The sequence below is a fragment of the Trichosurus vulpecula genome, chromosome 4 (genome assembly GCF_011100635.1).
Source record: "Trichosurus vulpecula isolate mTriVul1 chromosome 4, mTriVul1.pri, whole genome shotgun sequence".
Lineage (NCBI taxonomy): Eukaryota > Metazoa > Chordata > Mammalia > Diprotodontia > Phalangeridae > Trichosurus > Trichosurus vulpecula.
In genome coordinates, this window is record NC_050576.1 from 396,503,027 (window position 1) to 396,575,115 (window position 72,089).

The window sequence follows — 72,089 nt, forward strand, 5'->3', positions numbered from 1 at the left end:
TCAAAATGAAGAAATTTCTTTGTCTAGTTTGAAATGATGTGCAAATCAGGTATAATGATTGGTTTGCATGTAAGGAAGGAAGCATAAAATATTTCTAATCCAGGAAACATATCCTGGAGTCAGAAGGCCAGAATGATGCTATCCCTGGCTCTGCTATTTACCTGACTTACTGTGTGACTGTGTAGAGTTTGCTTGGCCTTGCTGTGCCTGGAATGCAAAATGGTAAAGTTATTCCCCTCCACTTGGCTTCACAAGAGAAAGTTGCTCATAGGTTAATAGAATTCACATAAATCTATTTTCATTCCATGAAATAAATGAGCCATGGAAATCGACAGTGTGATTATAGAAAGAGATATAACAGTTCCATTGCAATGGCAACTAATATTTCTAAATTTTGTCACCAATTAATAGAGTCTGTTAGCTACTTGAAGTACTACATTGAAAGCAAGGGCCAAAGTTTTTCTTCAGTTAGTCGTTAATACATATTCTTATAATTAGCATCATTTGTCTGGAAAACAGCCATATTGCATATGAAAAATGGGACAGGAGTTTTGATTAAGGAGCAGGTTTTTAGCTTGGCAAGCATTGTGAATAAATTCTCCTATTTGTTTCCCATCCAAAAATGAAAATGGCAAATCTGTCATTTTGTCCAAATTGTTTTTTAAAAGTCTAAATGATAAAAATTTTCAAATCTCAGATAGTTATTGGTTCTATCTATCTATCTATCTGTCTGTCTGTCTATTTATCATCTATCTATTTGTCATCTAGCTATCTCTAGAGTTGGTCATTGGATGAATGTTTATTTTCTCCTAACATCTTTCACTTACCTATAGTAACTTAATAATTTTGAAATACTTCAGTATTACCTGTTTATGTATATGCCAACAGAGATAATTGTCTGGAAAACTTAGGCAGAATATTCACCTTTGTCATCTTATAATCCTTCTGGTTCTTTTCAGGAGGAGTAGATTAAGGACCTGCATAGCTCAAGTTATCCACAGCCTTAGAAAATGATTCCTTATTCATTGGAAACCAGCAGCAGCTGTTAAAAGCTTTTAATTTTTTGGAGAACAAAGATCAAACTTTTTTCTTTACCTCATAAGAGCCCTGTCTTATAGCTTCAAACCACCTAAAAGTCATTCCTCTTAAATATGAGACCATAGGTTTATAATTATAAGGGACCCATGGATCTAACGGCCTTATTTTAGAAATGAGGAACCTGAGTCCCAGAGACCTGAAGTTATCTGCCCAAGGTCACCCAGATAGAAAATAGAATAACTGGGATTTGAACCCAGTCCTCCAACTTCAGGTCTTCCTACTTTACTGCTTTCATTACCACCCAGGAATAATTTGGTTACATGTGGAAGATGAAGTTCTCATTGTCATTAAGCAGCATCTTTTAATTGGCTTCAATTATTTTTAAATTTTGCCTGGACCTAGGGAGAGTTGTTAATCTGGCTTGTTTGTAAACTGAGACTATGCCCACTTGCTATATCCAGAAGGTTTAGGAAATTGTTGTGCCATTCACACATATACAGGGAAATATTCAGAACCACCTGCTGGCTAAAATGCTAAGTACCTATGGTGATTTTGTTTATTTCACTCTCCCATAACCAATGACCAGATGATTGCTTTCAATCTTGGCAAACTGCTTCTCAGTACTATAATGGAATGCATTCTGGTATCTGAAAATAATTCATCTTGCACTGTGGACCTGGTTGATTTTTATTCCATAGTGAAGCCTCAATCTTTTTAAAACTCATGCCAAACCTCCCAAATCAGATCACTCCACAGACTTCTGCAGGTGTTCATGGGTTGGCATTTAACCTTGCCCCAACCTCCTACATTAATTGCGTAGGTAGAAAATGGAACTTACTATACATTCTTCTCAGATTTCCCACTAATCAACAAAGAGGGAATTAAAGTTGAATCATAAAATTCTAGAGCTTGAAGGGAGCTTAGAGATCATGCATTCCAACACTCCCATCTTATATGCTTCATGGCTTAATTGACCTTCCCCTTATCCCAGAAGCTCTCATAAAATTATAAACATTTTTTTCCTGGTAGAATATAAGCTTCTTGCAGAGAGGGGTTGTTCTTCCCCCTTCTATTCCCAGCTAATATAGTCCCTCGAACATGATAGGCAGCTCGGTGGCAAAGTGGTGAGTCAGAAAGACCTGAGTTCAAATGCAGCCATAGACACTTATTAGCTATATGATCCTGGGCAAATCATTTCACCTGGGTTTGCTTTCATTTCCTCAACTGTAAAATGATAACAGTGCCTACCTCATGGGGTGGTTGTGAGGTAAAGCACTTAGTTCAGTTCTTGACACAAAAGAGGTTCTATATAAGACTCATTTTCTCCTCCCCCATCATCTTGTAAATGCTTAGAGTTGTTATTGATAATGGCTATTGCCATTGTTGTAGGGAGTTTATACTTAAGGAACTGCTGAGAAATAGTACCACCTAACATGATTTGAATAATACTAGCAGTGAATGGAGTACCATTATTGAATAACTGGGGTCATATCATCACCCCTACTAAAGAATAGTACTTTGGTATAATTCCTTGGTCTAGAGCAAGGATAGGATGTTGCAACTTAGAATCTTAGGGAGTTGCCGAGGGCATAGAAAGGATAAATGTCTTTCCTAGAGCCACACAGCCAGTATATGCCAGAAGAAGAAGGGCTATTTAATACCTATAATTGGGGAAGAAATCATGGCTTGGTCAAGAATTCAATCAAGTGACATAATCATTCATTGTTGCGAATTCCCATTTATCTAGATAGAACAGAGCATATAGTATTAAAACAATTTTATTCATTGATGTGTCTCCAGGTCAGGGGTTCTTACCCTTTTTTTGTGGCATGGACCACTTTAGAAGCTTTGGAAATCCTACAAACCTTTTCTCAGAATGGTATTTTTAAATGTGTAAAATAAAATACATCATATTGCAAAGGAAACCAATTAATAGAAAAATACTTACCGAAATATTTTTAAAAACCTATTTCACAGACGCCAGGTTAAGAACTCCTGCTACAGGTCTAAGCCTCAACAAATGGACATTCTTAATGTGGCACTTCTTTTCTAAGGTTTGGGGCTTTGCAGAGGAATTGTAACACCTTAATGGTATCAAGAAAATCCTGTGAGAGCAAATGGATCTGCCTAACGGACAGCAAAAGATAGTGGAGGAGCCATGTGATCAGGGATATCAGCCAAGAACAAGGAACTGGGAACTGCCACATCATGTAGACCATGAAGTAGCCCCCACAGAAGAGCCTCCCAATATATCCCCTGTGGCAATTTGTGGGGGACCCCAGGATGAAATGATTCCTCCTTCTCAGAGTGTAAGAGACAATAAGAACTATTTTGTGTGGGACCTTGGAGACTCTGGATTGGGCTTGAAGAATATGCTTGCCAATTGCTTTCTTTGGTGTGTAGACAATCCTCTCTTTAGTAAATGGTCTTTGTGAGTTGGAACTGCAAACATAGCTAGGCTAATCATAGTTCTGAGACAAGATGGGCCCAACACTGGGTGATACTCAAAACCTTTCTAGATTAGTGGGACCTGTTTGTATTCTACTGTCATATCTTTTGAGAACCATGGTCACCCATATGGTATGATGAGGCACTTGGATAGGTCCATCCTTTCACTTGAATCTTCTGATGATCCTGTGTAACTCTAAGTGATGAGATGAAAGTTTCTGATAAATTAAAGTTTTAGAAGATTAAAAAATACAATGGAGAGACATATGGTGCATATGAGTAGTTGACAACATATAATTGACAAAGACTTAAGAAGAAAAAGTATCAAGAAGAAAAGGATACCATGAGAAAGAGTATGACTAGAAAAGAAGGTGAAAGGATTATATGGAGAAAGTGGGGGATAACTGATGCTCCACGGATATCTGGATATGGTCAAATGATTTAGAGAACAGTTCATAGCCAGTTGGGTGGACCCCTGTGGAGGATTTACTGAAGAACACTGACAAGAGTCCTACAGACTTCTAAGGCATGAATGGATTGCAACCTGGATCAAAGAAATCATTGACCTACCAACAAATATAAATTTAAGGTAGTTGTTAGGAATTACTGGGCAGCTTCACATTAAGATAAGCCCATAATTCCAAAGGACAAATGACAAAGGCTACTATTCACCTCCTGACAGAGAGGTGATAGACTCAAAAAGCGGAATGTGACATACATATTTTTTAAGACTAGAGCCCATACAAAGAAACAGATGGCTGCTACAGATGAGTTTTGATTTTCTGCTTTCCAAATCTGAATCATTTCTTTTTTCACCATTAGACAAGCGATAGGGTGGTCATAAGGAATGCTCAGCTAATTACGGTATGTTCACACATTGTTCCAGTGTATTGCTTTTTTTTAACATTCTGTTAGAGAGAAAGGGGCTCCTGCAAGTTTCTGTGATGCGCCAATATATTTTGTAAGATAACATAGAGAAAGCAATGCACTAAACAGGAAACAAGAAGTTCAAAGGAATTGTATTCATAAAGTCACTAAAGAGTACTAAAAACAAAGTAGATGGCATGAATGGTTATTTCTCTGAGATGATAGAATTCCACAAGAATGAAGCTCAGGTAAGGGGGTCATAGATAGGGAATTGTCTATTGCCTTAGGAGGCACATGTCCAATGAGTGGGAATAATGGGAGGTCAATAGAAGCAACAAAAAAGGAACTTAGAAATTGTCTATCCTATGCTCTTATTTCATAAATGATAACATTGAAGTCTGGAGACATTACATGATTTTAACTAGTTAACAGTAGAGCCAAGGCTAAAGCCAAGATGTTCGAAACAATGTTTTTTTTTTCCCTACTATATTGCGATGTTTTGTCTTTGATGGTATCTTTGTGAATGGACAGATGTGCACTAAATTAGGTTGATTTCTGTTTGATTGACCTACGGTGCTCAGAGTTTTGATCAATAAAATGAAATTCTATCAATCTGAAAGATAGTCTCTAGTAAAGCATCAGAGTGCTTTGTCCTAATTCCTTTCCTTTTTAGTATATTTGTCAATGACTCAAATGAAGGCATGTATTTTGAGCTCCTTAAATTTGAAGGTAACACACAATTGGAAAGAACAGTTGGGTAGCAGCACTCAGACCCAAAAGGCAATGTCACACTAGAATCAAGGACCAAATTGTTTTTTTAGTAGGATTGGAGTTTCATTGGTAGAGGGAACTACCATTGAGCTCTCTACCAATGCAAATAGACACCTCCTCTACACTTTTAAATTTTAGACAGATTCTCAGTGGGCATTGATAGGGTATGTGACTTGTACATGGTCACATAGCTACTAAATATCATAGATATAACTTGAACATAGTTCTCCTAATTCCAAAAGTGGTTCTTTCTGCACTCTACCATAGTCACCTGTTGCTGAATTATAACAGGATAGACTTTATAGAGATAAGTATAAGGTTCTATGCTTAGGGTGAAAAAGAACTTGCACAGGCATAGAATATGGGAGATTTGGCAAGCCAATAGGTTAGAGAAGAAGAAACATGGGGGTTTTCATTGACTTTAAGTTCAGTGTGTGAAGCAGACTGTCAAGTAAGGATGCAGGGCAGTCACAGCTGGCTCAGCCTAGGGGTAGCTTCTAGGTACAAGGAATTTGACAACCAGAGGATGCACCTGCAGGCAATTCTTGTGAGTGGTGGTTGCTTCAGGGTTTATAATAGGAGACGCAGCAGCAGGGAGCTGCTGGTGACTTTGGAAGCTAGCCCACTATCATTCTACAGTGACAGAGCCAAGTGTTTTGAGCATAGGAGTGACAAGGGAGCAGAGCACTTTTTGATGTGATCTATTGATGCTGTTAACAACAGGTGTAGGGCAAGAAGTTTCAAACCAAGACATACGAATAAGATTTGGTTGAAGGAACAGGTGATGCTGAGTCTGAAGAGAAAATACTTGGGTAGAATTGCAGAAGAGAAATGGAGAGATGGGCATAGAGGTGATGGTCCAAAAATTTGAATGGATATTGTGTTAAATGTTGTTCCAGAACACAGAGCTGGGAATGATGGGTGGGAGCAAGAGAAAAGTAGATGATAGCTGAATACATGATGTCCCAAGAGTCTTAGTGTAATTTTAAGCTATTAGAGCTATCTTAAACTATTAAAGGTTAAAAATGCACCAAGATTTTTGGAACACATTATAAAAGGAAGAAGTTTCTAAAAGTTAAAGCAATACGAAAATGTAATGGGCTACATTATGTGAGAGCGAGTTCCTCATGACTGAAAGTGTTCCAATTTAGGCTGTACTTGTCTAGGACACCATAGAGAAGACCTCCATATTTAAAGAGAGGTTAGACTAGATTAGCAGGATAAGGAAAGACTTCTTTGGGTATTTTATAATTGAGATAGGAGTTCTGACAAGCACAGAAATTTGGGGTGGGGTGAGGAGACAGTGAGTGGTTGGAGAGGGTTAGGGGAGGTTGATCGGATGTTAATTGTCTTTTCTCTGTCTTTACAGAGAAATTCAACATTAAAGATGATATACTATGGCAATTTAACTTTTAAAGGGGGTCTAGAGATGAAGGGAAAGTGGGAAGGGCAGAGGGAGTGTATGCTGGAGGTGCCATTCATTGTTATAGGGGGTTATGTAGCTCACTGCAAGGATGAAAAAAAAAATTAAATCTTAGAATTTCAGAAATGGAAAAAACCTCAGGGGCTCTCTACGCTAACTCAGAGTTACTAAAGAGTCCCTTTTCAACACTCTCAACAAGTGATCATCATAGCTTGACTTGAAGATATATGGAAGAGCCCCTAACCTTCTGAGGCAGCCAATTCTACTTCTGGAAAGCTCTAGTTTTTAAATTTATCTCTGCATATTTCACTCATTATTCCTAGATCTTTTTCTCCTAAAAACTTTTTTGGACACCTTGTAAAAGGAAGAAGTTTTTAAGACTTAAAGAAACATAAAAATGGAATGGCCTACCTTATAAGATAGTGAGTCCGTCACCACTGAAAGTATTCCAACTAAGGTTATATTTGGGCAAAAGAGAAAAAAAAGTCTCTTCCCTCTTCCATTTTTGTTGTTTAGTCATTTCAGTTATGTTTAACTCTTTGTGACCCTACTTGGAGTTTTCTTGGCAAAGATACTAGAATAGTTGGCCATTTCCTTTTCCAGATCATTTTACAGAAGAGGAAACTGAGGCAAACAGGGTTAAGTGACTTGTCCAGGGTCACACAGCTAGTATGTGTCTGAGTCTGGATTTGAACTCAGGAAGATGAGTCTCCCTGATTCCATGCCCAGTGCTCTATCCATTGAGCTTTCTAGCTGGCCCCCTCTTCTATATGATGGTCTTGTAAGTATTTAAAGAGAGCTGTCATGTCCTCTTTAACTATTACCCTCATATGACAATGGACTTGAAGCCTTTAACTATGCTATTTGCACTCCTTTGGAAGTGCTTTATGATTGGAACACACACTAACCCTTTCTTTCTTATCTTCAAGTGAGATATTTGTAAAGGGCTTAGCACAATGCCTAACACATTGTCCACATTTAATAAATGCTTGTCTACCATTCCTCTCCATCTTCCAAAGGCAGTTGTAGGGAACAGTGGATAAAGTACTGAATTTGGAGTCAGGAAAACCTGAGTTCGAATCCTGTTATTAATGAGGTAGAAATCAACAGAGAGTGGAGAGAAGTCTGTTAGTACTTGACTACTTGGATACATGGATACCTGGATTAACTGAATAATTGCGAAGCATTTTTCTCTTATGAAAGACAATGCTATAGCATATATATATATATGTATATATATATATATATGTAGATAGACAGATAGATAGATAGATGGATAGATTCACTTATATATTATATCATGCCTCTTCTAGAGTTTCTCTCCACTTAAAAAGATAATACTTACTATTCTGTATGACTATATTTTCCTTACTCCCCTGGAGGTTGGTTGTGATTGCGGCTTCTCTACGGCCATTAATTGCTGCTTAAGGGAGTTAGTACTTATACTTTTTCTATTTCTAACACCAAGAAGATACTTTTGCCATTTCTGTACTCCAAAGTGCCTCACTCAAGGCTCTGGCTATGCCGGAGGTATTTATTGCCAAGACCTTTCTTTTGGCTCATGAATATCTGCCATTATAAGAAGCAAAATCCACTCTACTAGCCAGTGACACATCTATTCCAGGAAGCTATTATAAAAAAAAATCCAACAAGCTCTCTTATGTGTTGAACTTTAAAAAAAATAGCCCATCTTCTTATCATAAATCCATTTTTGTGAAGTTGTAATCTTTCACTTGAACTCCAACAGATAAATAATGTCATGGAGATACACTGTCAAACTATTTAATCAACAAGTAAATCAGCCTATTGGAGTTTGTTTAGCACAGAGGAAAGATTCAGGATTTGAAATCAATGACAGGTAGCACTAATATAGCACCTACTATGTGCCTGACTCTCTGCTAAATATTTACAAACATTATTTCATTTGATCCTTACAACTCTGAGAGGTGCGTACTACTGTTATCTCCACTCTACAGTTGAGAAAGCTATGGCAAACACAGGTTAAGTGATTTGCCCAGAGTCCCACAGCTAGGAAGTATCTGAGGCTGAATTTGAACTCAGGTCTTTTTGACTTCAGGTCTCGTGCTCTATCCAGTTCTTCTATTTGCTATGTGAACTTGAATTACTCAGAGATTCTCTCTGCTTGAGTTTATTCATTTATAAAATGAGGAGCTTTGACTAGGAGATCTCTTAGATTCCTTCTAACTCTAAACATATCAGCCTAAGATCCTATGATGCATTTACTAAGCATCCAAGAAGCTAGCAATGCCCTAAACCAATGAGGGATGCAAGAGAAGTACAACAACAACAACTAATATTTATATAGCACCTGTTATGTGCCAGGCACTGCACAAAACACTGTACAAATAGAATCACAGAATCATAAATTGGATTGCGCAATGTCAGGACTAGAAAGACCCTTTGCAAAACATATAGTCCTCTATTATCCACTCATTTGCCAAGTTTTGTCAATCCTACCACTGCAATATCATCTGCATTCTTTCTTTTCTTTCTACTTTCATAGCCACCATTTTAGTTTATATTCCCGCTACCTTCCCCCTGGATTTGAAGTTTTCTTCTTGGTGCCCCTGCTTCCAGTCGCTTCCCTCTCCAATCCGTCTTCTACAGAGCTACCAAAGTGATATTCCTAATGAGAGAAATGACTATTTCTCTCCCATGTTAATAGCCAATTACTAAAACTGGGGAGACCCAAACATTTTTCCCTGTTCTATTTCCTCATCTCAAGGACAAGATGATGGAAGATAGGATTAATATTCTCCTCTTTCTGGGTATTGCTACTCCATCCAACTAGCTCACATTTGGGCAGGAGAATATAGATTCTTTGTCTAGATTGCCCATGGCTGGGAGTGGTCTGAGTATAAGGGTATAAGGGTAGTCTCTGTCCAAGAGTGACATGATGCCACTCTCAGTCCTTAATTGGATTGAGATCCCTTCTCTTTGTAAAGTCCACCTCTCATTAATTGTTAACCAAACAGAATTGATTGCCACCCTCAGGAACACTCGTGTCAACATGATTATCTTTGGTCTAAGAGAGAGATGGCTAAATGACCATTCTTTTATTAAAATGCTGGCATCATTAATAAAATGATAAATTACACAGAAATTATGTCTTTCAACCCTTTTTAAACACCACGTTAAAATATAGTCTAATCATATCATTTCCCTGCTTGAGAAACTTTCTTGGCCCCCCCGCTATACCTAGGATAAAATACATATTTCTCTGCCTTTAAATCACTATGCAATCTGACTCATCTTTCCAGGCTTATTTCACATTATTTACCTTTATCAGGAGTTTGCTGGAACCAGCTCAAAGCAGGAAACCAAGTGGTAAGTTTTCACTGTGAACATTAAATCTTAGAAACTGGCAAACACAACAAACCAGGGTTTGGTTTATTATTATTTTGTTCATTGTCTAGAATTAGGAAAGTGTTATTAACTCTTATTAAACTTAAAAATGTGTCATGCATATTTTTCCCCTGAGAACCAGTTGTTAAACACTTATTAGAATACACTTATTCTTGTTGATCTCTGTAGTGCAACCAAACATCTTGCTATTTCTCACACATACTATTCCATCTCACATATCTGTTCATTTCTATAGGCTACTGCCCATTTCTGGAACATATTTCCTCTTCAACATCAACTCTTAGAATCTCTAGTTTCATTCAAAGCCCAGCCCAGATAGCATCTCTTACAGGAGGTCTTTAGTGATGCCCTCAGGGTACTAGTGTCTCCTCCTTAAATTATTTTGAGCTATTAGAGCTCAAAACTATACTAATACTTTTGGGACACTCTGTATTTTGCATTTATGTGTCCATGTTGCTTCTCTTAATAGAATGTAAGTTTCTTGAGGGCATGAATTATTTCCTTTTTATTCTTATATTACCACTGCTTCATGCCCTACTGACCAAGGCAGCATAACATAGTGCTGTTCTGTCAAACTCAAATAGAAATGAGTCCCTGCAGACTGTATTTTCACTGAGAAAACCACAAATTAACATTTATGTATTTTATTGCATTTTAATTAATTTTGTTAAACATTTCCCAATTGTGTTTTAATTTGGTTTTGGCCACATGAGGGTTTTGTGGGCTGCATTAGACTCTGGCATGCTGGATAGAGAGCTGACCTTGGAGACAGGATGAACTGGACTCTGATACATACTAGCTTTGAAACTCTGGGCAAGAGCTCAATCTCTCAGTGCTTTATGCTCCTAAACATATAAATTGCAGAACTGATGTCAATTTGCATTGGTAGAGGGAGTTTCCTTATTGGGAGCAGTGAAATCAAAGGTCTAGTCTCTATCCCTATCCCCACTGCCAAGCACAGTGCCTGGCTCCTTGTAAGTAAACAAACAGGCATTTAAAAATATCTTGAAAAATAAATTATTATTGACTGATAGATTAAAAGAGTTTTTGATATAATTGGAAAATCAAGTCTAAAGCTCACACAATAACTACAGAACAGTATAAGTTCTAATCAGGTGTTCCAATGGAGACTCTAAGTGCAACCAAAGCAGATAAAAGAAGGATACCTTTCAATTCAGCTGTGCTACTTTAAGGAATCTGACATTCTGTAGAATACAAAGAGAGAAAATATAACTAAAAAGAGTCTCAAAAACCAATGCCTTCTCAAAAAAAAAAAAAATGCCTGTGTTTGCCTTGACCTTCATTTTGAAAAAGGAGACTGCTGTCCTGTGATGGTACCACCTTCTGTGGATAACTGTTAGTCCAGGTCAAAATCTTTTAGCATAATAGTATTTCTGGGCACATTCTCATTCTGAGTAGTCAATGTAAAAATGCTGCTGCATATAAACAAGACATTCCCTTCAAGGGCAGGGTTGATTTGTGTGTCTTTCATCCAGAGATGTCTAGTAGATTCCATAAGTGGTTACCAAAGGGTGGAAAAAATGGGCATTTTTCTTGAAGCTTTGAATACTGCACCTCAGCAATTATATATTAATAACCATCATGCTAATTTGCATGGGTCGTGACACTCAGTTGGATTTTAAGCTTCTTGAGGTAAAGAACCACACTTTCTTTTTCTTTTGTACCTAGAACTTAGAACACACTGAACATACTCATTTAATGAGGCTAACTGACTCATGGTTCATCCAGAAAGCTAGGTGGTATAATTTGGGAGCACTGGACTTGAAAGTAGATAGACCTGAGTTCAAATCCACCCTACAGGTAACTACTACCTGAACAAGTCACTTAATTTCTGTCTGAATCAGTTTTCTCTGCTGTAAAATGGGGATAATAATATACCTCTCTCCCAGGGTTGCTGTGAGACTGAAATAAAATAATATTTGTAGAATTTTGCAAATCTCAAGGTACTACTGAAATGTCAGCTATTAATATTAATTCTTATTATTCAACTGATATAGCTTAAATATCACAAAAGCGAGTCAAGAGCAATATTTGGCATGCATTCCTCTATGAATTTCTTTGCCAATCACCAATTAAACTTTAGTGCTTATATAAGATTCATGAGCTTTCTTCTTTTCCCTTCCCACTCTTTGTCCTCCCCCTCGCTTCTGGATCCTCCCAGTATTTGGACTTTTTTTTTGTTTTCACAACAGTTTGTTGAATGGCAAGATAAGTGTCATTTGCTTGAAATATTGAAAATGGTATATTTCTTGAGGTAGAATGTAGTATCCCTTCTAAAAATGTACCTGAAGAAGATGGCACAGTGAGAGATATGTGACTGACCTCTTCTGCCCCAATACCATCCCCATATCTCCCCTACTCCCACCACAAGATGGCATGCATTCTGATTACCCCTTTCCCCTTGCCCTCCCTTGTGTCACCACCCCCTTTCCCTTTACTTTCTTATAGGGCAAGATAGATTTCTATACACCATTGCCTGTATATCTTGTTTCCCAGTTGCATGAATACCAAATCAAACCCCACCTCAAGCAGAAAATATAACAATGATAAGGAAGTTGAAATACTACTTTGTGTGTGTGTGTGTGTGTGTGTGTGTGTGTGTGAGAGAGAGAGAGAGAGAGAGAGAGAGAGAGAGAGAGAGAGAGAGAGAGAGAATTTTTACAGAAAAAAGTGATCAGCTCACTAGTCTATTACTATTACTCTTGGAATTTTCAACCTCCCCCTTAACTCTTGCCCCCAATCCCTTTTTAGCCTATGGCCATCCTAGCCTGTGGCAGCCTCTTGCCCCTAATCTCAGCTGTAATTTTAGGCATCACCTTTTGGCAGTGTAGGTGAGAAAAGTGATTATTAATAACCAATGATTCAGGAAGATTCAGAATTCCCCTTTTTCCTCTTATCTTGATTTCAAGACCTCAGTCTGGGAAGATTGAGCTAAACTTCTTCTCTATCCAGACCCCACCCAGGTGGTGCAGCTTTTGTGTTCTACTCAGGTTTGTGTAGGGAGAAATTCTTTGATTAGATTGCCCAAGGCTGGGGCTAACTTAGGAGTAAATTATATAATCAAAGTTCAGGTCCAGCACCTCATTGTAATGTTAATTCTCTCACTAATTATTAGGCAATCAGAGTTGATTGCTATCCTCAGAACATTCCTCTTTCAAAAGACATAAGTCATGAGCCCATCACCATGATCATCTTTGGCCTAAGAGAGAGACAGCCAAATGACTATCCTTTTATTAAAATGCTGACATTACTAGTAAAATGATTAAATTACCCAGAAATTATGTCTCTCCTATTTTTTTTAAATATCACATGGGGACTCTTGTTGACAGAGTTCCTTGAGGCCTGGGAGTGAGGACTCCATAGAGGTATGAAGGGAAGGAAAGAGGGTGGTTATGGATATATATGAAGGAGGCAGGAAAAGATGATAGAGGAGGGAAGATTCTGCAGTATAGTGCTGATTTAAACCATTTAAAATTGTACATAATGAAACAAGTATAGGAAAGAGTAAAGAAAAAACATATAGAAGTGAACCAGTCACAAAGGCCACTCAAAATTGACCCTCAGCAAAGTCCCAGAATTCCCTCCACTAACTCTTTCTAACTAGATCCTAGTCAGTACCTTATAGTAAAGAAAATCACTGTCAGAGAGGAGGGTGGAGGATAACAGAGCAGGAGCTAGGAAAGGAGACCAGGGATAAATAGAGTTACTTCACTATGTCTCTTTGAAACAACATCACAAAACATTTCTTGAAGGTCACAGATCTAGTCCAACTCAATTAATCTGAGAGAACAAAGGACATCAACAGACACTGGGAGAAGAGGACAGTGTTAAGCTTATAGAAAGTAAAAGATTTGTGATAGGAAGCTGGATTACAGCAAGAGCAACATGGAAAAATCATGAATAACTGATAATGATACAGAAATTCTGACCAATGGGGAGAAACATGCAAAAATTAGTGAATACTGAAAAAACCAGGCATTTCAATGAACAATTACTACATAACAATGGAACCTATTTCAAAAATCTCCTGAGCAAAGTGAGAGTATTAAAGCAATTTCTAAAAGCCCCCTGAAACAATAATGAAACAACTCTAAGAGACTCCAAAATGATTCAGTGAAGCAGTAAAACAGTTAATGGAAAATATCAAAGAGAAAAGAACAGAAATTAGAGCTCTTAAGAAAGAGATCAACAAGTCGAACAAAAGAGTATAGAATTTAGGGGGAAGGTCAGAGACACTCCTCAAATAAAGTAAATTTGCTGAAAAAAAAAGAAAAAGACAGACATGGAACACAAAACTGTAGAGACAGAAGGAAAACCGATTCAACAAAATCAAAAAAGCAAATTAAAACAATGCCTATGAGCTCTACAAAATATGAAAACTTAAATTGAATATGGGGTATAAAGAGATAATATAAGGATTGTGTGTCTTTCATAAAAATCATTAAAAAATCTGAATATCTTACTTTATCAAACCATACAGGAAAATTGCGAATGAATTTTGGAAGCAGACAACAAAATATTTATGAAGATAATCTACAGAAAATCACTAGAAAGAAACCTCAAGTTTAACTCATCAAGAAACATAATGGTTAAAACACAGATTTGTAATATCAAAAAATTTTGTGGGTAGCAAGGAAAAACCCTTGACATTTTAGGGCAACTCAATTGGAATAACACAGTATTACAAGAGAGAGAGGGAGAGAGAGAGAGAGAGAGAGAGAGAGAGAGAGAGAATAGAATATAATGTTTAAAAAATCAGCTGGCACACCAAAATAACATATCCTGGTAAGTTAAAACTGAGCATCAGATAAAACAATTGAATATGGAACCCCCAAAAAGACATGTGAGACATTCTTTCTAAAGAATTCATAGTTGAGAAGGTGATCAACATGCAAAGAAATAAAAAAGTAGGAAATTAAACATTTTTAGCTAACAAAGTGAGACTTAAGAAATTACATGCTTATTTTCACATGAGTACAGAAGACCATGAATGGGGTCCATTTGTTTACTTTCTTTTACAATAAATTTACACATTGCCTTAAAGATATTGAGAAGACAAAAAGAGTCAGTGTTTAAGAGTCTAAGAAACAAATGATAAATGAAGAAAATCAAGAGAACAGTGGGAGGAAGAACTATATTAATATTTAAGTGACAGAAAGAAAAAACTCTTTTATGATGAGAAGAGAGGGTGGGACAAGGAAGCCTGAGAAAATAATGGTCAGGGCTCAAGAAAAGAGGTATTTTCTTTTATATTTAGGCTGGCAAGAGAGTAAGGAATGAATTTGAGGGGGGAGCAAAACAAAGAAGGATGACTAGGAGTTGAAACTCACCAGTAGAAAGAGAAATCTCTGGAACCATCACAAAGTAATCCTAGCTCCTTTGACCTCCAGAATATCATATTCAAAGCCCTTCTATCCCTTAAGGTAGAAGCTGCTAGATCTTGTATTATCCTGATTGTATTTCCATAATACTCGATTGTTTCTTTCTGGCTGCTTACAGTATTTTTCCCTTGACCTGGAAAGTCTGGAATTTGGCTACAATATTCCTAGGAGTTCTCCTTTTGGGATCTTTTTCAAGAGGCAATTGGAGGATTCTTTCATTTTTTAATTTTACTCTCTGGTTCTAGAATATCTTGGCAGTTTTCCATGATAATTTCTTGAAAGGTGATATCTAGGCTCTTCTTTTGATCCTGGTTTTCAGGCAATCCAATAATTTTAAAATTCTCTCTCTTGGATCTATTTTCCAGGTCAGTGGTTTTTCCAATGAGATATTTCACAGTCTTCTATTTTTTCATTCTTTTGGTTCTGTTTTATAATTTCTTGATTTCTCATAAAGTAATTAGTTTCTATTTGCTCTATTCTAATTTTTAAGGCATTATTTTCCATTTGGCCAATTCTGCTTTTTAAAGTTTTCTTCTCCTCATTGGCTTTTTGGACCTCTTTTGCCATTTGTGTTAGTGTACATTTTAATGCGTTATTTTCTTCAGTATCTTTTTGGGTCTTTTTTAGCAAGTTGCTGACTCGTTTTTCATGATTTTCTTGCATAACTCTCATTTCTCTTCCCAAATTTTTCTCTACTTCTCTTACTTCATTTTCAAACTCCTTTTTGAGCCCTTCCATGGCTTGAGATCAATTCGTATTTTTCTTGGGCGCTTTGTATGTAGGAGCTTTGACTTTGTTGTCTTTTTCTGACTGTATGTTTTGATCTTCTTTGTCACCAAAGTAAGATTCTATAGCCTGTTTTTTTCTGTGCTCTTTGCTCATTCCCAGCCAATTACTTGACTTTTGAGCCCTTTATCAAGGTAATATTTTTCTTCCAGAGTGGAAAGTGCTCTGTCATAAGTTTCAGGGGTTTTGCATGCTGTTGTTAGAGATACTTCTAGGCACCTGTAAATTTTCAGTACTTCTAAGGCGGTATGATCAAATGAGAGATGTTTACTCCTCTCTTGGCCTATGCTCTGATCTGTAAGTGACCACCAGCACTTTTTCTGCCTTGGAAATGTGAGGAAGATTCCTTCTCCACCACCTGCACAAGCTGTGCCACAACAACTCCTCCTCACCCCAGGATTGCCACCAAGGACTGTGATGCAGATCCAAGCAGAGCAAAGCCAGAGAATCCTGCCTCAGTGCCAGCAAAGAGATCCCTGCACTCCCCCTCTGATCAGTCACTTAATCCCCCTGCCATATTTGGGCCTGGAGCTCTGGAAACAGCCACTGCTGCTGCCACTGCTGCTGCCACCACCACCCCTCCTGCCCTGGGGCTGGGACTGGACCAAGCTCTTCTCTCACCCAGATCCAAGAGAGTTTCCCCACTCACCTACTTTGTCTTTGGCGTTTGTGGGTTGAAAAGTTTGGAAACCACCCTAGTTGCCAGTGATTCAATCCCCTAAGGCCTGCTCTTGCCCGGTCTGTGCCAGCATAGCCCATGCTGGATTCGACTCCACTCCCAGCCTGGTGCAATAGACCTCTCCTATCAGCCTTTCAAGTTGCCTTGGGCTGGAGATTTGTTTCACTCTGTCATTTTGTGGTTTCTGTAGCTCTAGAATTTGTTGAGTCACTTTTTACAGGTACTTGGAGGGGCTTGGGGGGAGAACTCAAGGAAGTCTCTGCTTTTACACCACCATTTTCCAAACTTCTTTTTCTTAGCAAAATGTGTAGAACATCAAGAATCAAAGATAAGGTTCCAGAAAATAGATTAACAATTTAGAAAGAGAAATGCTACACATTCAGTTAAAACCAGTGTCTTTCCCCATTATTTAGGGATCATTAGGGTAACTCTCACCTGAGAACAGTATCCTTCTGCAAAGGATTAGCATATGCATCTGAGATAGGATGTCCCTTTGACTATTTCAGGTCATTGGAATCACCTGGGGAGATACTTTGAAGGGAATGGTCAAGGAAGGTTTGAAAGGCTTTAAGAAACTCATTCCCCAGGGGTGATGCAAAAAAAGAGAGTTAATATTGTTCCATTAGAGAAAGGAGAATATTAACTCTGCACTATTACTTTACTTGTTCAGGATTTCTATAAAGAAAAGTTCAAAATGTCTTGTGTGAGAAAGATGTTTAAGGACATGGGGAGATTATATCAGTTTGCTTTCTCCAGCAAGTAAGTTCTTGGATTTAGAACAATGATAAATTAATATTTAAAAAATCTAGTAGGTGGATGCAGAGTCAAGATGGCAAAGTTAAGTCAGGGATTTGCTTGAGCTCTTCCCCAAACATCTCCATGGTGAGAGAGGTGCACAGTCCAGCTCAGGCCACATCAGCTCAGACCTGGCCCCAGCAAACCAGGAGCAGGCTTTGAGACATCTGAATCACTGGCAGCAGTGATGGTCTCCAGACCTCTCTCTCAGTCCATAGACATCAAAGACAACTTAGAAGGTCAGCAGGAAAGGTCTGTTGCACATGGGTGAGAGTGGAGCACAGTCCAGCATATGCCACAGTCCTACACAACCCTGGCAGAGAGAAAACAGGAACTTGTGTTAACTCTCCTGTTTCCCCAAGAAACAACATTAAATCAATTCTCTAAATGGATTATGGAGTGACAGAACCCACAAAAGATGGAATGAAACAGTTTTCTAGTTTAAGATAACTTAGAAGGACTTCAGGAAAGGCCTGTCTCACTTGGGTAAAAGAGGAGAACAGCCCAGTGCAGATAGCATCTGGGCAAGACAGTGGGAGGTTCTTGCCATAGCACAGATCATCAACAAAGGCTCCCTGGTCATGGCTCAACAGGCCAGCAGTGAGGCCTTCAGCACCATTGTAGAAGGCAAATTGCAAGCCCCAGAAACTTGGCACAACAGGTGTGACTAGACTGGGCCACCCCCAATGTAAAGAGAAATCTGCAAGCACCTGAGGCCTTGGCATGAAAGTCAGTGATCAGGCCCCTTGTTCCAGCATAAGAAGTTTTGGGTAGTTCCACCTGTGCCCTGAGAGCAGAGTTCAACTTTAAAAGTTAAGAAATTGACTGAAAAATGAGTAAGAAACAGAAAAAATCCCTGACCATAGAAAGCTAGTATGGTGACAGGTAAGATTGAAACACAAACTCAAAGGAGGACCATGTCAAAAATGCTTCCTTCTAAAGCCTCAAAGGGGAATATGAATTGGTCTCGAGCCCAAAAAGTCCTCTTGGAAGAACTCATAAAGGGTCTTAAGAATCAAGTAAGAAAGCTAAAAAAAACTGCGAAAAGAAACGAGAGTTATGAAGGAGAATTATGAAATAAAAGAGTAAACAGCTTGGGAAAGGAAGCACAAAAATTGACTGAAGAAAACAACTCTTTTAAAAGTAAAATTGTCCAAAAGGAAAATGAGGTACAGAAGCTCAGGGAAGAAAATAATGCCATAAAAATTAGAATTGGGCAAATGGAAGCTGATGACTCTATCAGACAACAAGAATCAGTCAAAGTCAAAAGAATTAAAAAAATAGAAGAAAGTGTAAAATACCTCATTGGAAAAACAAATGTCCTGGAAAATAAATCCAGGAGAGATAATTTAAGAATTATTGGACTACCTGTAGGCTATGATAAAAAAAAGAGTGTACAGCATGTCTCAAGAAATTATTAAGGAAAACTACCCTGATCTCCTAGAACCAAAGGGTAAAATAGTCATTGAAAGAATCCACCAACCACCTCCTCACATTGCAAAATGAAAACTCCAAGAAATATTGTAGCCAAATTTCAGAATTATCAGGTCAAGAAGAAAATACTGCAAGCAGGCAGAGAGAAACAGTTTAAATATCAAGGATCCACAGTCAGGATTACACAGGACTTAGCTTGGAATATGATATTCTGAAGGCAAAGGAGCTTGAATTATAACCAAGAATCAACTACCCAGAAAAGCTGGGCATAATTCTTCAGGGGAAAAGATGGATATACAAAGAAATAGAGGTCTTTAAAACTTTCCTGATGAAAAGACCAGGGATGAACAGAAAATTAGATCTTTAACTACAAGACTCAAGAGAAGCCTAAAAAGTTAAATAGGAAAGAAAAGTCTGGAATTTGGAACTATGCCCAAAGGCCTATAAAACTACATATACCCTTTGATCCAGTAAAACCACTACTGGGTCTGTATCCCAAGCAATCATACAAAAGGAAAAGGACCCGCATGTCCAAAAATATTCATCACAGATCTTTTCACATTGACAAAGAATAGAAAATTGAGAGGATGTCCACCAATTGGACAATGGCTGAACAAGTTGTGGCATATGAATGTAATAGAATACTATTGTTCCAGAAGAAATAGCGAGCAGGTACATTTCAGAAAAACCTGGAAAGAATTATATGAACTGATGCTGAATGAAATGAGCAGAACCAAGAGAACATTGTATACAGCAACAGCAATATTCTACAATGATTAACTATGATAGACTTAGCTCTTGCCAAAAGACTTGTGATGGAAAATGCTATGCATACATACATATATATACACACAAACATACACACACATATGCCTATTTTTGTCTAATAGTAGCCATCTCTAGGGTGGGGGGGGCAAGGGAAGAGGGTAGAAAAGGTGGAAAAAAGAAATTTACAGGACAATTTTGTTGTGTATTTGAAGAGAATAGCAAGTTATGCACAGTAGATTTGCAGTTTCATGTGCAATCATCTTCTTATTGTACTATGTTAAGGAAGTGATTGTGCTAGTCCATAAATTTTACATTTCAATCATAAAGGATTCAGTAAGTTCAAACTCTTTACATTCCTACATGGAAAGATGATGGTGTTTGTCCTTTGTTCTCAGAGAGGACCAATGACATCAGGAGCATGACGTCTTGATTTGAAAGTGCATGGAATTTAAGTGAGGCAGGGCTATGCAAAGTCAACTGCCTCACTCTCTCTTCCAGGGTCATCTTAATCCAGTGGCAAGACATAGGTCCAAATGACTGGAGATGACCCCAGATGCAGTGGGAGACATTGGCATATTTAAGGTAAAGTCTTTCCCAGTTTTCAGCTTGTCTGAGGCAACATCCATTCAGTGGACATATGCTACTTACAAACTGAAGGAGTATACCTAGACAGAGGGGACAGGCATGAGTTGACTATAATGGGATAACACCTAAAAACAAAATGAACGGGTGAGGACAAGGATGCACTTAGAGAAGGGGGAAAGGAGAGTAAGAACAAGGAAAATTATCTCATGTTAAAAAGGCATGAAAGAGCTTTGACAGTGGAGGGGAAGATGGGGGTGGTGATGGCAGGAAACATTTGAACTTTACTCTCATCAGAATTGGCTCAGAGAGGGAATAATACACACAACCACATGGAAATTTATCTTATCCTACAGGGAAATAAGAGGGGAAAGGGATAAGAGGAGAGGGAACGGGGCTGATAGAAGGTGGAGGGGGGAGGGGTTGGGGAAGAAGAAGCAAAACACTTTTCAGGAGACACAGAATAAAAAGAGTGAGAAGAATAAACAGGGGAAAACATAGGATTGAGAGAAATATAGAGTTGGTAATCATAACTGTGAATATGAAGGGGATGAACTCATTCATAAAATAGAAGCAGATAGCAGAATAAATTATATGATTTAGACATAAAGAATAACAACATAAGCAAATTAGTGGACCATGGAATAGTTTGCCTGAAAGACCTATTGATAAGAATTTATTCCAAGACGAGACATAGAAGTCATTTTGATTACATTAAAGAACAAGAATGGTTTTGCACAAACAAAACCAGTGTAGCCAAGATGAAAAGGAAAATGAGAAACTGGAAAAAAATTTGCAGCAAGTTTCTCTGATAAAGGTTTCGTTTCTTAAATATGTAAGAACTAAATAAAATTTATAATACAAGTCATTCCCCAACTGATAAATGGTCAAAGGATATAAACAACCAGTTTTCAGATTATGAAATCAAAGCTATATGTAGTCATATGAAAAATGCTCTAAATCATTATTGATTAGAGAAATGCAAATTAAAACAACTCTAAGGTGGTACCCTAGCATTCTTATCTAATTGACTAATATGATAGGAAAGGAAAATGATAAATATTGGAAGGGATTTGAAAAAATAGGGACCCTAATGCATTGTTGATGGAATTGTGAACTCATTTAACCATTCTGGAGAGCAATTTATAGCTATACCCAAAGCGTAAAACTGCATGCCTTTTGATCTAGCAATACCACTACTAGGTCTGTTATCCCAAAGAGATAAAGAGAGAGAGAAGAGTACCTACACATAACATATATGTATATGTATGTGTGTGTGTGTGTGTATATATGTATATGTATGTATATACATATATATGTATATGTATATATATGTATATGTATATATATATATACATATATATCATATGTATGTATGTGTTAATAGTAGCTCTTTTTGTAGTGGCAAAAAAAAGAAAATTGCGGAAATGTCCATCAATTGGGGAATAGCTGAATAAGTTGTGGTTTATGATTGTATGGAATACTATTGTGCTATAAGAAACAATGCATAGAATGCTTTCAGAAAAATCTTGGAAGACTGATATGAACTAGCAGAAAATAGTATGCAGTAATAGCAATATTGTTTAATGATCAACTGTGAAAGATAGTTAGTCTCAGTAATACAATGATCCAAGACAACTTCAAAGAATTTATGATGAAAAATTCTATCAATCCCCAGGGAAAGAATGGATAGAGTTTGAAATGCAAATCAAAGCATACCATATATATATATATATATATATATATATACACACACACATATATATACATGTATGTATGTAATGTATGTATGTATGTATGTATGTATGCATGTATGTATTTCTTGAGTTTTTTTCCTTTTTGGTCTGTATTTTTTTCCACAATATGACTAATATGGAAATATGTTTTGTGTGACTGCACATGTATGAACTATATCAAATTGTTTTCCTTTTGAATAAAGAGGGAAGAGAAATAATTTGGAACACAGTTTTTAAAAAAATGTAAAATAGTTTTTATGTGTAATTGGGAAAAAAAAACAGAATACTGTCAAAGAGAAAGTTAGTCACCTTGACATAACTAGGTTTATATCAGGAAGTCAAGATGTTTAAATACAAGTCAGACAATTAGCACAATATATCTTATAAATTACTAAAGAGAAAAAAAGGATAAGGGGCACATGATTATTTCAAAAGATTCAGAAAATGCCTTGCCAAACTTCAATACTCATTTATATTAAAAAGTCTTAAAAACTTAGGCAAGAAAGATAAATTTTTAAATAAGATCAAAATTATACATCTAAAACCAAGTGCTAATGCTATTTGTACTAGAGAAACACCAGAAGCATTCCTATTATAAGTAGGAGTAAATATACTCCCTCTTAAAATTTCTTGACATAATTCTAAAACTACAATATATAATAGTAATAAAAAATTAAAAGAATTAAATATATGAACATTGACAAAATGGGTAAGACATCATCTCACTTTTCAAGTGGGATGATATTGTACTTGGATAACTCCTGAGGGTCAGCAAAGAAACTAATTTAGAAATAGGATACTGAAAAAAATCACAAAATAATTAGCATTTCTATGCAATACCACAACATAACAAAGTTCACTTGTAGACACAATGCTCTTCCCAAAGGAAGAGAAAAGAGAAAAAAAATTGTTGGGGAGGAGCGTATAGTCAATAGCTCTCAAAGTATATGGTAAAAGGCAAGTAATAAAAACTATTTGATAATGATGGAAAAACAAACCACAAAATAAATTAACTGAGCATGACAGAAGGCATCTATAAAAGAGATTAACAACAAAATTACTTGTGAAGAGGCAAATGTTCATGTGATATATCATCCCAGGAATCTCTTGCAGACTTTTTTTTTAACATGATAAAAAAGGATTTTTTAAAATTAATTAATTTATTTTTAGTTTTCAACATTCACTTTTATAAGATTTTGAGTTCTAAATTCCCCCACTTCACTCTCCCCTGTCCAAGATGGCATGCAATCTGGTATAGGCTATACATGTATGATCATATTAAACATATTTCAACGTTAGTCATGCTATGAAAGAAAAATCAGAACAAAAGGGAAAAAAAAACTCAAGAAAGAAAAAACAAAAAAATAACAAAAATAAGAGAAAATGCTCTGTTTTGATCTGCATTCAGACTCCATAGCTCTTTCTTTGGATGTAGTTAGCATTTTCCATGATGATTCTTTTGGAATTATCTTAAGTCATTTCATCTCTCAGAAAAGCTGAGTATAACAAAGTTAGTCATCTCACAATGTTGCTGTTACTGTGTACAGTGTTCTCCTGGTTCTGCTCACTTCACTCAGCATCAGTTCATGTACGTCTTTCCAGGTTTTTCTGAAATCTTCCTGCTCACCATTTCTTATAGAACAATAGTTTTCTATTACATTCATACACCACAACTTGTTCAGCTTCTTTTCCCTTTTTATGATCTCTTTGGCATACAGAACTAGAAGTTAGTATTGCTGGATCAAAGGGTATGCACAGTCTGATAACCCTTCAGCCATAGTCCCAAATTTTTCTCCAGAATGCTTGGATCAGTTCAGAACTCCACCAACAATTTTAGTGTCCCAATTTTCCCACATCTTCTCCAACACTTATCATTTTCCTGTTTTGTCTTGTTAGTCAATTGGATAGATGTGATATGGTACTTTAGAGTTGTTTTAATTTGCATTTCTCAAATCAGTAGTGAATTAGATTTATTTTTCATGAGTATAGATAGCTTTAATTTATTCATCCAGAAAACTGCCTGTTCATCTCCTTTGACTATTTATCAACTGGAGAATGACGTGTATTCTAATAAATTTGACTCAGTTCTCTATATATTTTAGAAATGAGACCTTCTCTCAATATGTTACTCTCTCATCCCTTAATTTCATTTTATTTCTTTTAGATATCTTCCCTTCATCTTCAACTCACCCTGTGTCTGCTCTCTCTCTTTTACATATATATATATATATATATATATATATATATATATATATATATATATACACACACATACATAAACACATATATATACACATACATACACATACATACATATACACATAGATATATACATACATACACATTCACTTATATATATACATAAACATATATATATATATGCATATTCCCTTCAACTACCCTAATACTGAGGTCTCATGAATCATACTCATCATCTTTCCATGTAGGAATGTAAACAAAACAGTTCAACTTTAGTAAGTCCCTTGCAATTTCCGTTTCTTGATTACCTTTTCATGCTTCTCTTGATTCTCGCATTTGAAAGTCAAATTTTCTATTCAGTTCTGGTCTTTTCACTGAGAAACCTTGAAAGTCCTCTATTTTATTGAAACTCCATATTTTGCCTTGGAACATGATACTCAGTTTTGCTGGATAGGTGATTCTAGGTTTTAATCCTAGCTCCATTGACCTCCGGAATATCGCATTCCAAGCCCTTCGATCTCTTAATGTAGAAGCTGCCAGATCTTGGATTATTCTGATTGGGTTTCCACAATACTCTAAATGTTTCTTTCTGGCTGCTTGCAGTATTTTCTCCTTGATCTGGGAGCTCTGGAATTTGGCAACAATATTCCTAGGAGATTTCTTTTTGGGATCTATTTGAGGAGGCGATCGATGGATTCTTTCAATTTCTATTTTGCCCTGTGGCTCTAGAATATCAGGGCAGTTCTCCTTGATAATTTCCTGAAAGATGGTATCTAGGCTCTTTTGTTGATCATGGCTTTCAGGTAGTCCAATAATTTTTAAATTATCTCTCCTGTATCTATTTTCCAGGTCAGTGGTTTTACCAAGGAGATATTTCACATTGTCTTCCATTTTTTCATTCCTCTGGTTCTGTTTTATAATATCCTGATTTCTCATAAAGTCACTAGCTTCCACTTGCTCCAATCTAATTTTTAAAGTAGTATTTTCTTCAGTGGTCTTTTGGACCTCCTTTTCCATTTGGCTAATTCTGCCTTTCAAGGCATTCTTCTCCTCATTGGCTTTTTGGAGCTCTTTTGCCATTTGAGTTAGTCTGTTTTTTAAGGTGTTGTTTTCTTCAGTGTATTTTTCAGTATTTTTTTGGGTCTCCTTTAGCAAGTCATTGACTTGCTTTTCATGGTTTTCTCGCATCCTTCTCATTTCTCTTCCCAATTTTTCCTCTACTTCTCTAACTTGCTTTTCCAAATCCTTTTTGAGTTCTTCTATGGCCTGGGGCCAGTTCATGTTTTTCTTGGAGGCTTTATAGAATGGGGTGGATTATCTCGCATAAAGGTGGCAAGAGGAAGCAGTTCTATGGGAGGAGGGGAGAGGGCAGGTGAGGGGGGAATGAGTGAACCTTGCTCTCATCAGATTTGGCCTGAGGGGGAATACTATACATACTCAGTTGGGTATCTTACCCCACAGGAAAGAAGAGGGAGGAAGATAAAAAAAAAATAAAAGGCAGGGGGTTGATGGAGGGGAGGGCAGATGGGGGTGGAGGTAATCAAAACAAACACTTTGGAAAGGGGACAGGGTCAAGGGAGAAAATTCTATAAAGCGGGATGGGTTGGGAAGGAGCAAAATGTAGTTAGCCTTTCACAACATGAGTATTGTGGAAGGGTTATACATAATAATACATGTGTGGCCTAGGTTGAATTGCTCAACTTCTTAGGGAGGGTGGGTGGGAAGGGAAGAGGGAAGAGAATTTGGAACTCAAAGTTATAAAATCAGATGTTCAAAAACAAAAAAAGTTTTTGTATGCAACTAAAAAATAAGATACAGAGGCAATGGGGCGTAGAAATTTATCTTGCCCTACAAGAAAGGAAGGGAAAAGGGGATGAGAGGGGAGGGGGGTGATAGAGGGGAGGGCTGACTGGGGAACAGGGCAACCAGAATATAAGCCATCTTGGAGTGGGGGGGAGGGTAGAAATGGGGAGAAAATTTGTAATTCAAACTGTTGTGAAAATCAATGCTGAAAACCAAATATGTTAAATAAATAAATGGCATTTAAAAAAAAAAAGAAATGAGACCTTTATCAGAGACACTGGCTGTAAAAGTTGTTTTGCAGCTTTCTGCTTCCCTTCTAATCTTGGTTGCATTGGCTTTGTTTGTGCAAAATCTTTTTAATTTAAGGCAATCAAAATTATCCATTTTGCATTTAATAATGTTCTCTATCTCTTGATTGGTTATAAATTCTTCCCTTCTCCATAGATCTGACAGGTAAATTATTTCTTGATCTCTTACTTTGCTTATAGTTTTACCATTTATGTCTAAATCATGTACACATTTTGACCTTATCTTGGTATACAGGGTAAGATGTTGGTCTATGCTTAGTTTTTGCAAATAGTAGATTACTATATTCATTGACTACTCTCTTGTGTACCTAACCTATTCCAGATCCACTACTCTATTTCTGAACCAGTACCAAATAGTTTTGATGATTGTTGCTTTATACCACAGTTTAAGATATGGTATGGCTTCTTTGCATTTCTTTTCATTAATTCCCTTGGTATTCTGGACCTTTTGTTCTCCCAGATGAATTTTGTTATATTTTTAACTCTATAAAATATTTTTTGGTGTTGAATAAATAAATCAATTTATTTAGAATTGTCCAAAAAATGGATTTTTTAAATGAATAGCAAGAATCTGTTCCCTAATATCATGGATCTTCCCTCTGACATCCTCTTCCGCTCCACCCTTCCATGACAACAGACACACAGACACACACACACACACACACACATTCTTTTTCTTTTCTCCATAAGGAACTTTAAAAATTTGCTTTAAAAGGTTTAGGGCATATGTGGTTGGCTCTTGGTTAATTCTTTCTTAGGTAACCATTATCACCTTTGAAAATACACAGAAAATCCAGCACCCTGAATCAGTGAGCTGCAGCAGTTACCAGACTTCTCAACCCACAAACACCAAAGATGACAGAGAAGGTTAGTGGGAAAAGCTGCAGAAGTAGAAGGAGTTCAGGGTTCGGCCACCACCCCAGGGGCAGCAGAGGTGGGGCAGCTACAGAACTACAGCTGCAGTTACTTCCTGCCCCAGGCCCACCTGGTGGAAGGAATTGAGTGGCAGATTAGAGCAGGAGTGAAGAGCCTGCTGAAGATCTCAATCCAGTCCGGGTTGGGGGTTCTTGGGGAAGGAGGAGTGCTGGTGTGGCAGAGCTGGTGGATCCCCCCAAGCTTGGAACATAGTTCTCTTAACTCTACAAGCAGTCATACCCCGCTGAAAAACTCAAGGGTCAAGTTAGTTGGCTGGGAATATGGCCAGGCAGTGAAAATGCACCCAGATTTAGTCTCAGACTCTGGAATCTTTCTTTGGTGACAAAGAAGACCAAAACATACAGACAGAAGAAGTCAACAAAGTCAAAGAGCCTACAACAAAAGCCTCCAAGAAAAACATGAACTGGTCTCAGGCCATGGAAGAGCTCAAAAAGGATTTGGAAAAGCAAGTTAGAGAAGTAGAGGAAAAATTGGGAAGAGAAATGAGAAGGATGTGAGCAACCATGAAAAACAAGTCAATGACTTGCTAAAGGAGGCCCAAAAAAATACTGAAAAATATACTGAATATATACCTTAAAAAATAGACTAACTCAAATGGCAAAAGAGCTCAAAAGGCCAAGGAGGAGAAGAATGCCTTGAAAGGCAGAATTAGCCAAATGGAAAAGTGACTTCATGAGAAATATATATATATATATATATATATATATGTGTGTGTGTGTGTGTGTGTGTGTGTGTGTGTATGGAGAGAGAGAGAGAGAGAGAGAGAGAGAGAGAGAGAGAGAGAGAGAGAGAGAGAAAGAGAGAGGGCACAGGGTGAGTTGAAGATGTATGGAAGATATCTAAAAGAAATAAAATCAAACTAAGGGATGAGAGAGGAATATACTGAGAGAGGGAGATAGGGAGAGATAGAATGGGGTATATTATCTCACATAAAAGTGGCAAGAAAAAGCAGTTCTGTAGGAGGGGAAGAGAAGGCAGGTGAGGAGGAATGAGTGAATCTTGCTCTCATCAAATTTGACCTGAGGAGGGAATACCATACATACTCATTTGGGTATCCTACCCCAGAGGAAAAAAGGAGGAAGAAGATAAAAAAGGGGGGATGATAGAAGGAAGGGAGGGCAGATGGGGGTGGAGGTAATAAGAAACAAACACTTTCAAAAGGGGACAGGGTCAAGGGAAAAAATTCAATAAAGGGGAATAGGTTAGGAAGGAGCAAAATATAGCTAGTCTTTCACAACATGAGTATTGTGGAAGGGTGATACATAATGATATGCATGTGGCCTATCTTGAATTGCTTGACTTCTTAGGGAGGGTGGGCGGGAAGGGAAGAGGGGAGAGAATTTAGAACTCAAAGTTTTAAAAACAGATGTTCAAAAACAAAAAAAGTTTTTGCATGCAACTAGAAAAATAAGATACACAGGCTATGGGGCGTAGAAATTTATCTTGCCCTACAAGAAAGGAAGGGAAAAGGGGTTGGGAGGGGAGTGGGGTGACATAAAGGAGGGCTGACTGGGGAACAGGGCAACCAGAATATATGCCATCTTGGAGTGGGGGGGAGGGTAGAAATGGGGAGAAAATTTGTAATTCAAACTCTTGTGAAAATCAATGCTGAAAACTAAATAAAAAAATTTAGAAAAACAAAAAAAAGAAGAGTTTTCTGTGTTCCACTTGTTACTGCTGTATTTTTATGGACATAAATGCACAAAAATAAACAAGAGATTCATCACAAAAAAAGAAAAAAAAGAAAATATACAGAAAAGTACACAATGTTGGAAATACTGTAATATAAGTGACAGTTAGCAAACAATTCACTAAGCATGGGGATTTGTCAGGCTCCCTGTTTCATAGCAATTGGCCTAAGAGGAATGTCTCAGTGTTAATATTGTGACAGGTTTTCCAGATGCTTAACTTCAGGTGTCAGTAGAAGGTGCCTAGAATCAGATTCCACTTGCAAGAGGCCAAAATGTGAGACTTGGCAACATCCACGGAAGATTTCAGCAACTCTTGTAGATTTGATGATTATCCTCTATGTGAGTCCCTATAACAATTTAATTTAACTTCCTACCCTAAGCTCACTTAACCTTTGTAACTAGGACCAATTAGTCCCTATTCTTAAATTTAGCCTTGTCCCAAACTTTGGGACTGATTTCATATCTGTAAGTCATTAAGAGGGGTATAGAGGGAAGGGAGTCAAAGTAGAATCAGAAAAAACAAAAATTTTAATACTGGCTCTACTACTTTCTACCTTTGAGAACTAGGGAAAGTCATTTTTCTCTGGGCCTCAGTTTCTCCATTTATAAAATGAGAGAATTGGGGTAAATGATCTCTAAGGTCTCCTTCATTTTGAAATTCTATAAGCAGCTTGGTACCATCAGATTTCCTGTTTTGTCCTTGGTCTTTGGTTCTGGTAGCAAGGGCTTACTTTATGACAAGTAAGTAATTAATTCTAATTCTAGTGACCCTGCCATTTTTCCCTTGCTGGTATCTTAGATATTGTGTGACCCCTGTCCTTAAGAGTTTAAGGGATTAGAATACCAGGTCACAAGAATGGGTAGCTCAGTACTGACCTTGGACTCAGGAAGACCTGAATTTGAACTCTACCTTGGATGCATACTAGTTGTAAGGCCCTGGTTAAGTCATTAATATCTCTTGCTCCATTACCTCATCTGTAAAGGGAAAAGGGGGAAAATAAGAGTACCGACCTGATAGGGATAGAAGACAATACATGTAAAACATTTTGTACACCTTAAAGAACTATATGAGTGCTAGCTATTATTACAAGTAAGTTTATAGTATCTCTCTGATACCAAATATGTGACTGCCAATATTTTCTAATGCTTGCCATTAGGAGGTCTTTTGCTCACCCAATATGCCTCTCCAGGTCTACCTATTCTCTTGGTTTTAGGCGTCTATAATTTGTACTGTTTAGTTCCTCACTCAAGTTTGGCTATTATACTGCTTGAATTACCCAGGAGAGATTACAAATGAAATAGCATCTTGGGCTTTGTTTGTAGGGTATCATTCTACTTAGATAATATGCCTCTGCTTATCATTCTTTGAAAGAATTTATGTGAGGAAAGATGAGATAGGAAATGAGCTCAAAATGCCCTATTTCTTGCACTGTTTTGAAGTTCTCCAAAAAAGCTGGTGATAATAGCAGAAGTGATACACCTATGATTTTCCTAGGTGTTCATCATTAAAAAACATATAATCTATTGGGCTAGTCAAAAAAAGAACTAACAATTCTAAATAACTGGGCCTCCTTAGTATCATATGACAATAACTTATATTTCTATAATGCTAGCTTGCCCAGTTGATAGAGCAGTGGACTTAATGTCTGAGTTTAAATCCTGTCTCAGATATTTACTAGCTGTATGGCCCTTGGCAAATCACTTAAATTCTATTTTTTTCAGTGTGTTGTTGTTCATCCTTTGTTTTTGGAGAAGACCAAAGATATCATGATGTTGAAGTAAAATAGTGGATGACAGGTGATATCTTGGCTTGCATGTGAATTAGATTTGTTAGGCACAATTGTGTAAAGTCATCAGCCTCAATCTCTCTTCCACTCAACAAAGTCCAGTGGCAGGAAAAAAGTCAAGACTACTGGCTTTAGGCTGGGATGTAGTGGATGATCTTGGCATCTTCTATGTCTGACCAAGCTTAAAGTGCTCCACAATGCCTGCTTCAGCCAGCTTCATGGCCTTTGGAACAAAATGTTCTCATTTGCCCATTCCACCCAGGAAGGTATTTGCATGTTTGGGGTGGACATCCCCCTAACTCATGGAGGGGTTTAAGGCCTGTTGGTTGTCCTCAAGCTGGTTTAATCTATCTGCCATAATGGTTTTACCAAGGTATAGCCACTGCACGTGCTACAGCTTCTTGGAGCCACAGGGGGCAGTTGGGTGAAGGTGGACACCAAAAGTCAATGAGCAGTTCTGAAAAGGGTTTGGCAAGCCCTCAAACTAGAGGTGCTAGTCCTCTATGAACACCCCACACATGCCTTGCTTGAGCTACCTCATCTATAAAATAAAAATAATAGTACCTACCCTTCACGGTTGCTTGAGGATAAAATAAAACATTTGTAAAAGCACTTTTCAAATCTTAAGGCATCTGGTTGGTACAGCAGATAGAGACATTAGTCTGGAGTCAGGAAGATTCATCTTCATGAGTTCAAATCTGTGTGTTCAAAGCTGTGTAACCATAGGCAAGCCACTGACCTATTTGCCTAATTTTTCTCATCTATAAAACGAGCTGGAGAAGGAAATGACAAACCACTCCAGTTTCTTCACAGAGAAAAAACCCGAATGAGGTCACAAAGAGTTGGACACAACTGATATGAATAAATAACAACAAATTGCAAATCTTAAAGCGCTTATAAATCTTTACTGTTATTACTATAATCATTAAAAGCAACAAAGTAGAAAGGATAGAAAGCCAGCCTCAAAGACAGAAACACACGCATTGAAGTCCTGCCTCTGTTATATATCAGCTGTAGTTGTGTGACATGTAAGAAGCCAGTGAAGCTCTCATGTGCTATAGTCAACTCTTTCAGACTACAGAGAAGACACTGGCCTATGTCTGGAAAGAGGATTTATTCACAGAAGACCCCACTTTATAATGAAACAATAGATCTGGTATTTATATTTCCAGTCCCTATCTTCTCTGTCCACTGAAGGTTAATAAAATGTTACCTTTACATTAGGTAATGGTGGTATAAATATGACAATGGCCAAATTACAGTTGAAGAAACTGGGTCTCAGAGAGGCTAAGTGATTTTCTTGTGGACACATAGAAAATAGGAATCAGAGAACATATGTAATCTCAGGATCCTGATTTCAAGTACAACACTCTTTTTACCATTAATGACTCTAAGAGAGTTTCAGCAAGAATTTCACATTTGATCGACACAAGTGAGAATTTAATGATTTCAGGGGTTTTTTAACTTTTTTTTTTACAAATGATTACCTACTAGATTTTGAGTCTTCATAAATTTCTAAAGAAATCTTTTCAAGTTGGGCATTTGGGATAAAGTCAAATTTTCCATCAAATTACTGAGTGATAGAGAGAATGTCTCTAGAGTAACATGGTGCCTATGAGTTTTAAAACATTTTCATATTTTATGCTATGGTAGAACAATTTAAATTCAGTAGGGATGTAAAAGAAAGTCTACAACTCAATGAATTCAACAGATTTCCTCAATAGGTGGCTAAGGCTACAGGAAAGCTACTTTTTCTTTAATGAACCAAACAATGGTGCCGCAACCCCATTCAAGAAGTGTCCTGGAAATTAAGTTCTATCATGTTTGGTAAATCCATCATTTATGAGCAAAAACTTATATTGCAAAATGCATAATATCATTGTATCGAAAATAGATTCTCTGTATTTTCATGTAATAACTTCTAGCTCATTTTCAAAATGTGTTTACCTGGCATTTGTGCTTGGCTTAATTTTTTTCCCCTCAAATATTTTTTTCAATTACATGTAAAATTTTTTTGACATTTTTAAAGAGAAAATATTGAGTTCCAAAATCTCTCCCTCCTTCCTTTTCCTCCCCCCTCATTGAGAAAGCAATCAACTTGATAGAGGTTATACCTGTGCAGTCATGGTATTCGTACTTTCTTACTGTCTTTCTCCCATCCTTCCCCTCCCCTCTTCCCTCCTCTTCTTCCCCATTTCATTCCCTTCCCTTTTACCTCCCTGTAATACCACCTTAAATTTACTAAATTTTAGGTGGTTTTCAAAAGTTGTTTACTTAGCAACTTGCTGTTTTTATCCCTTCCCTTTCCCCATCTTCTCTCCTTTCTTTTTCCTCAAAATCAAAGTTTTAATGTAAAATTCTTACAAATTTCTTCTCAGTTAGGCTATCATAGATTTTAACATTAGTTATTTTAAAGGCAGCTGGGTGGTAAAATAAATAGAGTGCTGGGCTTGGAAGTCAAGAAGAACTGGGTTCAAATCCAGTCTGTTACATTTACTTGGTATGTGACCCTAGGCACACAACCATTGTCGGCCTCAGTCTCCTCAGTTGCAAAAAAGAGATAGTAGCACCTAGCTATCAGGTTGTTGTGGGGATGAAATGAGATAACATTTGTAAAGTGCTTTGCTAACTTTAAAATACTCTGTAAATGCTGTTACCATTATTTCCTGAAGACTATTAGCTTCAAGATTACATTAAAGCTCTGGGCCCTAGGTTCACACCTATGTTGTGTCATTTACTATATGTGTGATAAAAGTATGTATAGAATGATTAATACACACACACACATATATACATGCATATATGTATGTATATACACACATGTACATACATATATGCACATGTGTATACACACATACATACACACATATACACATATGTATGCGTATGTATATATGTGTGTATTTGTGGATAACATCAGCTATTTCTAGGGTGGGGAGGAGGGAAGAAAAAAATGGGAAAAATAAATTTACCTGATAACATTATTACATATTTAAAAGGAATAACAAGTTGTACATAATAGATTTGCAGTTTCATGTGCAATCATTTTTAAAAGTTATTATACTATGTTATGTAAATGCTTCTTTTATTTTATAAATTAAAAATAAACTAAATACATTTAAAAGTGTTATTGGAAGCCCAACAATTTTGTGCCTAACCAAACACAATGAATATAGTCCAGTATTCCAAAGAGATTTATTTCCTGTATCACTGGTCCCTGTAAGCACCTGGGTAACTTCTATTTATCAGTTATTTCTCTGCATGAAGATAGCATCTTCCTTCATATGGCCTTTGCATTAATTTGGGTATTTTTAGTAGTCAAAATTACTTATTCATTCTAAATTGTTCTTAAAACAATATTGCTGTTACTGTATATAATGTTCTCTTGATTCTGCTTGTTTCACTCTTCATTATTGTGTGCCAATAATATTTTTTAAGCAAAACTATTACAACAATGTAGTCATTTTTCACTATCAATGTGGATTATGTTAAGGAAGTCCAGACTCCCACTTAATTTACATCTGTACTGTCCAGCTTTAAGACTAGAATCCAAAGCCACTCAGCCTCAATGCATCCTTCCCCTGCTCTGTGCATCCTGCAGCGCTTTCCTCTCACATACTCCTAACCCCTGTTCACAAGACTACATAAGGATGACCATAAGCTTTTAGCTTAGTTTAACAGGATACCAATAGCTAATTTTCTACAAATAGAATTTCATTACATTCTCACAACAACCCGGGGAGCTAGGTTATTCTTATCTCTATTTTTTTTTTTGGTTGGGCAGACTGACTTTATTAGCCAAAGGCAGGCCTGGCACCTTAGGTGCTCTTGGGTGGGCGGGTTCGCTTCTTCTTCACCACCACTGGCTTCTGGCTTCGAAGGATGGCGCTGGCCCGGCATAGAGCAGCCATGCGGAGATCTTTCCGGTATTTATTCTTGCGGATGATATGCCGGACGCTGTTGAGTGTGGCCCGGGCATTTTTGTTGATTGTGGTCCTCACATAGGAAGTGGAAGGCTTCCTCTGACCTGCCCTCCGCTTCAGCACTACCACAATGCCCTTGCCGTCGGCGGCCGGCTCGATGCCCACCGTCTTCCGGTGGATCAGCCCGTTGTAGCGGAACGAGTTTCGGGCCTTGAGATTGTTGGACTCGGTGCTGTACGTCTGCTTGTTGCACTTGATCAAGAAGCTGGAGCAGTTCCAAAGGACCATCCACTGCAGGAGGGCTGACATGGCAGGGGCTGCACTCGCGGCGGCTCCCGGAGATGGAAAAGGCTCTTATTTCTATTTTACATCTAAGTTTCTGAAGAAGACAGAGGCAAAGTGACTTACCCAGGGTTTCACAGCCAGTGAGTGTCTGAGGTTGGATTTGAACTCAGAAGAGTCTAGGCCTGACACTCTATCCACTGCATCACCTAGCTGTCTACAATAATGCTTTATCCTATATAAATGTGCAAGGAAGAATAGTACCTTTTGTATCATGCTTTAACTTACGTACCTGTTACATCTTACTTACTTACTTACTGGTAAACTAAAAATAAATAAAGAAATTTATAAAAAAAAATAGAAAAAGGATGAGTTATGAAGTCAGAAGCCTTGAGTTCCAATCCTGCCAATTATGTGCAAGTCACTTAGCTTTCTTGGGCCCCTTTAGTTTCCTTATTTGTAAAATGAGGAGGCTAGACATGGTGGCTTTTGATGTCTCTTTTAGCTCTGGAATTTTGATACTATGCCACTGAAATATTTGAAATTTCCATAATAACCTAATCCCTCCTATTTTCTAGGCTAAATACCAATTGTTTCAATTAATTTTAAATGGCAGGAAGCCCTATCCTCTTATCATTATAGTTGATAACATCTGATTATTCTTCAGCTTGTCACAATACCCAAACATCATCTATCAATGAAGATGAAGATTAGTACAACAAAGAATTTGGTGGAATTGGTTTTATTGTGTACCCACAGGCAATAAGAATTACCCTATCAAGTGATATTGGGTCAGAGCAGATCTGGAAGGTTTTGTTCACTTCTTGGTAAACTGCTTTCTAGATACATCTTCCCTAACTCAATACTTATGCATTTGATTAGCTTAATTCAAGCTTAGTATTTTACATTAATCTTTATTAAATTTTATCTTGCTAGCTTTAATCTACCTCTGTAGCCTATCAATATTTTGGATTCCAATTTTGCCATGCCTCTATGCTTCATTTCTTCTGCAAATCTGATAAGCACAACATCTATGCTGTCATCCAAGTACAGATGACAAATCTGAAAAGGGCAAGTCTGAGAAATAAAATCCTATAGCTTTCCTCCAGGAACATTTCTCCAGGTTGAGACTGATCCATTAATCAGCACACTTTTCTGTCAGAGGTTTAGATTTGTCTAAGGTCATCACAAGTAATAAATATCAAGCTCTTCCGTCTCCATATTCAGTCTGGTTTTCAATATAACATGTACGGTTAATATATCCCTATAGAAACCATAGATACTATCCAAAGTAACAATTTATGAGACTATATCTCTTTCTTGGGCAGCTAGGTGGCACCGTGGATAAAGCACCATGCCTGGAGTTCAAATTCGGCCTGAGTTACTAGCTGTGTGACCCTGGGCAAGTCACATAACCTGTTTGCCTCGGTTTTCTCCTCTGTAAAATGAGCTGGAGAAGGAAATGGCAAACTACTATAATACCTTTGCTAAGAAAACTCCAAATGTGGTCACAAAGAGTTGGACATGACTGAAAATGGCAGAATGACAACAAAATATCTCTTCTCCTTTTCTTTGACCATAAACGTAAGCTTTTATTTCTTATTTCCCGTCATATTATTCCACATATACCATATACTCCTGTATGCATTTCTCTGCCTTCCTTTCTTTGCCCTACTTGTGCTCAGTTACATTGACATAATTTCTAAAGGTAAAGCACCCTGCATACACATACAAATGTAGAAGTGATTGATTCCTGAGAAACATTTTGAAGACTGGCCAAAGCCAAGGAGGAAGTGAAGGTGGTTTGTGAGAACCTCTTTTTCATATTATCCTTGACTTTCTTATAGATGGAGAGTTGTGGTCCCTTGAAATTTTGGCAATTGGTGTTTTCTTGTGGAGAAGGGAAATATAAGGGCAAAATGTGAAATTTCAGTTATCATCATGGTCAGAATTTGGGAGAGAGGGAAGGAGATGGAATTTACAAGTAGGTATATTGTTATGAGCCTTAGAAGCAGTAGTAGAAAGATTCATGGAAAGAAATATGGAGTAAGATTATGTTTTTTTTTTTCAGAACAATGATTAGTTGGGAGTTTCCTTAAATTCTCACTTAGCAGGAGTCAGCATTGTACCCTATGTAATTGGGCATCTAAATACCAACACGTTTGTCCATAAAATACACTAGGATGGAGTTTGAACATAAAAAATCCTTAGAAAAATGATGTTTTGTACTCAACCCAGAGTTACAAATTTAGAGGAGTTTAAGGTTTTTCCTTCTGATAAATGCACAGAATGTCTGTCCACTAGTTACAAACCATAAAGAGATTGTGACTATACTTATTATTTCAGTAGTATGGAGAACTTCCAAGTGGGAAAATTCCCACTAAGAATATAGGTCAAAACCTTATCTTTGATTTATAATTTTCTTTTCTTCTTCTATTTTTTTTGTATTCTTGAGCAACTGGAAATTTGATCGTCTTTATTTTAGTTTTTCTCTATTGAAGTTGGAGTAAGAACTATTTTCTCATAGTTTGGACAAGTATGTTTGCTTTGTTTTTTTAATTTTTATTTTCAGTCCCAAATTCTCTCCCTCCTTCCAAACCTTTCTCCCACTTACTGAGAAAAAAAGAAATACAATATCTATTATTTAGATGAAGTCATGTAAAGCATGGAAAGGTGGAAAATGGGAATAAAGATAAAGATACAATTCACATTAGCCATATTGTGAAAAAATGCCAGAAAAAACATATCATTAACTTCATTGATCACTATTCCATGCTGCTGACTTACACTATGTTTATAATTAGTCAATTAGCATTTATTGAGCACATGCCAGGCACTATGATGAGCACTAGGGATATAAAGAAAGGCAGAATAAAGAAATTCCCTGAATTCAAGGAACTCAGCCTTTTGGGAAAGATAGCAGGCAAACACCTATGCACAATTGTTCTAACAATCTTGCTAGCAGCTGCTGTGGGGGTGTAAGATCCACCAACAATCAGCACCCAGAAAGCTGCTGACATAGGTTCTTTGATCTGCTTTACCAAGGAAAGTAACTTTAAGGGGTTAACAATCTCAATTTAATCAAACATATAAATATCATTCACAGTACAGGGGGAAAAGATCAGCCCCCTGAACTTCAAGGCAAATACAAACAGAAATTAAAAATATCAACAGACAGACCATGTCTGATTCAAATCACAATTCATAGTTACCAGAGAAGAACCAACATCTGGGTTGCAAAGCTGGGGGGCAGTTTGCAGCTTGCCCAGAGTCTCAACACTCCTTCCATGAGTATGCCCCAAAAATCAAATGCCAAGCTCTCCTCAATTATATCCAGTTTCGAACCCTGAGGGCTCTGATCTCACCCAGGCTGGGTCTGAGAAAGTTCTCTATTCCCAGGATCACATCATATACAAATTGATGACTCCCAATTGTCTCAGCCTATACTCCAAGACAAAAAGATCCCACTTTATCTGCCCCATTCAAAGGCCAGAATCATTAAAGGCACATAAGAGAAGAAAAGCAAAAAGTCCCACCTTAATTACTATTATAACAATCAAGATACGAACAATTTAAATTGGGAAAAATCTTAAGATTGGGGGGGGTAGAAAAGGCTTCTTGCAGAAGGGGGCACTTTAGATGAGACTTGAAGGAAGACAGGGAAGTTAGTTGATGGAAAAGTTTCCAGGAATGGGGGATAGTCAGTGAAAATGCCCAGTCTGTAGAAAAGAGTTATGTACAAGGAGCAGAAGGGAGGCCAGCATCACTGGAAAGGTAGAAGGGGAAAAGCTGTGAAGGACTTGGGAAGCCAAAGAATTTTATATTTAATCCTAGAAGGCATAGTGAACCACTAGAATTTATTGACTAGTGGGGTGAATATTCAGAAATGAGTTTAAGGAATATCAGTTGAACAACTGGATGCAGTCTGAACTGGAGTGGGGTGAGCCTAGAAGGAGAGAGATGAACTAGCACACTATTGGCATAATCCATGCTTGAAGTAATTGGGACTTTCACCAGGACAGTTGCAGTGGCAGAGGAGAGAATGTGGTATATATAATAGATGTTATGAAGGCAGAAGGTAGTACAATAAAACCCTAAGATCTTTTTTTAAAGACAAATTGCTGTCCAACTATACCTCCTTCACTTCATACTTGTGCATTTTTTTAACAAAAGTATACAAATTTCTTCTTCTTAGATTCATCCCAATGCTATAATCTGTCAGGATTATTTTGCATCATGACTCTCACCAAATGTATTAGTTATTTCTCCTCATCTTTCATCACCTAAAAATTTTTACCACCTTCTTTTATACAATTCACAGATAAAAATAGTAAAAAGCCAGAGACAAAAAGAGATCCAGGGACACTCCACTTGAGACCCCCTGCTAAACTGTACTTCATTATTAACAACTATTCTTTTAAGTTCCACCATTAAGTCAGATTCAAATCCATCTATTTTCATTATCATCTAGTTCACATCTTTCCATTTTTTGTGAAAAAATATTAGATATTTTATCAAATACTTTGTTAAAACATAGGGAAAATATATAAGGACAAGAACTAGAATATGAACAAATGATTTGAAAAACAGTTTCAAAGTAGAAATGAAAGCAGGGATAACGAGGTAACGATGAATGAGTAAAAAATCATTTGTTAAGCACTTATTATATGCCTTGCAAGTGTCATGAAGAGTTTTGAGGATATAAATATGAAAATGCGGTAGTCTGCGCCTGGCAGTGGTCTGATGTGGGAGCCAAAATGGTGGTGAGTGGAACACTATGGCAGTTCAGTGACACAGTTTCCAGAGGGCAATAGAAGTTTTGATTGAGTTCTCTTTAGTTCTTTGTAACAACAATGCTGCTTGCTGCTGCTGTGGCTGTGTAAGGCCAATAACACCAGCACACAGAAGGGCTGCCAGCACAGCTTCTTTGATCTGCTTTTCTAGGAAAGCAACTTTAAGTGGTCAACAATCTCAGTTTAATTAAACATACATATACCATTCACTTAGTTCAGGGGGAAAAGCCAGAACCTTGAACTTCAGAGAGAATACAAACAGAAATTACAAGCATATATTATATAAACAGGAGCAAATAAACATGAATCAGCAGACAGGCTTCTAGCTGTCTGTACAAAGCTAAACAGTTACCAGAGAGAGAAGCACCAGCATCTGGGTTTTCAAAGCCTGGGGGATGCTTCAACAGCTTACCCAGAGTCTAGTCACTAACACTCTTTCAATGAGTGTGCCCCCAAAGGCAGAACACCAACTTCAGAGCTCTTATACCCTTATACCTCTTATACCCCTGGGAAGGGGGAGCAAGGAGGAAAATGGGAATGAAGATAAAGACACATAGTTCCAGGAAGAGCAAGACGGGGGCTTAGCTACTCCTAGGCATGGTCTCTGGTGGATCCGTTTGGAAGGCAGAACAATAGCCGCTGTTGAAAATGATCAGAGTGCAGGTGATGATCCATGGTACCAAAGAGTGCAGAGCTGACTGGAAATGGAAAATGTTGGAGAAAGTGTGGGAAGGAAAACAAACTCACTAATGCACTGTTGGTGGAGCTGTGAATTTGTCCAGCTGTTCTTGAAAACAATTTGGAATTATATTGATTCTTTGATCTAAGGCTCAAATATAGAACAAAGTGGGTCTCCGAGTAACACTTTGAAGAATGGCCAAAGGCAAAGAGGAAATTTAGGTGACTCCTGAGATCCTGTATATTTTTCTCTTCTGATCTTCCTCTTTCCCCACCAACAGCTAACAAACCCTTTTTGTTGTCTTTGGATTTCCTTGTCCAATCTCAGTTAATTTGGAGCTTTGCCACTCCTGACACTATTCTTACAGTGCTGCAACACTCTTGATTAGGTAGTATGTGGTATAACCTATGGAAAAAATAAAAATGGTAGTATTCTTAAAATATCCCTGTATAATATGTCCTTGTTTTCCTCTTCCGCATAAATATTTTTAGAATCTAATTTGCTTGGTGTATTTTCATACATAGAAAAGGTATCTTTTGACCAAAATTTTTGGAAATATTCCCCTTTGAATATTTAGAATTTCATCCTTAAGTCTTTCCCATATTTTTTCTTTTTTCCCCCTTTTTGGGTGGTTGGGGCAGGCAGTTAGGGTTAAGTGACTTGTCCAAGGTCACACAGATGGTAAGTGTATCAAGTGTCTGAGGTCGGTTTTGAACTCGGGTCCTCCTGACTCCAGGGCTGGTGCTCCACTCACTGAGATACCTAGCTGCCCCGAGTCTTTTCCATATCTTATGGGCTTCTTTCCCTAGACTTTTAAGGCAATAGGACACATTATCTTTCCTTTCTCTGAACCCTTTGAAATATGGTTTCTCAAAATCTAAAGAGACTGCCAGACTTTCTTCTTTTTCTCCACTGCAACTCTTGGAAGGAGTCATCACTTCTCTTCAAGGTTCCACCCTAGAAATCAGTGTTCACCATCAAAATGAAGAGAATCAGATTTAGAACAGAATCTCCTTTTGTTGGGCACCCCAACTTTTGCAGAGTAAAATTATTGTTGTTAACAGTTCTTTTTTGGACCAGAGAGAGCACTAACAGATGTCAAGGTAATCAAAATTTCCTCGCAAGTGCTACAGTGTACCCCCTGCACCAAGTTTGTGATCTATGTGCGGCATTCCTCATTTATTTTCACTTTCTGTCTAGGTGTTTTATACCACATCACTTTGGAAGAACTAAAAACTCTCAGATCTCCATAATAAGCTCTGAAAATAGCAACTCAAAACCACCTAAAACTTTGGAGAGTGTTCCCTTGACTCCAGGAGCAGAGACTAACTTTAATATAAAGTTAAAGGTGAAGAAAAAGGCTGGGAAAATTAGCAAAAAGGTACCATGGAGACAAGGAATTTCAAGTCACAAACCCAGAAGAAGACAACGAAATCAAAGCAGCTACATGCAGAAACTCAAAGAAAAATGTGAATTGCACACAAGAATTCCTAGAAGAATTAATGAAAAAGATTTGAAAAATTAAATAAGAGAAGTAGAGGAAATACTGGAAAAATAAATGAGAGTATTGCAAGAAAAAGAGTCAATAGCTTGACAAAAGAGGAAACAAAAATATGGAAGAAAATAACACCTCAGAACCCAGAATTGACCAAATAGCAAAAGAGGCACAAAAATCCTTGAAGAGAAGACTCCTTAGAAAGGAGAATTGGCCAAAGGGAAAAAGGTACGAAAGTTCATTGAGGAAAATAATTCCTTAAAAATTAGAATTGGGCAAGTGGAAGCTAATGTCTCCATGAAACAAAACAAAATCAGAAGAGTGAAAAAATAGAAGAAAATGTGAAATATCTAAGCTGACCTACAAACAGCTGACCTGGGGAAAAGATTGAGGAGAGTAAGTTTAGCAATTCTGGGATTATCTGAAAGCCATGATCAAAACAAGAACCTATTATATTTCAAGAAACTATCAAGGAAAACTCTCCAGATATCCTAGAACCAGAGGATAAAATAGAAATTGAAAGAATCCACCACTCATCTCCTGAAGGAGATCTTAAAATGAAAATTCCAGGGAATATCACTTCCAAATTCCAGAACTCCCAGATCAAAAAGAAAATTTTGCAAGCAACCAGAAAGAAACAAATCAAATATGGAGCCACAGTCAGGATAACACAAGCTCTACATTAAAGGATCAAAGGTCTTGAAATATGATGTTCTAGCAGGCAAAAGAGCTAGGATTTTAACCAAGAACAACTTACCCAGCATAATTGAGTATAATACTTCCCAGGAAAAAATGAAATTTAATGAAATTGAGGTCTTTCAAGCATTCCTGATGCAAAGATCAAAGCTGTACAGAAAATTTGACTTTCAAATACAAGACTAAAGAGAAGCATAAAAACATAAACAGCAAAGAGAAATCATAAGGGCTTCAGTAAGTCTAAGCTTTTTCCATTCTTGTATGGGAGGTTGATAGTTGTAACTTCTAAAAACCCTGTCTTTATTAAGGAAGTCATAAGGAGCATACATAGACAAAGGACATTAGTGTGAGTTAACTATGATGAAATGATTTAAAAAAATAAATTAAAGGGTAAGAAAGAGGGAGTCACTGGGAGAAGGGGGAAGAGACTGGGAGAATGGAGAAAATTATTTCACATAAAAAGGTGAAAAAGGAAGAACTTTTACAGTGGGGAGGAAGATGGGGTATTAGTTAAGTCTTGAACTTCTACTATCATTGGAATTGGCTCAGAGAGGAAATAACATACACATTTAGTTGGGTAAGAAATCTATCTTACGTTGCAGGGAAGTAGGAGGGAAAGAGAATAAGAAATCGGGTAGTGACAGAAGGGAGACTTGATAAAGGGAGGCAGTAGTCAGAAGCAAAACACACACTTTTGAGGAAAGACAGTAAAAACAGAGAGGGAGAAAGAGAGAAAGAAAATGGGAAATAGGATGGAGAAAAATATATAGCTAATAATCACATTCGTGAATGTGAATGGGAAAAAATTACCCATAAAAGGGAAGTGGATAGCTGAACGGATTAAAAATTAGAATTTGACAATATGCTTTTTACAAGAAACACACTTGAAACAGAGAGACGTACCATGTAAAAAATAAGGGGCTGCAGCAGAATCTATTATACTTCAACTGAAGTTAAAAAAAATCAAGGGTAGCAATCATGAACTCAGACAAAACGAAAACAAAAATAAATGTAATTAAAAGAGATAAACAGGGAAACCACTTGTTAAAAGGTACCAACATTTGTGGGATGCAATCAAAGCAGTAATTAGGGGAAAATATAGATCTCAAAATGCTTACAACAATAAAATAGAGAAAGATTAGATCAATGAATTGGGCCTGCAATAAGAAAACAAAAACAAAAACTAGAAAAAGAACAAATTCAAAATCTCCAATTGAACACCAAATTGGAAATCCTGAAAATCAAAGGAGAGATTAAAAAAATTACAAGTAAAATAGTCATTGCTGTAATAAATAAAATTAGGAGCTAGTTTTATGAAAAACAATAACAATAAAATAGATAAATCATTGGTTAATTTCATTAAAAAATAAGAAAAACATCAAAGATCCTACATCAAAAGCCTCCAAGAAAAACATGAACTGGTCTCAGGCCATGGAAGACCTCAAAAAGGAGTTGGAAAAGCAAGTTAGAGAAGTAGAGGAAAAATTGGGATGAGAAATGAGAATGATGCAAGAAAACATTGAAAAACAAGTCAATGACTTGCTAAAGGAGACCCCAAAAAACATGGAAATAAATACTGAAGAAAACAACACTTTAAAAAGTAGACTAACTCAAGTGGCAAAAAGAGCTCCAAAAAGCCAATGAGGAGAAGAATGCCTTGAAAGGCAGAATTAGCCAAATGGAAAAGGAGGTCCAAAAGACCACTGAAGAAAGTACCACCTTAAAAATTGGAGCAAGTGGAAGCTAGTGACTTTATGAGAAATCAAGATATCATAAAACAAAACCAAAGGAATGAAAAAGTGGAAGACAATGTGAAATATCCGATTGTAAAAACCACTGACCTGGAAAATAGATCAAGGAGAGACAATTTAAAAATTATTGGACTACCTGAAAGCCATCATCAAAAAAAGAGCCTCGATATCATCTTTCAAGAAATTATCAAGGAGAACTGCCCTGATATTCTAGAGCCACAGGGCAAAATAGAAATTGAAGGAATCCTCCAATCACCTCCTCAAATGGATCCCAAAAAGAAAACTCCTAGGAATATTGTTGCCAAATTCCAGAGCTCCCAGATCAAGGAGAAAATACTGCAAGCAGTCAGAAAGAAACAATTTGAGTATTGTGGAAACATAATCAGGATAACCTAAGATCTAGCAGCTTCTATATTAAGGGATTGAAGGGCTTGGAATATGATATTCCAGAGGTCAATGGAGCTAGGATTAAAACCAATAATCACCTACCCAGCAAAACTGAGTATCATGCTCCAAGGTAAAATACGGATTTTCAATAAAATAGAGGACTTTCAAGCATTCTCAGTGAAACGACCAGAGCTGAATAGAAAATTTGACTTTCAAACGCAAGAATCAAGAGAAGCATGAAAAGGTAAACAAGAAAGAGAAACCATAAGGGACTTACTAAAATTGAATTGTTTTGTTCACATTCCTACATGGAACGATGATGTGTATAATTTATGAGACCTCAGTATTAGGGTAGCTGAAGCAAATATGCATATTCGCACATACATATATACATACATACACACATATACATACGAATACACACACACACACACACACACACACACACACACATATATATATATAGACAGAGGGCACAAGGAGAGTTGAATATGAAGGGATGATATCTAAAAAAATAAAATCAAATTAAGGGATAAGAGAGGAATATATTGAGAGAGGGAGAAAGGGAGAGATAGAATGGGGTAAATTATCTCACATAAAAGTGGCAAGAAAAAGTGGTTTTGTAGGAAGGGAAGAGGGGGCAGGTGAGGGGGAATGAGTGAATCTTGCTCTCATCGGATTTGACCTGAGGCAGGAATACCATACACACTCAATTGGGTATCTTACTCCACAGGAAAGAAGGAGGAAGAAGATAAAAAAAAGAGGGGATGATAGCAGGGAGGGCAGATAGGGGGAGGAAGTAATCAAAAACAAACATTTTTGAAAAGGGACAGGGTCAATGGACAAAATTCAATAAAGGGGGATAAGTTAGGAAGGAGCAAAATATAGTTAGTCTTTCACAATATGAGTATTGTGGAAGGGTTTTACATAATGATACGCATGTGGCCTGTGTTGAATTGCTTGCCTTCTTAGGGAGGGTGGGTGGGGAGGGAAGAGGGGAGAGAATTTGGAACTCAAAGTTTTAAAAACAGATGTTCAAAAACAAAAAAAAAAGAGAAGTTTTGCATGCAACTAGGAAATAAGATACACAGGCAATGGGGCATAGAAATTTATCTTGCCCTACAAGAAAGTAAGGGAAAAGGGGATGGGAGGGGAGTGGGGTGACAGAAGGGAGGGCTGACTGGGGAATGGGGCAACCAAAAATGTGCCATCTTGAAGTAGGCAAGAGAGGAGAAATGGGGAGAAAATTTGTAATTCAAACTCTTGTGAAAATCAATGCTGAAAACTAAACATATTAAATAAATTAATAAATAAAAATTTTTTAAAAATAAGAAAAACAAATTACCAGCATCAAAAATGAAAAGAGTAAATTCACTACCAATAAGAAGAAATTAAAGTCATAATTAAGAACTATTTTGCCTAATTATATGTCAATAAATCTAACAACCTAAGTGAAATGGATGAATACTCACAAATATAAAAATTGACCAGATTAGCAGAAGAGAAAATAGAAACGTAACCTTATCTTAGAAAAAAAATGTAATTGAACAAGGTATCATTCAGCTCCCTAAGAAGAAGTCCCCAGAAACAAATGGATTCACAAGTGAATTCTACCAAAAATTTGAAGAACAATTAATTCCAATAAAATATGAACTATTTGGAAAAATAGGTAAAAGAGTCCTGCCAAATTCCTTCTGTGACACAAATATGGAGCTGATACCTAAACTGAGAAGAGCAAAAATAGAGAAAGAAAATTGTAGACTAATTTTCCTAGTAAATATTGATACAAAATTTTAAATAAAATACATACAGGAGATTAAAACAGTATATCACAAAAGTCATACACTATGACCAGGTGGTATTTATATCAGGAATGCAGGGTTGATTCAATATCAGGGAAACTGTCAGCATAATTAATCATATCAATAACTTTAAAAAATCCTCTTATCTCAACATATAGAAAAGTTTTTTTTTTTATTTTTTAGTGTAATGATATAATTATTTACCTGATTTACAGGGAATATTACAGCTTGATATAGAGGGAGAAAAAATATAAATGACACAGAACTAGTTAAAATTAAAAGAGAAGTACTCAACCACTCCCACCCCCCACCCCCCATACTCATGCCAGTATGCCTAGAAAGGAAGATATCATTTGGCTAAAGGAATGAAGAAAAAGTACAGGGATGCTTAAGTTTCTGAAAATGGAAAAGAATGAAGGTTTTGAACATAGGTTCTTTGTGATGAATCAGGTAGCTGTTTCCTTTTATCTTCTTTTTTTGGTAGTTAGTTAGTTAGTTTACTTTTTCCCCAGTTACATGCAAACAACATTTATTTCTTTTTTAAGATTAATTTATTTATTTTTAATTTTCAACATTCATTTCCACAAGATTTTGAGTTACAAATTTTCTCCCCATGTCTCCCTTCCCCACCTCCCAAAATGGCAAGAATTCTGATTGCCCCTTTCCCCTGTCTGCTCTCTTTTCTATCACCCCACTCTCCTCCCATCCCCTTTCCCCTTACTTTCTTGTAGGGCAAGATTGATTTCTATAGTGCATTGCCTATATATCTTATTTTACAGTTGCATGTAAAAACAGTTTTTAACATTAGTTTTTAGAAATTTGAGTTATGAATTCTCTCCCTTGATCCCTCCCCACCACCCCTCCTTGAGAAGGCAAGCAATTCAATATAGGTTATATATGTATTGTTATGCAAAACACTTGCACAATAGTCATGTTGTGAAAGACTAACTCTATTTCCCTTCATCCTATGCCATTCCCCATTTATTCAATTTTCTTCTTTGATCCTGTTCCTTTTCAAAAGTGTTTGCTTCTGATGACCCCCCTCCCCCAATCTGTCTTCCCTTCTATCATTCCCTGCCCCAATCCACTTCTGCCCTACTTTTCCATAGGGAAAGATATCCAATTGAGTGTGTGTATTATTCCTTCCTTAAGCCAAATCCAATGGTAGTAAGGTTCACTCATTCGCTTTCACCTCTACCCTCTTCCCTTCCGTTAACAGCTTTTTCTTGCCTCTTTTATGTGAGATAATTTACCCCATTCTATCTCTCCTTTTATCCTTCTCCCAATATATTCCTCTTTCACCCCTTAATTTTATTTTTTAGATATCATTGCTTCAACTCACCCTGCACCCTCTGTGTATACATTCCCTTCAACTGCCCTAATCCAGAGAAAGGTCTCATGAGTTACATATATAATCTTTACATATAAGAATGTAAACAATTCAATTTTAATAAGTCCCTTATGATTTCTTCCTGTTTAACCTTTTCATGTTTCTATTGATTCTTGTATTTGAAAATCAAATTTTCTATTTGGCTCTGGTCTTTTCATCAAGAATGCTTGAAAATCCTCTATGTCATTGAAAATCTGTTTTTTCCCCTGAAGTGTTATACTCAATTTTGCTGGGTAGGAGATTCTTGGTTTTAATCCTAACTCCTTTGAACTCTAGAATATCATTTTCCAAGCCCTTTGATCCTTAATGTAGAAGCTGCTAGATCTTGCCTTATCCTGATTGTGTTTCCATAATACTTAAATTGTTTCTTTCTGGCTGCTTGCAATATTTTCTCCTTGACCTGGGAACTCTGGAATTTGGTGACAATGTTCCTAGGAGTTTTCCTTTTGAGATCTTTTTTTAAGAGGCAATTGGTGGATTCTTTCATTTTCTATTTTATCCTCTGGTTCTAGAATATCAGAGCAGTGTTCCTTGATAAATTCTTGAAAGATGATATCTAGGCCCTTTTTTTGATCATAGCTTTCAGGTAGTCCAATAATTTTTAAATTATCTCTCCTGGATATATTTTCCAGGTCAGTGGTTTTTCCAATGAGATATTTCACATTGTCTTCTACTTCTTCATTCTTTTGGTTCTGTTTTATGATTTTTTTTATTTCTCATAAACTCATTAGCTTCCATTTACTCCATTATAATTTTTAAGGAATTATTTTCTTCAGTGGTCTTTTGGACCTCCTTTTCCATTTGGCCAGTTCTGTTTTTTCAGATATTCTTCTCCTCATTGGCTTTTTGGAGCTCTTTTGCCTTTTCAGTTAGTCTATTTTTAAGGTGTTATTTTCTTCTGTATTTTTTTGGTTCTCCTTTAGCAAGCTGTTAACTTGTTTCTCATGATTTTCTTTCATCCCTCTCATTTCTCTTCCCAATTTTTCCTCTACGTCTCTTACTTGCTTTTCAAACTCCTTTTTGTGCTCTTCTGTTACTTGCTACCAATTCATATTTTTCTTGGAGAGTTTTGATGTACAGTCTTTGACTTTGTTGACTTCTTTTGGCTATATGATTTGATCTTCTTTGTCACCAAAGAAGTATTCTATACTCTGAATCCCTTTACACTGCCTGCTCATCTTCCCAGCCAATTACTTGACTTTTGAGCTCTTTGTCAGGGTATGACTGCTTTCAGGGTGGAGAGTGATATATCTCAAGCTTCAGGGGTTTTGTGCTGCTATTTTGAGAGGTATTTCTATTCTGAGGTGGTAGGATACTCCTCTCCTGGCCTGTTATCTGGTCTGTGGGTAATCTCAAGCACTCCTTTCTGCTGTGTAACTACCAGGAGGACTCCCTCTCCATATCCATCACAAGCTCTGCCACACCAATGCTCCTTCTCCCCCAAGGACCACCACCCAGGTCGGTGACTGTATTGGGGATCCTTGAAGAGTTTGGCCTTTGTTTCCTTTGATTAATTCAGCGTCTTTGATTGAGTCTTACTAAGTGCTAAACCACAGGCCCAGACCCCTATCTATTAGGTGCTAAGCCTATGTGGGTGTGAATTGGTAACTAAGGTGGGGCTCCAGGTGGGGCCAATGAAGGGAGTTGCTAACACCAGAGCCAATCGAAGTAGCCTAGGTTCTGGTTGCTCAGATGATGTTTGATGACATCTGAAACTGTATAAAAAGAGAAGACAGAGCTATTGGCTTAAGGCTCTCACTCCTGGAGGTGTGGGACTCTGGGCAGCTATTCTAAGGGCCTTCCAGCTGACCTCAGATGTTGATGCTTTTCTTGGTAACCATGAATTGTATTTGGTCTGTTTTGTTTGTAATTTGTTTGTATTTGCTCTGAAGTTCAGGGTGCTGGCTTTTTCCCCTGAACTAAGTGAATGGTGTTTGTATGCTGGATTAAAGTAAGATTGCTAAAGCCTTAACATTGCTTTCCTTAGTAAAGCAGATCAAAAGAATCTGGGTTTGCAGTGTTCTGTGAGCTGGTTGTTGTTAGTCTTACACCCACCCCTACAGCAGCTGCTAGCGGGATTGTTGAAACAGCAACCCAGATCCAAGCAGCGTAAAGCAAGAGAATGCTGCCTCAGAGTCAGAGTGAAAGAAATCTCCAGATCGAGGCAACCTGAAAAGTTGACAGGAAAGGTCTTTTGCACCAGGCTGAGAGAGGAGCACAGTCGAGCACAGGCTGCACCAGCAAACCAGGAGCAGGCCACAGGGGACTGAATCACTGGCAGCTTTGGTGGTTTCTTAACCCATAAACACCAAAGACAACTTAGAAGGTCAGTAGAAAAGGGCTGTGAGATCTGGATGAGAGAGGAGTGCAGTCCAGCCCCAGTCACACCACAGGCTTAGCCCCAACAAACTGAGAATTATGATGATCCAAACAATCTAGTACTTGATAAGAAATAGAGTGGTAAATCAGAGGGAACAGATTAGTTACTGAATACACAGTAGTAAATGATCATAGATCTATGGATGAGGAAATAATTTATGTCCAAATAAGAGATAGAGAGTATTACAGGATATAAAAGGGAAAATTTTGAGTACATTAATTTTTTAAAAAAATAATTTTTATACAAACAAAAACAGTGAAGCCAGAATTAGAAGGAAAGCTGGAAACTGGCAAAAAATACAGTAAGTTTCTCTGATAAAGGCCTCATTTCTCAAATGAGTCAAATCTATGAGAATACAAGTCATTCCCCAATTGATAAGTGGTCAAAGGACATAACCAGGCAATTTTCAGAAAAAGACTTCAAAGCTATTTATAGTCATATTTAAAATCACTCTAAAGCACTTGATTAGAGAAACGGCAGTTTAAAACAACACTTTGATACCACCTCCCAACTATCATATTGGCTAATATGTTAGAAAATGGAAACAGCAAATGTTGGTGGCAATGTGGAAAAATTAGGACACCAATGCAATATTGTTGGAGTTGTGAAATGGTCTGACCATTTTGGAGAGCAATTTAAACTATGCTCAAAAGGCTGTAAAACTGTGCATACTCTTTGGCCTACTACTAATTCTGTATCCCAAAGAAATCAAAGAAAAAGGAAAAAATTCTTTTTGTACAAAAATGCTTATAGCAGTTCTTTTCGTCATGAAAATTGAGGGCATGCTCTTCAATTGAGGAATGGTTGAATAAGTTTTAGTATGCAATTTTAATGGAATACAATTGTGCTATAAGAAATGATGAGCAGAATGCTTTCAAAGAAAAACTTGGGAAGACTTATATGGACTGGTGCAAAGTGAAGTAAGCAGAGCCAGGAGGTCATTGTACCTAGTAACAACAGCATTGTAAAATGATTAATTGTGAATGGCTTAGCTATTCTTAGCAATATGATGATCCAAGGCAATTCTGAAGGACTTACAATGAAAAATTAGAAAAAGATTGATAGTCTTAATGCAGATAGAAGCATAATTTTAAACTTTTTGTCTGCATTCTCTTTTGCAACATAGCTAATAAGGAAACATGTATATTCTATATCAGTGCTTGCCTTCTCAATGAGAGGATAGGGGAAGGATGGAATTTGCAACTTGAAAATTATTTTTAAAATGTTTAAATTTGTTTTTATGTACTTGATAAAAATTTAAACATTCTTTAAAAAAGATTTTTAATATATTTTCCCATTGTTTCATAGATTCACTCCATCCTGTTCAGGGGTTATTATCTTTATAATTTAAGCCATGTGTCAGAAATCCAAATCTCATATCAGGTACCACCTTCTGAACCAGCTATTCGTCTATCAAATTGCTCTTTAAATTCATTGCCTTCAGATGGCAGCAGTGAAGAAATTACCACCTCTGCCTTCTGTGGTCTTCAGTTTATGATCCAGACTTTGTAAGTGTTGGCATTGCTTTCCAATTGCTTCTAACAATATCATACATAACAACGTGAATTACCAGAAGTGGATAGGAATCAACAACATATGAGAGGCTGATAATTGCTTCATAGATATTCTCTTTAGAAGGGAACTTAAAAATTGAATTCTACTGTCTTGTTGTATAGATGAGGAATGAGGAAATAAAATAAGTGATGTTAAAATTCTTGGCTGAGGTAACATAGCAGATTAGTGAAAGGGCCGGGACCAGAAATCAGTTATCATTGACTCCCAATTCAGTATTATATCCTACTTTATGGTGAATGATCAAAAATTGTAAAGATAGCAGGTCAAAACTGCATGGTTGGGAAGAAATTATATAATTTATGGTATAAAAATTGGGGCAGAAAAATAATTTCCTGTGTAAAGGTCACTCCCCTCCCCCTCCCCACTGTGTTTGAATCATCTTCTAAAAACAGTTGGGTGTGATTTTTCAGTTATCTTTGTTTAAGATGGCAGTGTAAACCCTAATGGGAAAATCCTCTACTCATTAATGTTTGTTAATTTTCTTTGTTTCCTGGTTGGGGGTGTTGTGATGGTGGGAGCAATCATATACTGCAGGTTTTTCTTTTTTTATTTGTAGAGAGGTTGTTTGCAACCAGTAAGATCAGAAAATAAGTATGCACTTTACAAAAATGTTCAGTTTGTACCCTGTCATAAAATTCTCTCTAGAAGGCCATTTAAGAAAACAGCAGGCAGACACTTAAGTTGATAATTACTTTCTGCAGAGTGACTCACCCCCCCTCTTCCCCACAGGAAGTGTTCTTTGTTGTTGAGATTTTAATTTTTGATTTTTCAAGCTGGCCCAAGTGCTTAGAGTTGAGCATAGGAAATCTGGCTGTATACACTATCAGTTGTTTGATGCCATCTGCTTTTATGGGATAAAAGAAGAGTCTTCAGGTGTCACTTTCATCACTGCTGATGGGCAGGATCACATTTGCTCTCTCCCCATCATCTTCTCTCATTACATTTTCTATCAGTTCCCCCTTTCAGCGGATGATCCAATTAATGTCAGGAACAGAGTTTTTGACAGTTTGCCAACACAGGTGTTCTGCAACTGTGACTGGCTTTTCCCCCGATTTGAGAAAGATAGAAGCATAGTTTGAATTATAGTACAAGAAGCACCGCCAGAGTCTTTCCAGTGCCTTGCCAGGAGAAAAAAATGTGCATAGTACAGTTTTATGAGACAACAACAACAAATGTGATAGTTAAAAAAAACAAAAGTAAACAGGAACACTCATTTCAATCCCATGACCCCAAATAAGAATAATTTGCTATAGGAAAAGCAGTTGGAATTTTAATTTCTGAAAGGTCTCATCATACCAGAAACCAATATCATTTAAAATCACACAGGTGAGATGGTGGAGAATAAAGGTAGGAGTAGGAAATTTGATCAATAGAATATGATTTGAGAAGGAGGGATCATGATATAATAGAAAAAGCGCTGATGACATACTCATATACTGTTGGTGGACCTTTGAATTGGTTCAACTACTCTGGGTATCTATTCGGAATTTTGTAACACGTATGAATAAGCTGTTCATATTCTTTAATCCAATGACCCTACTATTAGGCATATATGCCAAGGAAGACAAAGACAGAATAAAACCTCCTGTGGATACCAGAATATTTACTGCAATACTCTCTGTGCTAGCAAAGAAGCGGAAAAAGAATAGATACTTATGAATTTTCAAATTAATAAAAAAAATTGTGATATTTGGATGTCACGGACTGTTATTGTGCAGTAAGAAATGGCACAGATGAGGAATTCTGAGAAACATGGGACGATTTGCTTGAATTGACTCAGTATGAAATAAACAGAACCAAAAAGCAATATATGCAATGGAAATGGTATTGTAAATAAAAGTAACACTAAAAGGATGTTGTACTCTGAGCAATTGAAAAACCAATGATAGCCAAACATGCTTCTCTTCTTTTACCCAAGATTCTGAGGACAGTTATCAGGTGACAGCTGTAGCAGGTGTTTTTGCTTAACTGTTATTTCTTGTCACAAAGCAGGATTCACTTTGAAGGTGGGGTATTCTAAAAATAACTGATACAAAAATAGGACTCTAAAACGTATTATACACAAAGTATAAAAGATATGAGAAAGAACACTGGTAGGGAAAATAAGATTTAATACAGTCTATGTCACCAGAGTAAAGCTTTGTGGCCTTTGGCATCACTCAACTCTTTGGGGTTCCATTTCCTTGTCTATAAAATACAGAGAAGGAGCTGGATGAGATGACTTAGAAGGTTGTCCACAGACCTAAAGTTCTACGATTCTACATGAATCGGCCATTAGGATATAGACATTTGTAAGGTCATTTATCCATTATACTTGTTACTGGTGACACCCTAACTAGAATTCTATGCTCCATTCTATACATTATGAAGAGTTGAGTGGGGATAGTTCAGAGAAAAACACTGGAAAGGGGGTGCAGTGATTATAGGATTTTATTTGGAAATTACTGAAATTACTTAGGTCTTTCAATCTAAAAAAAGGGAAACCTCTTAACCCTACTATCTCTTGAAACTATTGTCCCATATCCTTCTCTGTCAAATTCATAGTTCCCATTTCCTCAATTTGTTCACCATGTATCCAAACCTCAAGTCTTTGCAGAATTGTTCCTTTCTTCACACTGTGGTTGAACTCTCCAAGGCTGTCAGTGACATACTTATCACAAAAGCTCAGTGATCTTTCCTCCATTTGCTGAAATGCTTATGTCAGTCCCAAAACTCATTTATATTTTCTCCTTCCACAGATTAAAGGAAATCAAGTTCTAATGGTTTGCCTAATCTCTGAATATTTTCTCTGTCTCCTTCCTTTTCTTTTCTTCTTCTTCCTATTCCCTTAATCAGGTCATCCCTTAACATGATCAATAGAGCTCTCTCTCTATTCTCTCCCTTGTTATTCTTATTTGTTGTTGCTGAGATGTTTCAGTGGGATCTGACTCTCTGTAACCGCATTTGGGGTTTCCTTGACAAAGAAACAAAAATTGTTTGAGATTTCCTTCTCCAGCCCATTCTACATATGAGTAACTGAGGCAAACTGGGTTAAGTGACTTGTCCAGGGTCACATGGCTTGTAAGGATCTGAGGCCAAATTTGAGCTCAGATTCTCCTGACTCTAGGGCTGGCACTCTGTCCACTGCATGACCTAGCTGCCCCCATGTAATGGTAATCAGGGCAGGACTTCTTTTTGTTGTCTTCTCTTTCAGAATGCTGAGGTAATCAAGTACCTTTGATGAATCTTGCCTTTCAAATGTAATGGCAAGCAAAATGGGACTTTTCACTGTTCTTTGAGTGCTTCTCATCACTGAGGTAATCAAATGCCCCAGGGCGCTGAGACAGGAATATAAGATCTGAGGTTGGTGTTTTGTTTTGGGGGTACACTCATTGAAAGGGCAACAGGACTCTGGGCAAGCCATTGAAATAGCCCCTCCCCCCTGCTTTGATAACCCAGACAGATGCTTCTCTGGTAACTATGAATTGTGATTTGAATCAGAAAAGGTCTGTCTGATGATGTTTGTAATTTCTGTTTGTATTTGCCCTGAAGTTCAGGGGGCTTATCATTTACCCCTTAACTAAGTGAATGATATATGTATGCAATTAAAGTGAGATTGTTAACCCCTTAAAGTTGCTTTCCTTAGAAAAGCAGATCAAAGAACCTGTGTTGGCAGCCCTTCTTGTGTGCTGTTGTTGGTCTTACACAGCCACATTAGCTGCTAGTCACATTGTTGTTATACCCAGTCTTAGAGAACATCTCATAGACGTCCATAAATTTAACAGTCACTTTTATATGGATGACTCACAAATCTTCCTCTCCAGCCTTGACCTGTATTTTCAATGGCTTGTTGGGAACCTAAACTGAATATTCTACCTTTCAAAAATTAAAATCAGCTTTCAGGCAATACTTGCCTCCTTGAAAATTTTGAATAATAGTAATTCACATTTGTACAGCACTATTCATCTGATTTGAACTCTGTAAATGGCTTAAAAGAGGGTGGAGCAGGTATTTGAAGGCCATTAGGTGGCATAAATATTATTGTCAACATTTTAGATGATGCAACACAAAGTCTGAAAGCTTATGTAACTTTCATATGATCACATTTGCCAATGGGATTTGAATCTAGATCTCCTTGTCTAGTACTTTATTAAGTATACTATAGTATCTTATAATAATATCGACATTCTAATTCTTTCAGTCACCAATGCTGAAAACCTGAGTCATTTTCTTTCCTTCATCTAGTCTTTCCTAACATTCAATCAGTTGCCAAATTTTATTGACTACATCTTGCAATATCTCATATCTGCCCCCTCCTTTTTATTCTCCTCTTCTAGTTTTGGTCCTTGTTTTCTCTCACTTGGACTATTGCAATAGCCTCTTAACTGGTCTACCTGCCTCTGATCTCTTTCCACTTCAGTTCACCCTATCTTGTCAGAATAACATTTCTAATATACATCTATGATTTCATTACCCTCTGCCTCACAAACCTTTAATGATTGTCCATTGTTTAGGAAAAATGTACATTCCTTAGCCTAACATTCGACACTCTCTGCAGTATGATTCCAACCAACCTTTCCAACCTTATCTCTGATTACCTTCACTTTTATTCTTTTTTTTAAAACTTCTACTTAGTATTTTATTTTTCCCCAGTTACATGTAGAAACAATTTTTAACATTCATTTTTAAAACTTTGACTTCCAAATTCTCTCCCTTCCAACCTCGCTCCACCTTGAGAAGACAAGTAATTCCATAAAGGTTGTATATGTGTAGTCATGCAAAACATATTCATAATAGTCATGTTGTGAAAGAAAACATAGACAAGAAAAAAAACTCAAGAAAAATAAAGTAAAAAAAGTATTCAGATGCCAACAGTTCTTTCTCTGGAGGGTGTATAGCATTTTTCATCTTAAGTCCTTCAGAGTTGTCTTGGATCATTGCATTGCTGAGAATGGCTGAGTCAGTCATGGCTGATCATATTACAATATTGCTGTTACTCTATACACAGTACATTTCATTTTCCATCAGCCCATGAAAGTCTTTCCAGGTTTTTCTGAGAGCATCCTGCTCATCATTTCTTACAGTACAAAATAGTATTCCATCATAATCACATACCACACTTTGTTCAGTCATTACCTAATTGATGGACAGTCTTTCAACTTCTAATTCTTTACCCCCATGAAAAAAACTGTTATAAATATTTTTGAACATATGGATCCTTTTCCTTTTTGTGTTTGATCTCTTTTGGAAGGCAGACCTGGTAGTGAAGGGTATGCACAGTTTTATAGCATCTCAGGCATAGTTCCAAATTGCTCCACTGAATGGTTGAATCAATTCACAACTCCACCAAGAGTGCATCAAAGTCTCTTTTTCCCCATGTTCTCTCCAACATTTGTCATTTACATCTTCTGTTCTATTAGCCAGTCTAATAGGTATGAGGTAGTACCTCAGAATAGTTTTAATTTGCATTCCTCCAATCAACGTGAGTAGAGTGTTTTTTTTTTTAATATGGCTATACATGACTTTGATTACTTCCTTTAAAAACTTATCATATCTTTTGGTCATTCATCAATTGAGGAATGGCTCTTCTTTTTATAAATTTGACTCAGTTATCTACATGTTTGAGAAATGAGGCCTTTATCAGAGAAATTTGCTTCAATTTTTTGTTCAGAGTTTCAATTGCTAACTGTATTTCTCTCCATCCTATCCTCTGCATTTATTATGTTCTCTCTCTCCTTTCACCCTGCCCCTTCTCAGAAGTGTTTTGCTTCTGACTACCTCCTCTGCTCTCCTTTCTATCACTTGGTCCCTCCCCTGCTGTTCTCTGATGCCCTTCCCCTCCTACTTTACTGTAGGATAGGTAAGATAGATTACTACACCCACTTGAGTGTGTATGTTATTTCCTCTTTGAGACAATTCTGAAGAGAATAAGATTCCCTCACTCCCTCTCATATCTCCCTCTTCCTCTCCAATGCAAAGGCTTTTTCTGGCCTTTTTATGTGAGATCATTTATTCCATTAAACCTCTCACTTTTTCTTTCTCCCCAGACATTCCCCTCTCTCCCCTTAATTTTATTTTTAATATTTTATTATTTATTTAATATTTTTAGTTTTCAGCATTGATTTCCACAAGATTCTGAGTTACAAACTTTCTCCCCATTTCTACCCTCCCCCCACTCCAAGATGGCATATATTCTGAATGCCCTGTTCCCCAGTCAACCCTCCCTTCTGTCACCCCACTCCCTCCATCCCTTTTCCCCTTACTTTCTTGTAGAGCAAGATAGATTTCTATGCCCCATTGTCTGTATATCTTATTTCCCAGTTGCATGCAAAAAACAACTCTTTTTGAGCATGTGCTTTTAAAATTTTGAGCTCCAAATTCTCTCCCCTCTTCTCTCTCCACCCACCCTCCCTAAGAAAGCCAGCAATTCTACATAGGCCACATGTGTACCATTATGCAAAACCCTTCCACAATACTCATGTTGTGAAAGACTATGTTTTTCTCCCTAATATCCTGTCCCTCTTTATTAAATTTTCTCCCTTGACTCTGTCCCTTTTCAAAAGTGTTTACTTTTGAATACCTCCCCCTATCTGCCCTCCCTTCTATTGTCCCCCTTTTTATCCCCTTCCCCCTTCTTTCCCGTAGGGTAAGATAGCCTGTTGAGTGTGTATGTTATTCCCTGCTCAAGTGAAATATGATGAGAGCAAGATTCACTCATTCCCCCTCTCCTGCCCCCTCTTCCCTTCCTACAGGATAGCTTTTTCATGCCACATTTATGCCAGATAATTTGCCCCATTCTGTCTCTCCTTTTCTCCATCTCTCAATATATTCCTCTCTCATCCCTTAATTTTATTTTATTTTTTAGATATCATCCCTTCATATTCAACTCGCCCTCTGCCCTCTGTCTATATATATATACACACTCATACATATATATGTACACACACACACACACACAAACATATATATGTATGTATATATATATTCCTTTCAGCTACCGTAATACTGAGGTCTCATGAATCATACACATCATCTTTCCAAGGAGGAATGTAAATAAAACAGTTCAACTTTAGTAAGTCCCCTGTGATTTCTCTTTCTTGTTTACCTTTTCATCCTTCTCTTGATTCTTGTGCTTGAAAGTCAAATTTTCTATTCAGCTCTGGTCGTTTCACTGAGAATGCTTGAAAGTCCTCTATTTTATTGAAAATCCATATTTTGGCTTGGAGCATGATATTCAGTTTTGCTGGGTAGGTGATTATTGGTTTTAATCCTAGCTCCATTGACCTCTGAAATATCGTATTCCAAGCCCTTCGATCCCTTAATGTAGAAGCTGCTAGATCTTGTGTTATTCTGATAGTGTTTCCACAATACTCAAATTGTTTCTTTCTGGCTACTTGCAGTATTTTCTCCTTGATCTGGGAGCTCTGGAATTTGGCAACAATATTCCTAGGAGTTTTCTTTTTGGGATCTTTTTCAGGAGGTGATCAGTGGATTCTTTCAATTTCTATTTTGCTCTGTGGCTCTAGAATATCAGGGCAGTTCTCCTTGATAATTTCTTGAAAGATGATATCGAGGCTCTTTTTTTGATCATGGCTTTCAGGTAGTCCAATAATTTTTAAATTATCTCTCCTGGATCTATTTTCCAGCTCAGTGGTTTTTCTAATGAGATATTTCACATTGTCTTCCACTTTTATATTCCTTTGGTTCTATTTTATAATATCTTGATTTCTCATAAAATCACTCACTTCCACTTGCTCCAATCTAATTTTTAAGGTAGTATTTTCTTCAGTGGTCTTTTGGACCTCCTTTTCCATTTGGCTAATTCTGCTTTTCGAGGCATTCTTCTCTTCATTGGCTTTTTGGAACTCTTTTGCCCTTTGAGTTAGTCTATTTTTCAAGGTGTTGTTTTCTTCAGGATCTTTTTGGTTCTCATTTAGCAAGTCATTGACTTGTTTTTCATGGATTTCTCACATTATTCTCATTTCTCTTCCCAATTTTTCCTCTACTTCTCTCACTTGCTTTTCCAAATCCTTTTTGAGCTCTTCCATGGCCTGAGACCAGTTCATGTTTTTGTTGAAGGCTTTTGATGTAGGCTCTTTGACTTTGTTGACTTCTTCTGGCTTCTTTGTCACTAAAGAAAGATTCCAAAGCCTGAGACTGAATCTGAATCTGTTTTTGCTGCCTGGATATGTTCCCAGCCAACTTACTTGACCCATGAGATTTTTATCAGGGTATGACTGCTTGTAGAGTAGAGAGTAATTTGTTCCAAGCTTGAGGGGATGTGCTGTTATTTTTAGAGCTATTTCTATACAGCCAGCTCTGCCACACCAGCACTCCTCCTTCCCCAAGAACCACCAGGCAGTACCTGACTGGGATCTTAAGCAGGCTCTGCACTCCTGCTCTGATCTGCCACTTAATTCCTCCCACCCAGTGTGCCTGGGGCCTGAAGCAACTGCAGCTGTAGTTCTGTAGCTGCACCACCCCCCAGCTGCCCCTGGGGTGGTGGCCGAACCATGAACTCCTTCCACTCTGTCCCCCGCAGCTTTTCCCAGTAACCTTCTCTGTTGTCTTTGGTGTTTGTGAGTTGAGAAGTCTGTCAACTGCCACAGCTCACTGATTTAGGGCACTAGGGCCCGTTCTACCCGGTCTGGTTGGTCCTGCCGCCACCCACGCTGGGCTCCCTTCTGCTCCCAGCTCCCTGCATGATAGACCTCACCCAGTGACCATCCAGGTTGTCCTGGTCTGGAGCCCTGTTTCCCTCTGCTATTTTGTGGGTTCTGCAGTTCTAGAATTTGTTCAGAGCCATTTTTATAGGTTTTTGGAGGGACCTGGTGGGGAGCTTACGCAAGTCCCTGCTTTCTAGCTGCCATCTTGGCTCCGCCCCTCCCTGCTACCTCTACTATTCTTAATCCTCAATTCTGCTTTTTAAGGAATTCTTCTCCTCATTGGCTTTTTTGACCTCTTTTACAGTTTGTATTAGTCTGTTTTTTAAGGTGTTATTTTCTTCTGTATTTTTGTGTCTCCTTTACCAGGTTGTTGACTCTTTTTCCTAATTTTCTCACATCACTGTTATTTTTCTTTCCATTTTTTCCTCTACTTCTCTTACTTGATTTTCAGAATCATTTTTGAGCTCTTCCATAGCCCAAGACCAATTCATATTTTTCTTGGAGGCTTTGGATATAGGAGCTTTAACTTTCTGTCTTCTTCTAAGTGTGTGTTTTGATCTTCCTTATCACCATAATAACTTTCAATAGTCATAGTTTTTTCTGTTGTTTGCTCATTTTCCTAGCTTATGTGCTGGCTTTTAAGTCTTTGTTAAAGTAGGGCTCTACTTGCAAAGTGGAGGGCTCACTGTTGCAAATTTCAGGGACTTTGTACTGCTGTTTTCAGAGATACTTTTAGGGACCCATAAGTTTTCAGTTCTTCCAAGGTCGTGTGATTGAACAAGAGGTGTTTACTCCTCTCTTGGCCTGTGCTCTAGTCTGTGAGCAACCACAATCACACTTTTCTGTCCTCAACTGTGAGAAGGGTCCCATCTCTGCTGTGTCCCCAAGCTCTGCTATATTAGTGCTCCTCCTCACCCTGGTCCTGCCACCTAGGGCTGGGATCTGAGGATGGGAAAAGCAACAGATTCCTGCCTTGGTGCTAGCAAAAAGAACCCTGTAATCTCCTTTGGATCAGTTGTTCAACCCCATTACTGTCTGTGGGCTAAGAGCTCAGGAAGCAGCCATTGCTGCTCTGATTCAGTCACTCCCAATGTCTGCTTGTGGTTTGCTACAGCCAGGGCTATTCTGGAGTGGCCTGTGCTGCATTGTGCTCCACTCTCATCCTAGTGCGACAGACCTTGCCTGCTAACCTTTTAAGTTATCTTTGGTTTCTGTGAGCTGAGAGGTCTGGAAACCACCTCTGCTGCCAGTGATTTAGTCACCCTGAGGCCTATTCCAGCCTTGCTGTGTCCCTATCTGTACTGGCACAGCCTGTGCTGGACTGCCCTCACCTTGTTGCAACAGACCTTTCCTGCTGACCTTCCAAGTTGTCTTGGGCTAGAAATTTGTTTTGCTCCATCTTTTTGTGGGTTCTGATGCTTTAGGATTTGTTTAGAGTCATTTTTAAAGATATTTGGACAGTTTTGGGGGAGAGCTCAGGCAAGTGCCTGCCTTCACTCCCCCATCTTGGCTCCATCCTCCACTTTTTATTCTAAACAAACTGAATAACAATATTTTCAAACTTAGATTTCTTTCTTTGAGCCAGAAAGGACCTTAAAGATTTTCTGATACACCACCCTTTTACTTATTTATGTCATTCCCTTGCTTTTTTTTAATGGTAAAATCTTCTTGAGGGGAAGGACAGTATCTAATTCATCTTTGAATTCTCAAGGCATTAAATAGACACTTAAGGTTTTTTTCCTAATGTATAAATTGATAGATGAAAAAAATGATTTGATCTAGAAAAATGATGAAGGAACAACTTAGTAGCAATCTTCTAGTGTATGTACATTAGGCTAACTTACTGAAGACAGTGAACCATCATTTTAATTTTCATCGAGAATAGAATAAAAATGGTTTAAGCTATAATAAGAAAGACATATTGGCTAAAAAGAAAATATTGATGGATCCATGAAACTGATATAATGGTTTGTCTACTTCTTTAAGCCATCTCTGGAGATATAATCATTTCATTAATCAATAAGATTTTATTATGTGTCTGGGTATGTTCTTGGCAGTGGGGATATGAAGGAAAAATGAAACAATTTCTGCCCTGAAAATGCTATTGAAGGAGACAAAATGTATGTATATAAATATGTACAGAGTAATAACAAAATAAATACAGGTTAGGTTTAACAGGGATGCCACTAGCAGCTGAAGGAATCAGGAAAGTTTCATGTAGAAAATGGTGTTTTAGCTGAGTTTTAAAGTAATGAGTGATTCTATGAGACAGAAGTGAGAAGGCAACATATCCATTTCAGGCCTGGAGGAGCCACTACAAAGGAGCAGAGATGAACAAAGGGTTTCATGATGTTCCTGCTGAAACCAGTATGTTCTTTGAGTATTCACAATAACTCGAAAGCATACATCTGCTTATCTTGCACCCCTGCTCAAAAATTTTCATTTTCTCTAGAATTAAATACAAGCTCCTTACTTTCGATTACTGTGCTTGAGACAAATGAGTCCAATTCCCTTATTTTACAGATGAAGATACTGAGGCACAGAGATGGAGTGACTTTCTCAGGGTCATAAAGCTAGTGAGTTTCTGAGGCTCTTTGAGACAATAATTCTGCGTCCTGTTCATTTTGTCTCCCTTACAGAACCCAGTATTTTTTGAGTGAATGAATGTCAATAAAAATATAATGATTAAGCTGCAAAGAATCCCATGTGTCTTTTCCAGGAAGGCATGTGACTATATGGCACAGGTAAAATCAATACTTCATTGGTTCCTAAATTTGATGCTTCAGTGATTCATCAGGGGTTGAGGCTTCTTTGTCATTGAGCCCTCTGGCCATGGGGACTTGAAAATCCCCTTGCCATTCTCAGGAGTTCACTCAGCAGAGATGGGCTGTTAAGGGTTTCATGCTGCAAGAAAAAAGGAAGTTATAGATTTTCTCCAGGTGCACCTAATTTGCCAAGGGGACTGTAGGAAGTTGATATTTCATTACTAAAACTACAAGAGAAATAGAATCATCCACTTATGGTTGTTAAATTTGTCTCCCTTTTCTCTTTCCCAAGTGTTTGATGTTGGGTCTTCATTTTGTCAACAAATGGTAACTATTACCCTGAGAGGAGTTGAATGAAATATTAGCCAATTTAAAACAGCCTTTTCAGAGAGGGATGGGGTATTTATGAGAAGGTCCTATGCCAGGAAAATTTTAATATTGAGAAACATTCTGATGGATGGAGATGGGTACTTGCTTAAGCTAACTCTTGCTGCAGATAGGATCAATAGTGCCGCTTGGCTTTCACTTGACCCACTGTGTAAGCCTTGGTAGGGGGAACAAAAGAAATAAATTCCTCCTGGCCTGGCCTGTTCCCTCTCCTCTCAAACTTTCATGGTATCTTTCTTTAATGATTGAGCTCTGGTGTTAATAGTTTTCATTGCATGAAGAAGTAAACACAGTAATTGCATCTCATATGAATAGCTACCCAACATTATAACAGCAGAATCATTATCTAAATGTATTTCTCATCGACTCTTTGGAAAATCCTCAATGACTGTGAGGATCATGAATTTTAACTCTGTTAACATCCAAGATTGCCAAAGGCAGTCATGTGGCTGCCATGGGTGGGTGAGGGGCAGTCAGGAGGCTTGCGAAGCAGTTGAATTAGGGAATGTTGAGCTAGAGTTAAAAATTAACCCTCAAGCAAATCGTATAAAATTCTTGTAGTGAAGTAAAATGTGAATTTCAAAGCTATAATCATCCCAGGGTTTGTGAATTGCCTAGTGATGAGGTTCTGACTTTTTTTATTCTTTAGGTCTATGAAAGGGAGAGTATAGGAAGGAAGTCCTCAGATAGAGATGAAAAAATGTAAGGGACTCTAGGAGGATATTTTACTTTAATTCTGGTGATAAGGCAGGACTTCAGGAAAGAATATAAGAAAACTTTCATGTGAAGCAGTCAGCAACCAACTTCCTTATTTCTTTTGAAAGGACCACCATTATTCCAGTCATAAAGTTTCATAGCCTGGAAATCATTCCTAACTTAATTCACTCTGATCCCTCTTCCCTCTTGGTCTCACCAACCCCCTCCTATATCTAGTTGTCAAATCTTGTCTAATCTATCATCACAACATCTCTTATATGTCTTTTTTTCACCCAGGTAGCAATGATCCTGGTTCATCAGTAGGGATTACTTGGTATTTGTATTTCTACCTTCACACAGAGCACAGTGCCTGACACCCAAGAGGCACTTAATAAATGCTTGGTGATCAATTCATTGTAATCTAGATAGCAAAAGTATGGTGGCAGGAAAATCCAGGCCCAAGTTTTAGATCTGTCCCCAAATTGCTCTGTAACCTTTAGCATACCAGTTCATTTTCCTAGGCTTCAATTTCCTATCATTAGAATCAGAGGTGTTAGATTAAAATTAAGCATATATCGTTGGTTACAGAGAAGTGATGGACTCATGATTCAGGGTGAGAGATACATTTCTTAGACATGTCCAATGTGAGAATTTGCTTTAAATAATTACATATCTGTTAAAACTTTTGATTTTCCTCTTTTTTCCCCAAGGGAAGGTGGAACAGACAGATAATAAATCTATGCTAATTTCTAAAATAAAATTGATTTTCCCAATTTCTAAAACAAATTATTAAATGTTCAAGAAATATTCTTAGAATTCAAATTCTGAAACCATCCTGCTCATCATTTACACATCAAATTAATATTACTGTTTCCTGATAGTAATTATATAATGATATAATTATTATATTATAACTATTAATTAATTGATATTTGATAATATTATGTTTAAAGAATGTTGTTTGTTTTTTTTCAAACAGGAACTTGGAGGGTAATCCTTAGCTAATATTTAGAAGTAGTTGCCATTATTTAGTAGATCCCACTTGGTCTAGTACACTGAAAGGAAAATTCATTTTTGGAAGACAAGTTTTATCTGTCCGATGAACTTTATTTCAAATGGGTTTCTTGACAAAATTAGAAGGATATGTGGTCCAGAACCAAAATATACTTGGCATCTCTAATAGTAATAGCTTGTGCTACTTGATCTGTTAAAGGAGGCTGCCTGGTATTTGGTTTACTCTTTCAAGGTCCTCTCCCAACTTCATGGAGCTTCCATCTCTGACTCTCCCACAATCCCTCATAGAAGGGATGTGGCCAATCTGCTTGGTCACTCAGAAACTTTTCTGTAGTACCTCACATTTAGGTCTTTTCTCAGCCTCAGAATATACCTTTTTCTCTGTGATTTACACAAGAATTATGAAATAGGAAAGGTTGTTCTTTGTTTTCTTCCTTCTTTAGTGCATCCCGACTCTCTACCCTAAAACCCATGTAATCTCATCCCTTCCACCAGCTTTGTAATTTCTTTCCATCTAGCAAAATCACTCTTTCCTATAGTAGTAGCAATTTAGATTTGAACATCTTTTCCACCCATTAATAGGTCATGTGACCTGCTTATGTCACAGGAAGCCCAAGTTACATATGGTAGGAGAAGCTTCCTGATAGGAAAAGGAAGTTATGTTACAGGAAGTGCAGAAAGAGAGATGTTATGGCTGCTAATGGCCACCCCTGTGATTGTTAGAACTGAACAGTCTGACTTAGCTGTACTGTGAGTTTGTTTTGGGGAGGTCCTTGGCAGGGGGTTGGAGAGGTTTTGGGATGGCAAGGCTCCAGGTTATAATATGGTGTATTGAATGTTTTGGGTTCCTTGCTGTTATGATAAAGTGTACTGACTAGATAAATGGCTTGTGGGATATGGTTCTCTGGTAACTGAATAAATGGTTTACTTCTTCTACCTTCTATGTGGAGAATCTTGTATACTTTGCAATAGAAAACTACATAGGCATTTTGATAATTATCATCTACATTGTTATTATTGCCTTGCTGTTACACCTATATCCTGCTCCTAAGTATGTAAAAAAAAAATTTACAAATAAATTGCTCAAAATCTATGAATAGATAACAATTAGCTCCACCAAGAGATATTTGTGGTTAAAAAAGAAAGCTGGAAGACCACAATTCTTTTTTTTTAAAATGTCTATATTGGGGATGGAGCTAACATGGCAAAGTAAATGCAGGGACTTGCTTTAGTTCTCTCCCAAATTCCCCTAAATACCTGTAAAAAATGACTCTAAACAAATTCTAGAGATACAGAATCCACAAAATGAGAGAGTGAAACAAATCTCCAGAAAAGGCAACCTGGAAGGCCAACAGGAAGGGTCTATCACACTGGGCTGGGAGTGGAGCACAGTCAAGCATGGGCCATGCTAGCATAGACCTGGCTGGAGTAAGCCTCAGGGGATTGAATCACTGGCAATTGTGGTGGTTGCCAGACTTCTCAACCCATAAATACCAAAGACAAAGTAGAAGGTCAGTGGGGAAACTTTGTTGGACCTGGGTGGGAGAAGAGTGCAGTCTGGCCCCAGCCCCGGGGTGGTGGAGGTGGTGGCGGCAGCAATGGCAGCAGTAGCAGTGGCTGCTTCTGGAGCTCCAGGCTGACAGATAGTGCAGGGATCAAGTGGCTTATCAGAGTGGGATTGAAGGGATCTCTTTGCTGGCACTGAGGCAGGATTCTTTTGCCTTGCCCTGGTTGGATCTGGGTCACAGTCCTGGGCGGCAGTACTGGGATAAGGAGAAGCACTGGTGTGGCAGAGCTTGTAGTGGTTGTAGAGAGGGAATCCTCCTCACAGTTTCAAGGCAGAAAAGAGTGCTTGTGGTCACTCACAGACCAGAGCATGGGTCAGGAAAGGAAGAAACACTTCTCCTTTGATCATGCCAACTTGGAAGAAATGAAAATTTACAGGTGCCTAGAAATATCTCTGACAACAGCTGCACAAAACTCCTGAAACTTAGAACAGAGCACTATCCAGTCTGGAAGCAGAGTCCTACCTTGACAAAGAGCTCAAAAGTAAAGTAATTGGCTGGAGAAATAAGCAAACAGCCTAGAAAAAAAAACCAGACTATAGAATCTTACTTTGGTGACAAAGAAGATCAAAACATACAGTCAGAAGAAGACAACAAAGTCAAAGCTCCTACATACAAAGCCTCCAAGAAAAATATGAATTCATCTCAAGCCATGGAAAAGCTCAAAAAGGAGTTTGAAAAACAAGTAAGAAAAGTGGAGGAAAAATTTGGAAGAGAAATGACAGTGATGCAAGAAAATCATGAAAAATGAGTCAACAGCTTGCTAAAGGAGACCCCAAAAAGTATTGAAGAAAATAACACCTTATGGAGTTGTGAGATGATCCAGCCATTTTGGAGAGTAATTTGGAACTATGCCCAAAGGGCCACAGGAATGTTCATACCCTTTGACCCAGCAATACCACTTCTAGGGTTGTATCCCAAAGAAATCACACCCATATGTACAAAAATATTTATGGCAGCTCTTTTTGTGGTAGCCAAGAATTGGAAATCAAAGGGATGCCCATCAATTGGGGAATGGCTGAACAAGCTGTGGTATATGAAGATAATGGAATACTATTGTGCCATAATAAATGGGGATGATACAGACTTCATAACAACCTGGAAAAACCTACACAACATAATGCTGAGTGAGCGGAGCAGAGCTGGGAGAACATTGTACACAACCACAGAAATATGGATTCCGTGAGGACCAATCCTGACAGACTTCACTCTTCTCAGCAACACAAGGTGCAGGGACAGCTCCAAAGGACTCATGATGGAGAATGCTATCTACATCCAGAGAAAGAACTATGAAGTTTGAATGCAGATTGAGGCACACTTCATGCTCGCCTTTTTTTCTTCTCTTTTGTTTTTGTTTTTGGGTTTTTTTTTTTCTGTTTCTTCTTTCTCATGATTCATTCCATTGCTCATAATTCTTCTCCACAACTTGACTAGTGTATAAATTAATTTAAAGTGAAGTTATACGCGGTAGTTATATGAGATTCCATGCCGTCTTGTGGGGAGGGAGGGGAGAAAATCTGGAACTCAAAATTAGGTAGAACCGTGTGTTGTAAACTAAAAATAAAAGTTTAAAAAATTAAAAAAAAGAAAATAACACCTTAAAAATAGACTAACCCAAATGGCAAAAGAGGTCCAAAAAGCCAATGAAGAGAAGAAGACTTTAAAAAGCAGAGTTGGCCAAATGGAAAAAGAGGTCCAAAAGCTCATCAAAGACAATAATTCCTTAAAAATGAGAATGGAGCAAATGGAAGCTAATTACTTTATGAGAAATCAAGAAATTATTGAACAGAACCAAAAGAATGAAAAAAGAAGACAGTGTGAAATATCTCATGGGATCAACCACTGACCTGGAAAATAGATCCAAGAGAGAGAACTTAAAAATTATTGGACTATCAGAAAGCCATAATCAAAAAAAAGTCCAGACAACATCTTTCAAGAAGTTATTAAGAAAAACTGCCCTGATATTGTAGAACCAGAGGGTAAAATAAAAATGGAAAGAATGTATCAAGTGCCTCTTGAAAAAGATCCCAAAAGGAAAACTCCTAGGAATATTGTGGCCAAATTCCAGAGTTCCCAGGTCAAGGAGAAAATATTGCAAGCAGCCAGAAAGAAACAGTTTGAGTATTGTGGAAACACAATCAGGATAATACAAGATCCAGCAGCTTCTACATTAAGGGACTGAAGGACTTGGAATATGATATTCTGGAGGTCAAGGGAGCTAGGATTAAAACCAAGTATCACCTACCCAGCAAAACTTCAGGGGAAAAAAATTAACATTCAATGAAATAGAGGACTTTCAGGCATTGTTGATAAAAAGTCCAGAGCTGAATAGAAAATCTGACTTTCCAACACAAGAATCAAGAGAAGCATGAAAAGGTAGACAGGAAAGAGAAATCATAAGGAACTTTAAGTTGAATTGTTTGCATTCCTACATGAAAAGATGATATCTGTATCTCATGAGACCTTTCTCAGTATTAGGGTAATTGAGGGGAATATATGTATGTGTGTGTGTGTATGTTTTATATATATACATACATACACATACATATATATATACATACATATATATACACACACACACATATTTATTGGTATGTATGTATGTATAGACAGAGCGAACAGGGTGAGTTGAATATGAAGGGATGATATCTAAAAAATAAAATTATGGGTGAGAGAGGAATATACTGGGAGAAGGAGAAAGGGAGAGGTAGAAAAAGGTAAATTATCTCACATAAAAGAGGCAAGAAAAAAAACTGTTACAACTAAGGGGAAAAACAGGGAGGTGAAAGGGAATGAATGAACCTTACTCTCATCAGATTTGTCTTGAGGAGGGAGTAACATACATACTTAATTGTGTACCTTACCTCACAGGAAAGTAGAGGGTAAGGGGATAAGAGAGGGGGGATGATAGAAAGGAGGGCAGATTGAGGGAGGGCATAGTCAGAAGTAAATACTTTTGAAAAGGGACAGGGTCAAAGGAGAAAATCGAATAAATGGGGGGCAGGATAGGATGGAGGGAAATATAGTTAGTCTTTCACAATATGATTATTATGGACATTTTTTGCATAACTACACATGTATAACCTATATTGAATTGCTTGCCTTCTCAATGAGTATGGGTAGGGAGGGAAGAAGGAAGAGAATCTGGAACTCAAAATTTTAAAAACAAATGTTAAAAACTGTTTTTATATGCAATTGGGAGATAAGATATACAGACAATGAGGTATAGAAATCTATGTTGCCTGACAAGAAAATAAGGAGGTTGGGTGTAAAGGTTGGTTGGTTGATGGTGTTTCAGACTAAGGAAAGGGGTATTCAGAATGCATGCCATCTATGGGTGGAGGGTTGGGGAGAGATGGGGAGAAATTTTGGAATTCAAGATCTTGTGGAAATGAATGTTGAAAACTAAAAATAAATAAAATTTTGAAAATGTCCATATTACTATATTTCAAAAGAAAGCACACACATACACATAAAACAAGAGAAAATAAAGTAAAGTTAAATAAAAGAAAATAAAGTTAAAAAGCATCCCTCAATCTGCACTCAAAGTTCATCAATTCTCTTTCTGCTGGTTGATAGTATTTTTAATCGTGGGTCCTTTGGCATTGTCTTGGATCATTATCTTGATCAGAGTTGCTAAATCTTTCACAGATAAACATCCTTACAATATTGCACTTACTGTGTGCAATGTTTTCCTGGTTCTACTACTTCACTTTACATCTGTTCACATAAGTCATCTCAGATTTTTTCTGAAACAATCCTGCTCATCATTTCTTGTAGCACAAAAATATTCCATTGCAGTCATCACACACAACTTGTTCATCCATTCCCCAATTGATGGACATCCAGTCAATTTCCAAATCTTTGCCACCACATAAAGGGCTATTATAAATATTTTTGTACAAATAGGCCCTTTCCCCTTTTCTTGGATCTTTTCTTTTTGGAGACAGTCCAAGCAGGAGTATTTCTGAGTCAAAAGGTATGCACAGTTTTATAATGTTTAGGCATAGTTCCAAAGTGTTCTCCAGAATGGTTGGACAAGTTTACAACTCCATAGACAGTGCATTAATGTACCATGTTTTCACATCCTCTCCAGCATTTGTCATTTTTTCTTCTTTTTTTTCCATGTTAGCCAGTCTGATAGGTGTGAGGTTGTATTTCATGGTTGTTTTAATTTGCATTTCTCTAATCAATAGAGATTTAGAGAATTTTTTCATGTTACTATTGATAGCTTTTTTTTTGTCTGAAAACTCTTTTTTCATACCCTTTGACCATTTATAAATTAGAGAACAGCTCATGTTTTTATAAATTTGGCTCAGTTCCCTATACATTTGAGAAATGAGGTTTTTATGAGAGAAATTGGCTATAAAATTCCCCTTTCTCTAGTGTTCTGTTTTCCTTCTAATTTTGTCTGCATCAATTTTGTTTGTGCAAAATCTTTTTCATTTCACGTAATCAAAATTGTATGTCTTATTCCTCAAGATGCTTTTTATCTCTTTTTTGGTCATAAACTCTTCCCTTATCCATAGATCTGATAGCTATATTTTTCCATCATCCTTTAATTTACTAATGATATCATCCTTTTGATCTAAATAATTTATTCCTTTTTCATCTTGTCTTGGTAGTTTCTGCCAAACTGTTTTTCAGTTTTCCCAGAAATTTTTGTCAAATGGTGAGTTATTACCACAAAAGTTTGGGTCTTTGGGTTTATCAAACACTAGATTACTATGGTCATTTACTATTGTGTATTCTATGCTTAATCTATCCCACTGATTCTCCACTCTATTTCTTAGCCAGAATCAGATTGTTTTGATGATTAACACTTTGTAATATAGCTCAAAATCTGTTACTGGTAGTCCACCTTCCTCTACATTTAAAAAAATGATTCCCCTTATATTCTTCACCTTTTGCTCTTTTAGATAAATTGCATTATTATTTTTTAGCTCCATAAAATAATCATTTGGTAGTTTGGTATGGGACTAAATTAATTTAGGTCAAATTGTCATTTTTATTATATCAACTTG

At 37.3% G+C, this 72,089-nt stretch overlaps 1 protein-coding gene across 1 annotated transcript; it reads right to left on the reverse strand.

Annotated features, from left to right (window-relative positions):
* Positions 1–34,615: 34,615 nt before the first annotated feature.
* On the reverse strand, positions 34,616–35,090 carry LOC118848382 (60S ribosomal protein L28-like). The gene has a single exon (XM_036757242.1). The coding sequence runs from the start codon at positions 35,070–35,072 to the stop codon at positions 34,659–34,661; it is 414 nt and encodes a 137-aa protein (XP_036613137.1). The 5' UTR covers positions 35,073–35,090; the 3' UTR covers positions 34,616–34,658.
* Positions 35,091–72,089: the final 36,999 nt, after the last annotated feature.

Bases quoted from the DNA above. Each gene is read 5' to 3' on its own strand.
- LOC118848382 (XM_036757242.1), bottom strand. From the start codon at position 35,072: ATGTCAGCCCTCCTGCAGTGGATGGTCCTTTGGAACTGCTCCAGCTTC.